Below are 72,089 nucleotides of genomic sequence, written 5' to 3' on the forward strand. Positions count from 1 at the left end.
ATGCTGTGGAGGATCGTGGAGGCGACGATGGGGTTTTTGTGGCAGGGTCCTGGGCAGGGGGCTGACTATCAGCTGACACAGGGGAAGGAGCAGTGGTGTGCATGGCCGGAGGTGAACGGGCTTGTTGCCACTGAGTGGGGTGTTTAGCATTCATATGCCTGCGCATACTGGTGGTAGTTAAGCTAGTAGTGGTGGAACCCCTGCTGAGCCTGGTTTGGCAAATGTTGCACACCACAGTCCGTCGGTCATCCGGTGTTTCCTTAAAGAACCTCCAGACTTCTGAAAATCTAGCCCTCGCCGCAAGAGCCCTCGCCACGGGAGCTTCACTAGTTGACACATTTGGCGCTGATGCACCAGCTCTGGCCCTGCCTCTCCGTCTGGCCCCACCACTGCCTCTTCCAACCTGTTCTGGTCGAGGACTCTCCTCTGTCTCAGAAGCACTGTGTTCACCCGGCCTATCAACCCAGCTTGGGTCTGTCACCTCATCATCCTCCGATCCCTCAGTCTGCTCCCCCCTCGGACTTCCTGCCCTGACAACAACTTCCCCACTGTCTGACAACCGTGTCTCCTCATCGTCGGACACCTCTTTAGACACTTCTTCCACTACGTCAAGAAGGTCATCATCACCTACAGACTGCGACTGGTGGAAAACCTGGGCATCGGAAAATTGCTCAGCAGCAACCGGACAAGTGGTTTGTGAGTGTGGGAAGGGTCCAGAAAACAGTTCCTCAGAGTATGCCGGTTCAAATGGCAAATTTTCCTGGGAGGGGGCAGACTGGGAGGGAGGAGGCTGAGGTGCAGGAGCTGGAGGAGTGCCGATTTCGGTGACATGGGTGGACTGCGTGGAAGACTGACTGGTGGACAAATTGCTCGAAGCATTGTCGGCAATCCACGACATCACCTGTTCGCACTGTTCTGGCCTCAACAGTGCTCTACCACGAGTCCCAGTAACTTCAGACATGAACCTAGGGAGTGTAGCTCTGCGGCGTTCCCCTGCTCCCTCATAAGCAGGTGGTGTCTCACCCCGCCCAGGACCACGGCCTCTGACCCCTGCAGTAGTTGGACGCCCACGTCCCCGCCCTCGTCCTCTACCCCTAGCCCTCGGGTTAAACATTTTGAAAATGAGAGTTATAACTTTAATTTTTTTTTAACTTTTTTTTGTGTTTTTTTGTTTTTTTTTTGTGTTTTTTAGTTTTTAAAACCAAACGATGCTATCCTATTGCTATGGCTATTTTCTAGCCAAGTATGAAAGCACACTACTATGCCAGATGAGATGACGCTGAGTTATTAAACAAAATAAACGTAAAATAAAAAAGGAAATGGCAGACTGTGCCTAATTGAAATCCAACCCCTACTAAATTTTCCCACTTCGGTCTTTGCAATGGATATGTGCGTCACTAAGCGCAAAACACAGCGGTCGCAAGTCTCACTACAAATTGCTCACAATTTGCTAGTAGATGCACTGCAGCAAGTACAGCCACCAGCAGATCAACCAGAAATCAAATATATATAACGCTACTGTAGGCGTAAGTAAGCCGTTTGGATTCTCCTATGGCTATTTTCTAGCCAAGTATGAAAGCACACTACTATGCAAGATGAGATGACACTGAGTTATTAAAAAAATAAACGTAAAATAAAAAGTAAATGGCAGACTGTGCCTAATTGAAATCAAACCCCTAATAAATTTTCCCACTTTGGTGTTTGAGGTGGATATGTGTGTCACTAAGAGCTAAACACAACGGTAGCAAGTCCCCCTGCAAATTCCTCACAATATGGTACTAGCTGCAAATAAAAAAAAAAAAGTATAACGTTATTGTAGCCCTAAAAAGGGCTGTTGGGTTCTTGGAGAATCACTCCTGCCTAACAGTAAGCTAATAGAACACCCTAACGCTTTCCCTGACCAGCAGCAGCTCTCTCCCTAGCGGCATCCAGACACAGAATGATCCGAGCAGCGCGGGCAGCGGCTAGTCTATCCCAGGGTCACCTGATCTGGCCAGCCAACCACTGCTATCGACGTGTAAGGGTACCACGTCATGCTGGGTGGAGTGCAGAGTCTCCTGGCTTGTGATTGGCTCTGTTTCTGGCCGCCAAAAAGCAAAACGGCAGGAGCTGCCATTTTCTCGAGCGGGCGAAGTATTTGTCCGAGCAACGAGCAGTTTCGAGTACGCTAATGCTCGACCGAGCATCAAGCTCGGACGAGCATGTTCGCTCATCTCTAATTAAGACCAAACAACAACACACAATGTCAGTCAGCTGCTTCTAAATCCAGAATTTTTAGTTCAGTTTTAGGCACCAGTTCAAGACAACCCTGGTGGATTCTAACTGTTGCTTCTGCAATGGTCTTTATCACACTGTCACTTTCTTTAGAACACCCTATATTTAAAGGTGTTGGCCAGTCTTTAACATTAGTTGCCTATGTACCTTTACTGTCTTAATAATAATACCTGAATGCTCACCAATTGATTCCTAATCCCAATGCTTCCTTTATTGCTGTTTGCAGACTCTCTGTGTACTCTGCAGGATGTTTGTTTACATGTCTGAACACTGATAAATAGGAAAGACCTACAGCAGGAGATTATGACTCATCCTATTGCCCCCTCCCTGTGTCTGTCACTGAAATGGACTAAGAGAAAAAGACACACTGGAGGCTGCCATTACAGATGGACTAAATGAGTGAGAAACAGCAAAATGTGTAGCGATGCAGAGTGCAGCCTGAAACTTTCACAGGACACAAAGACACAGATACATATACATGCAGAGATCTGTCTAATGGAAGAGATTTATTGAAAAGTGACCACTCCCTTTAAACATTGGATTCTACAGGGCATCAAAAAATCTTCCCAGATCTCCCTACTTAAGAGTTGCTATTTGTCATTTATTTACTTTGGAGAAATTTGAATATCAATGATGTCTGTTTTTCCAGGGAACTAGATGGATGAGTTATGGACACAATTACCTGGCCATCTGTAGTCCCTTTTTACTACAAAATATTAATTGTATATTATCAAAATTATTTTTTTCCAGCTTACCTCAGTTCAAGGTAGAAATCTAGATGCCCTGTTTAGAGCAACTGAGCATATTTCTCCATCCTTTGTTGATGGTATTAGTTCTATAACATCATTGTTGATGGTATTGATGGTTGCTGGTTCTATTACAATGCTATATTACCGGAGGGTCCCATAATATGACTGCTGTCTTGCTGATGTACCAATGCCTCTGACAGTGAGGAGAAGCAGCCTAAAATTGCAGAAAACACATATTTGATAAGTGATCACTACAGATGAAACATTAGTTAGGGGTTAATGTAACCCACTAAAAATGAAATTTACTGCGGTACAGTCTGTGCTCCCTGCCTCTCTTCTCCACTCCTTTAGCAGTGGAGTCAGGGATAAGAGAAGAGGGAGCAGGGCAGAGCAAGAGAGAGGAGAGAGTACCAGCCTCAGACTGCACAGGAAAAGGCAGCATTGATCCAAGTGTAACTCTCTACCTTCTGAGAATAGTGAAGACTGACAGCCTGTTGGTAAGTATATGTGAGAAATATATGTATATGTATCTAATATATTAATTTAAATAATCTGCAGTGGCGTAACTTGAAGCTGAAGGGCCCCAGTGCAAAGTCTGTGCCAGGCCCTCGGCTATAATGTATGCTTTATGGTACTAGTCTTCTCACATGGGAAAGTGACACGTTATGGGCCCCTAAACCTCTTGGGCCCGGTTGCGATTGCACCCTCTGCACCCCCTCAAGTTACGCCCCTGATAATCTGTATAAAATAAACATACGTGTGTTGAAGTATTTGCATGTGTCTGGATGCATGTGTAAGCATATATGTGGGAATGTGTGTCAGTTTGCATGTCTACATGCTTGTGTTTGTGCATGCATGTGTCCGTGTTTTAATGTATCTGCCTGCGTGTCTGCATGTATGTATGTGTATGTAACCTCTGTGCATGAGTTCTGCAGCAGCTGATGTGTGTATTGCAATGTTCTGCAGCAGCAACGGAAGTATTGTTCTGTTCTACAGCATCTGAAGAGCGCATTTTGAAGTTCTGCAGCCGCTGAGCTCTGTATGATGATGTTCTGCAGCAGCTGAGGTTTGTATTATGAGGCTGTGACAGCTTTCAACATAACTTTGGTAGAGGTGGCACAAATTTTGAGGTTTGCCATGCCGGCTAAATATGTTCATGCCTATACTGTCTACTGTCTACCATCCAAACAGAGAATGCGAAGCACTCCACTTCTGAACTCATCACCGGAATGTAATCCTTCATATTCCCAGTCTGATAAAAGCACGAATGTCGAGCTGTACTTTTACTTACCTGTGTACCGTTGCATGTTGGCTAAATTATATAAAAACCACCCTGCCTTCACAGACCATGCAGTATATTAATTTCAGCGTAAATGCAATTGCTGCATTTTAATTCTTAGGTACAAGGAGACCACCAAAGAGAGATGAGTAGAGATGGTCTCCTTAACTCTCTGGAAATTATCTATTGGGGAAAAAGCTATAGAGTTAAGGTCAATATGGTTTCCATATTTATAAGATATCAGTTCATAAGGAAAAATATGTGGGAGGCAGATTATGGGTGGTTAGAATTAAAAAAAAAACCCTATGTGAATTTACACTTTCTGATTTCTTTATCTTTAAAGGGGTATTCCAGGAATAAGCATAATTCATATACAAATGGGTACTCAAAATATAAGCTAATGTGTAATTAGTTGTTATTTAAAATGTTGCTCCCCTTAGCAGAAAATGCTAAGAGACTGTAATGAAGAATTAAAATGCTACTGGCCCTTTAATCAGTCTGTTCATTTCTTCCGCGCGGTCCGTTACAGGACAGAAGATGGCTGCTGGTCACATGTCCACATCACATGTCCTGCACCTGCCTGGGCGGGTCATGTGATCACCACTATGTTTGGCTGTAGTTGGTTGGTTGCAGTGCATCCAGTATGGCCAGTGTTGTGGTGAGACCTCATGGTGGTAACAGAGCAGGACAAACCGTTACATCATCACTGGGAGCAGAGCATAAGTGGTAGGAGGAGTTATTGAGAACTAAAGGATCATGGAACTTGTAGTTTCCAGTGGCGGCCATCTTAGTGATAACTCCAGCTACTTTAGAGAGGCCATAAATTTTGTAAATCATAAAATCAAATTATTTAAGCTCCGTTTTGTGACTAATGACATAGAGTATTGTTGTATTTATTTATATCATCATGGATTTTTGAGTCCCGGAATACCCCTTTAAGTGTCACTGGGGCTCATTTACAAAGGGTCACACATGCAATTTTGTTGGACTCTGCACCGTTTTCAGGGCCAAAACGTCTTGCACAGGTATTTAATAAGTGCACACAAGCCTTTATGTGGCGCAGCTGTGGTGGCTTCCATGTGACACAAATTAGGGGGAGTGCTGTCGGACAGTCCAACTGATTTGGACTGAGTGCAGGATTTAACTTTCAAACCATGTCGCAAGCCCATGCACTTACATGCACCACTAAAAAGATGGCAAACTCTGTCGGACCTGAGCAGGGATTTCTGGGTCACGATCTTAGTCAATAGCCACAGGCTGCATTATAGTTGGACAATGCACTTTATGTGAACTCCGGTGACCTGTGGGGCACATTTACTCAGGGTCCACGGACCGCATTTCCGTCGGGTTTCCTGACTATTTCCGATTTGTGGGTTTTTTGGTGCATGTGATCAGATTTTGGCGCAATCGCGCCAACTTTCATGCGACACAAATCGGGGGGCGTGGCCGTCGGACAACCCGACTGATTCAGACTAAGACTAAGGATTGGAAATTCAAATTGTTTCACAAGACATGCACTTAAATGCACCGGGTAGAAGAAGCTAAACTTTGTCGGACCTCAGTGGGGAAGCAACACGTGCAGGATATCGGGCGCACGATCTTAGTGAATCGCGCCATACTTCATCCTCGTCAGACAGTCCGGAGCCGGGATCGCGACAGGACCGGGTAAGTAAATGTGCATCTGTAAGTAATTGGGCGCCATTATCTCTCTGCAATATCCTTAGGTTTCCTGCACAGGATTGTTTGAAACTCTAGTGCTGTAAACAGACCTACGTTTGTCATCCATGTGTGATCGCTGCTGATGTGCCGATGACAATAATAATACATGGAATCCACGGCCGCATGCATAAACGTGGACGTGAAATTCCCATTTGTCTTATAGAGTGAATATTGCAATCCCTGCTGAATGTAGCTCTCAGTTTCATAAAATAAATGAAGTACCTGACATATGGCACATGACAGGAGATTGCCAATTCACCATTCTGAACAAAATTACAATTTTAAGGCCATAAGACATTCTAAAGTATGTTGTATATATCCTGGGAAATAAGCATTCCATTCATATTGTATTATTAATATAAACACGTGAGTTCATATAAAAAGGTTTCTTTCTTGAACATTGATCAAGATATAATATGCAGTGTAAAACAGGAATACAGTTTTTATGCTTTAATGGGGTTTGCCCATGAAAGAAAATGTATAAATTTCAATCCCCTAGTGATGTTTACAAAAATAAAGATCACTTTTAACCCCTTACTTTACAATTTTACTCAGTTTTATTTCTGTTTTAGCTGTCACTCAGTGTTGGTCAGTGTGGTGGTGTGTGGGGACTCTCTAAGCAGGCACTTCTTGATCCCTCTAGTGCTGTGAGATGCTGTGTGCTGATAATGTGGTTAAATTATTAGGGCACAGGTTTATATACACTTTAATTTGCCTTATGAACATTGTAAAAGTATCTGACACAAAGAAAGAGAGATGAGACAGATTAGAGATGAGGGTCGATGAGATCCATGAGATGTGTATAACCCATGACATTCTCAGCTTTGCTATCACAGCCATAACATCCACTGTCAGCTCTGCTGTGCCTCCCTCCCCCTCCCCTGGATGAAGACCTTATCTGTCTGTAGTTTGTATCTTTACTCACCTCAACATGCATGCCGGCAGGAAGTCTGTGTGTGTGTGTGACCCCGTCTGTTGGAGGCAGAGAGGAGCGGAGTGCAGCGTCAGACAGGAGAACAATGTATCCTGCCCGACCCTAGATTTCTGATTTAGGGTAGGATTCCATGGCAACCACAAATGTGTACACCAGGACTGATAGAGACAGGTTGGACTTATATCTGTGAAATGCTGTATTTTTGTTAATAACAGTGAATTAGAGAATGTTTTGTTATGTATTTTGTATATTTAAGAACCTTGTCTTCATGGGAATACCCCTTTAAGCTGTCAATTTATAGCCCAGTGGACATATGCAGTGAGAGCACAATACAATGCTTGGATCTTTGGAATTTGGAGGTTATGATTCATTAGCTGATTGTAGAAACTTGTTACAAGTATTGGCTCTGTAGTTTAAATCCCTAGCACTGATATAGTATTTTTGGACTTATTTTTAAAAATAATTATTAGTGACTGTAATATAATTTTTATTAAATATATCTTATGCAGTGTTGCATATGCGTGATCTAAGTTAAATTTTATCTTTAAAGTCATCAAGAATTTAATTTAACATTTATGATGGCTTCTTTTCATGTGAACTATGGTAGTTTCCACCGAAGATAAGTGGCATCAGTGGTGCCCCAGGGCAGCAACAAGCCACTACAGGCATTTTCTAAATTTACTGATTAGACTTGGGAGCGATATTTTAATTAACGGCAAATAACAAGTGTTGCTCCAGGTCAAATTTTCTCCACGATCTGAAACCAAATATTAATCGGCACAGAACACATGCCAGTACAATTTCAACCAAGAATCTCATATGTGGGCATGGAACTGTTTTTTTATAAGAAGCTTTCCTGGTAATTTCTATAAAATCTCTGCTAACTGGTAAAAAAACAACAACATTTTTTCCAGTCCAAATGAAAAAAAGAAGAGAAATGTATGATTCTGTGATTGTAGGTGGTGAATGTAATAATGATCTTGTGAACATGCATATTGCCAACATAGTTATATGGACCAGCATCAATCTGGGCCTCCCCCATATAACTCTGATATTGTTGTTTTCTTGTCTCTTCCTCATATTGTTGCCTCCATTCATTTCACACTTATATTGTAATCCTTCTCAAATCCCCTTTTTGTCCCCTTGTCTCACCCCTCATACTGTGGCCCCTCTTATCTCCTTATATTATTGTAGACCTCTTCATCTTCCCCTCACATAGTGGCCACCTCACCTCCCCCTCATAATGTGAACTCCCTCTTATTGTTGCCTCCTTTCATCTCCCCCCTCTTATTGCGGCCCCCTCTCATCTCTCCCCTTTTAATGTGTCCCCATTCAGACCATCAATATGTGGAATGCTCAATTTCTTCTTTATATATAATCTTTACACCCTGATATACCGATAAGAATATAGCAATAAATAGCATTACTGTTTATCATTTGAATGTGGCTAAAATATATGATATACATGTGGTCCACACATATGATTATAATCCACACTGTTACCACATAGATCAGCGAGAAGCTGAACGCACAAATCTTGTGATGTTTCAGAGAAGATCCCTTCTTACTCAGACATGTGCGATGGGAGCTGGGGTACATATTTATACAAATCCAAGTAACAAGGATACATTCAATGAAAACATATTGGGGCTCATTTACTAAGGGTCGCACTGCTCACTTTCGTCGGACTGCAACTTTATCGGGGATTACACTGCTTGCACAGGTATTTAAGAAATGTGTGCACTGGCATTTTGGCACACACAATCCTTTTGTGGTGCAGCTGCGATGGCTTCCATGCGACACAATTTAGGGTGTGTGCCCTGGATTTAACTTTCAAATTGTGTCGCAAGCCCAAGCACTTACATGCACCAGCAAGAAGGAGGTGAACACTGTCGGACTTAAGCGCGGAAGCGACACATGCAGGATATCGGGCGCACAATCTAAGTGAATTGCGGCACAGTGCATTATCGTCTGACAATTCACTTTCGGTGAACTCCAACGGGAATGTAAGTAAATTCGCCCCAGTCCGAATCTGTCCAATGTATGTCTGCAAATCTGATCCTATTAGTATTAGCTATCGAATAACCTTTCCTGTACACAAATTTTGGCCTTTCTACCATCTACCAATTTTTGAATATAGTTTTCCTGGCAAGTTTGTCATATTTAGAAATAAATGTAAACTGCTCACTCTCTTATTTTTCCTCTAACTTATTCTATTGACAACTCAAGGACTTGAAGTCCAATTCTTTCCATCTCACCTCTCTGGTAACCTGTATCTACAAACTTCTGTACTATCTTCTCAATTTGGATCCTATACTCTTCATCATTACTGTAGATTCTTCTGTCTCCGATAAACTGTCCTATTGGGATCCTATAATGTAGTAGTGAACCTACCTGCTCATCTTTCCTTATCTTCACATCCAAACAGCGAATTATGTCCATACATCCATCAAAGGATGACACATATTTAAATAATTTTCAAATTCATCAAGACTGTGTTTGCTGCCATTCCATAGTAAACAGACATCATCCACATAGTGGGTCCATAATATAACATTGTGTACAAACTCTTAACCCCTTTAGGATGTAGGTTGTTTGTTTTTTCGTGAAACATTGTAGTTTTTGTTAGTAGTATAATTTCTCTAATCAGTTACTTTTTTGGGCTAAAAATTCAATTATTTAGGAAAAATGTGAAAAAAATAGCAATTTTCAAAGTTTCAAAAGTTCTACTTTTTGGACAAAAAGTCATACCACAATATTTTTTTGTAAAAACCTTTTGCCAATCATCTTCTTTATATTTACATAACAGGGTCATGATGTATAAGCTGTGCATAGTACCTCAAGGTAAAATCTACATCTAAAGGTTCAGGGATGTATGATAAATTTGTGTCTTCCCGAATGTCTTTTTTGGAGCACACCCTGTGCCTCTTCTGTTTCCCTCCCTTCTTGGCAGTTTGGGGAACTTCTCCTGGAAAGTACTGCCCTGGTACAATGCATGATGTGGCCTCTCCTCGCCCCTTCCTGGTCTCCAAAAAGAAAATACTTAATAACCACCTCCTGATATTCCAGGAAAGTTCCGCTCTGGCCTGCACATAGATATAATATGTAAGAATTATATAGTGCTATCTGCATGATATACACGGCCAGCTTCTTGTAGCACACCCTTGACTTCTGCAGGGTGTTGTATGGCTGAAGCACACCTGGTCCGACAAGTCAACTCCCCCCCCACCATGTACGTGTTATAATCCAGTATGCAGTCAGGTTTGGGGGTTTCTGTGCTGGTACCTAGTACTGGGACAGGGGTTCCGGTGGGCCAATATATTGTTGTTAATACAAGGACCTCTCTTTTGTCCTTGTACTTAACACACAATACAGAGTCGCTGCATAGTGCCCTGCTTTCATGCCTTCTAATTTTTTGCACAAGCAGCAACTTAGGGAGACCTCTCTGATTTCTGCGTAGAGTGCCACATGCCACAGTATTCTGGAAGCGAGGCACTTGAACAGGGTAGTGCTGGTGTCCAGGTAGAGATGGTAGCCCCGGTCCAACAGTGGGTGCACTAAATCCCACACTATCTTCGCAGTAATACCCAGGACGGGAGACATTCTGGTGGCGTGATAGTGGAGTCCTTCCCATCATATACCCTGAACTTGTAGGTATACCCTGATGTAGTTTGGCACAGCACATCTTCACGCCATACCTTGCCCTCTTATTGGGCAGGTACTGGCAGAACTGAAGTCTTCCTTTAAAATGTACCAGGGACTCATCTATGGCCCCATGTTTCATGGAGGTATATGCCTGGGCAAATGTGGCACTAAAAAGGTTTAATATGGGCCTGACCTTACACAAATGATCATAACTGTGGTCATCTCTGGTGTGTGGTACAGAATGTCTGTGCTCCAGTACTCCCTGATTGATGGCATCTTTATTATGCCCCAATACTTCTCCATCACTGCTGCAGTGACATGGGTCCACCTATTGGTTTGTGCCTAAAATTAACTGGGGTTTTTGGGCAATATGCTATGCAGCGTAGAGATTTGTCTGGACTAAAATTAAATTCAATAGTTAGATTTGGAAGGCACGACCATGTAGCCCATATATTCAATAGCTCCTGATCAAAAATATACGTTAAAAAGTCCACAGCTCTGAGCCCTACTCAGATAGGGCACAGATAGGGAACAGATTTTGGTGTAACAGTAACACTCAGCTCCTCTCGCCAGCGATACCAAACCAAAATGGTGCTGCTGGAGGGAGGAGAGAGGAGATAAAACCTTGTTTTTCAGCCCTAAAATGGTGCAATCGGCCGGTCAGACTTGACTGCCCAATCTCAGCGATTGGCAGGCAGGACTGATCCAATTGGCTGTGTGATGTCAGTAGCATGTTCTCCTGCCTCCATTACTCAATGCACCTGGGGTACTGGCCCCATACTAGTATGGTCAGTGCTGGAGGTAATGTCCATTATATTCTGCTCAAGCTATTGCAGTCTATCTGTGTATCTAGTGCTCTTGCCATTGCGGTTCTTTCTATTCTGTGTATTGACTTCTGCTTTGCCTACTGACCACTCTTTTTGGTATACGATTCTGTACCTTTGCCGCCATCTTGGTTTTGACCCGGTTTGTTGGACTCCGCTTGTCTGTCTGTATTCGTTGTTGTCCCTCAGTATCGTTTATCTCCTAGTGTGACCCCCACCTTCCTGTCTCAGTCTTGTGTCGGTTTCTGTGTACTAGTGTGAACACTGGTCTATACCCGTATTCCGGTTACCTGTCCGCTCCACCATCCAGCAGCTGTCAGACGAAGTAAGCCTTCCCTGTCATCTTGTAGGGTTCGCTCAGGGATTGTCAGTTAGCCTTATAATGGGTTCACCCTTGTCAGGGTGGTTTATCTGCTTTAGGCAGGGCCTTAGCCCGCAGGGACATTGCAGGGTGAGTTCGCCACCACTTATCTAGTCTGACACCTAGCGCCAAGCCTGGTTGTGGTTGCGCGGTTACTGGACAGGTACTGACAGGCATTGTTAGTCAGGGTGGTCAAAATCTGGTGACAGGCCCACTTTAAGCTCATCTGTCTCATCCTTAAAATGGCAGAAGATGGAAGGTCTTGTGATCCATGATCAATCTACCTTCCAAGAACTTATCCATGAATAATATCATAATAATAATATCATCAAGGTCCTGGAAGGTAGATTAGACATGGACAATGTCTAATGACCCTCCATTGTTGCTTTACTTTACTGTACATATCAGGAATGCAGTGCAGAAAGTTTAATAGATGTATATTGCTTATAACCTAATATCCTGCCCCCGCATACTGGTTCACACATGTTACAAAAACTTGAAGTAGCCAACCCCTTTAAGTGTGCTGTGGGGAGAGAAGTGCTATAATACACTCTTACTGGTTAGATATACTAGAAAACAGGTAAAAGAGCTAGAAAAATTGGTTTTAGGGAAAAGTGTGTTTCTTTGTGGCCATGACTTTATTGACTGAGCAACACATCAAGGGGCGGAGAGGGAGGAGGAGCTCACTACACACACAGCCAGCTGTGCAAGACTTCATAGCAAATGTAGTCTCAGCATGTAAACCACCAAACACTGCAGGAAATAAAGAGTGTGTACAGGGATGATACGACCAGGTAAATAACATTTTTTATTTGGGCTTAATATGCATGTTAGAGATGTGGATTTCAAACTCTATTTTAAATGATAATTAGGAAAATCCCTTTAACAGCAGAAACAAATGTTTTCCAATATTCCCTAAATATGTAGAAATCTTCCAAAACTAATTCAGATTTTTTAATTGCACATTGAAATGATATCGCCACAATGTTTATAGTTTCGGTTCCGGCATTTTGTTTGCATGACTTAACAGCTTGCTTTTCTCTTAATTACAGATTTCTCCTCTTGGGAAAAATGATGGATTTTTTAATTTATCCAAACAATGCAATTGTTTCATAGACATTTTCTGTAATAAGCCAAACAATTAATTCCGATCAATGCTACACCTTTTCTATTGGCATTATTTATGTGAATGTCAAGGGAAGTTAACAAGGAGATGCACATCGAAAACAATCATTTGAATAGGATTTATATTTTTGGCTACTGTGTATGATTATTTTGAAGCGTAATTCTAAACTGTAGCACTTGGCATTGGCTCTTGTTTAACTAGGTCTTTTGGGCTGATTTGGGTCAATTAGACAGGGTTGGTCATTGAAATGTAAGAAATATTCAATAGGCATAATTTTTATATACCGGTAAATATTTTGGCAATTACTCAATGAATGTATTTATATTTGTAAGACAATTTTTCAGTTTGTCATAGTTTTTCATCGGTGAAAGAAAACTTTTCAGCAAGTAGACCTGATACACTGTTTTATTCAATGAAAACAACGTTGTGTATATTCAGCATGGGACAGAAAAATAGGTAAAAAATACTTTTATTTAGACATGTTTAGAACATTTGTGTACATCATCAAATGGAAATGGACCGGTGACTGGTGAGGCCTGTATGTGCAAACATGAAACAGGTGGTCTGCCATTGCTCTTTGTATGTTCCATGTTTTTCTCTGCCGCTTAATGTAGAACAATATACCGTACTAGTTTACCTTACCATGAGCTTTAATCAAGTTTTGTCATTTTAAATATTTATAACTGGGTCTTACCTCTCCATTGACCTCTATGGGGCTTCCAAGATGGCGGATCCTGAAAGTCCTATTCACTGTAGGGCACTTCAAGGGAACACGAATTCTCAGATCTCCAAATCCAACAGAGAGATTCCCAACAGAGAGATTCCTGCCTATCAAGGGATCCTTTAATGAGCCTTTTATGAGATGTTATATTGTGATGTATAAGGAGAGCATAGAAAACCCCTAAGGCCCTTTACTGTAGCACAAAAATACGACCTGCCAGTTTTCAAAACATTTTTTTTTACCTTTTTTAGAAACAAAATGTTTTTTTTTCCTTGAAAATACACTAAACTGCGACAACGCTTTTCTATTCGGCTGCATTACTCCTACGAAGATTTTAAAGATCTAGAGTTGCGTGTTTGCCTCAGGTAGACAGCGGTGTGCGTCCCCAGGAGTCCTATGCTTATTTTCAATGCAATGAATTGAGTTTCAGAAAGATATTGATTGTCTCAGCAGTTCTGAAATGTTGGCCTAACATCATTTTACAAAAGCGATTGTACTGTATATGCGTTTCGGGCGATTTTTAACACAGTTGTTATTTGGAGAAAAGAAAGGAAGGGATGTCTCACAGAGTTCTCTTTATAGACCATACACAATGATATAAAATATTCATGTACACAGTGTCCACATTGCTGAAATGTTCTGCCATGTGTTGGGACTAATTTGTGCCATCTGCTTTAGACACATCCTCCTTGTCAGCCAAAGTAATGTTACTAGGAGGATATCCTATGTAGAATAATATAAACCAATCATTACCAATTTTATACTATTATATATTAAAAACAAGCGTGACTGTAATATATTTAGGAAAGACTTAGATGAGCGCAGAACATGGACAAGTACTCTGGAGGTGAAATGTTAAAAGTAAAGTAAAGATTTGGGTATTCTGGTTACAAGTACACTATTCTACAGCACAATTGGGGTCATTTATCTTTATTTCTTTCCTGTTTTTTCTGTCTCTTTTGAGACCTGTTTTGGCGCATTGCAATTTTACCGCCTTTTTGGTGACATTTTGAAATTTATCATCAATTCCAGATGTGCTAAATGTTGCAAAAGACATTTATCATTTTAAATTGTCTAAAATTTGCAACATTTTTGGGCGCAAAAAAACTCCAGACGAAACAATACGTAAGGAAAACTTAGAAAATTGAAAGAAGTGACTTGAGACATTTGTAACAAGCGTCTCAAAAATGTTGCACAAATGTCTCAAAAACGAGATCTGAAAAAAAAACATTTAAATCAGATTGATAAATTAAAGAAGCAGATGGAAAAAAGACAGGCAAAAACAAGCCAAAAAATAGAGATAAGACAAATGACCCCTAATGTCAGGCTGCAGCTGCAAAAGCAAATTAGTTATTAGGATGCAGAAAAAGAGCTAGATTTTGGGATGCAGCAATGGCGAACATGTTTTTATGTTTATGCTTTATTGTTTCTTTTATTTGTGTTCTAGAGGAAGGGAGGGGATTATTTTTTTTAAGCTTTTTTATGTTTTTTTTTTCATTTTTTTGTTTACATTTTTTTAGATGACCTAGGGTATTTGAAGCCTAGAGGGTCTGATAGCTGATCCAAAATAATGCAATACTACTGTACTGCAGTATAGTGGAAATTTACTGGATCTATATAAAAAACAAGCCTCTGACAGGGTCTTATACAGATCTTGCTATGCCAGGCCTGGGACCCTTGCTTATATTCACGGTTGCCATATCAAATGATTGGCACCCCATTAAGACATCATGGGGATCGCCAATCACATCCAAGGTAGTGGCATGCACGTGTTGACAGCATTTAAAGATCAAACTTTTATGCCTCTTTTTATTCTAGTATGGACCAACTACTTCATTTACCTGTTTGTTTCATTCCTCAGCTTTACAACATGGTTACATCACTTGCATTGTTTCTGTAGTAATATCACATCAACAGGTCAAATGGTTTTCCCCAATCTGCAGCCTTTGTAGATGTTACTCTCCCTTCTCTCCTCCCATATTCTCAAATGTAATCTCTCTCCTCTGTGCTCCTGATCTCATGCACTTCTTTCCCATGTGTGATCTTTCTCATCTCTGCCTCTTTTCAATATGAAAGTGCAAGCAGCAGTGAAAGCAGGTGGGGAGAGGTCAGGACAGAAATGGTGCTTTGCAATGTGAAGAAAGCAGAGATCAGATCAGGCAGTCGTAATCCTGTCGCGATCCAGCAGCGCGTTCTCCGATGTCCTCCAGGTGTCGCTGCTGCGCTGAGGTCCGCCGGAGTTCACCATCCTATTCCTGGTGCATGTAAGTGTGTGTCAAGCTACACTTTTTAAAAAAAAAATAGCGAGATTTTCCGAATCTGTCGGGTTTTCCGACTGCCATGCCCCCCTTTTTTCATCACGTGAAACCCAGCGCCGATGCGACACAATCCGATCACGTGCGCCAAAAACCCGGGGCAATTCAGCGCAAAATTGTAAAATTCGGAAAACCCAGCAGAAAAACGCGATTCGGACCCTTAGTAAATGTGCCCTATTGGGATTGGAGCAGTGAGATTGTGCAGTGTGAGGACTGGAGAGCAGTGTGATTGGGCAGTGAGATTGTGCAGTGTGATTGGGCAGTGAGATTGTGCAGTGTGAGGACTGGAGAGCAGTGTGATTTGGCAGTGAGATTGTACAGTGTGAGGACTGGAGAGCAGTGTGATTTGGCAGTGAGATTGTGCAGTGTGAGGACTGGAGAGCAGTGTGATTGGGCAGTGAGATTGTGCAGTGTGAGGACTGGAGAGCAGTGTGATTTGGCAGTGAGATTGTGCAGTGTGAGGACTGGAGAGCAGTGTGATTTGGCAGTGAGATTGTGCAGTGTGAGGACTGGAGAGCAGTGTGATTTGGCAGTGAGATTGTGCAGTGTGAGGACTGGAGAGCAGTGTGATTGGGCAGTGAGATTGTGCAGTGTGAGGACTGGAGAGCAGTGTGATTGGGCAGTGAGATTGTGCAGTGTGAGGACTGGAGAGCAGTGTGATTGGGCAGTGAGATTGTGCAGTGTGAGGACTGGAGAGCAGTGTGATTGGGCAGTGAGATTGTGCAGTGTGAGGACTGGAGAGCAGTGTGATTGGGCAGTGAGATTGTGCAGTGTGAGGACTGGAGAGCAGTGTGATTGGGCAGTGAGATTGTGCAGTGTGAGGACTGGAGAGCAGTGTGATTGGGCAGTGAGATTGTGCAGTGTGAGGACTGGAGAGCAGTGTGATTGGGCAGTGAGATTGTGCAGTGTGAGGACTGGAGAGCAGTGTGATTGGGCAGTGAGATTGTGCAGTGTGAGGACTGGAGAGCAGTGTGATTTGGCAGTGAGATTGTGCAGTGTGAGGACTGGAGAGCAGTGTGATTTGGCAGTGAGATTGTGCAGTGTGAGGACTGGAGAGCAGTGTGATTGGGCAGTGAGATTGTGCAGTGTGAGGACTGGAGAGCAGTGTGATTGGGCAGTGAGATTGTGCAGTGTGAGGACTGGAGAGCAGTGTGATTGGGCAGTGAGATTGTGCAGTGTGAGGACTGGAGAGCAGTGTGATTGGGCAGTGAGATTGTGCAGTGTGAGGACTGGAGAGCAGTGTGATTGGGCAGTGAGATTGTGCAGTGTGAGGACTGGAGAGCAGTGTGATTGGGCAGTGAGATTGTGCAGTGTGAGGACTGGAGAGCAGTGTGATTGGGCAGTGAGATTGTGCAGTGTGAGGACTGGAGAGCAGTGTGATTGGGCAGTGAGATTGTGCAGTGTGAGGACTGGAGAGCAGTGTGATTGGGCAGTGAGATTGTGCAGTGTGAGGACTGGAGAGCAGTGTGATTGGGCAGTGAGATTGTGCAGTGTGAGGACTGGAGAGCAGTGTGATTGGGCAGTGAGATTGTGCAGTGTGAGGACTGGAGAGCAGTGTGATTTGGCAGTGAGATTGTGCAGTGTGAGGACTGGAGAGCAGTGTGATTTGGCAGTGAGATTGTGCAGTGTGAGGACTGGAGAGCAGTGTGATTGGGCAGTGAGATTGTGCAGTGTGAGGACTGGAGAGCAGTGTGATTGGGCAGTGAGATTGTGCAGTGTGAGGACTGGAGAGCAGTGTGATTGGGCAGTGAGATTGTGCAGTGTGAGGACTGGAGAGCAGTGTGATTGGGCAGTGAGATTGTGCAGTGTGAGGACTGGAGAGCAGTGTGATTGGGCAGTGAGATTGTGCAGTGTGAGGACTGGAGAGCAGTGTGATTGGGCAGTGAGATTGTGCAGTGTGAGGACTGGAGAGCAGTGTGATTTGGCAGTGAGATTGTGCAGTGTGATGACTGGAGAGCAGTGTGATTTGGCAGTGAGATTGTGCAGTGTGAGGACTGGAGAGCAGTGTGATTAGGCAGTGCTAGGAGAGAGCAGTGACATTCTGCAGTGTAAAGAAAGCATTGAGATTATGCAGTGTAAGGAGAAAGCAGTGACATTGGGGCACATTTACTTACCCGTCCTGACGTGTTCCCTGAAAGTGCATTGACGTCCAGAATGCACTGTGCACAATTCACTGAGATCATGCGCCCGATATCCTGCATGTGTCGCTTCCCTGATCATCCAATGGCACGCCCCAATTTCTGTCGCATGACACCCAGCACAGCTGCGTCACAATCCAATCGCGTGCGACACAATCCCCAGGTGCATAGCTGTCACAGCGGCTTAAATCCCGGAAACGTTGGACGTTACCCTTAGTAAATAAGCCCCATTGTGCAGTGGGAGGAGTGCAGTAATGCAGTGAGATTGTGCAGTGTGAGGAGGAGCAGCAAGAAATGTAACAGCACATGATGCAGTGGAGTACACGAAGGAGAGACCAATCTGTTTGAGGGGAAGGAAGGAGATGCACATGGGGAGATACAGGGTATATGAGAGGAGGAGGAAGCATGGAGGAAGGGGAGGAGAGTTGCAGCAGTCCAGTCACTGTACATTACTGGCAACGTCAACATAGCAACATAAAAACTACACCGGCAGGTAAACAATGATAAAGGCTGAGAGTTTCCAGGACTAGTGTGGGCCAAAAATATTCACAAAGTTCGTATCGGAAAGGGTATATGTAAGTAATAAGACAGTTTGGGGATCTTTTTTTTCTTTAATCGTGGACAACCCCTTTAAGTTCTGTGGTTAAGCCCTCATACAGCTTCATAAACTGAAAATAAAAAAGCTGTGGCATATGTCATGTGGGGAATGAAAAACTGAAACCCAAAAAATAAAAAGGGTCAGGTTGGTTAGGGGTTAATAGCTGGTTTATATGTGTCCATGCAAATCTCTGGGTAACGCACATCTGTGCTTCTACTTCTGGACTAAGGCCATTATGGTTATTTAATGCATTATTTATACATTTCCAAAATACTGTCCCTGCTTTTTCAGCATTGGTAGTAATTACCTTGTGTAATTTATAGAAATGTGGTTATCTGTTGTAAAAATGGGCAATAATAACAGCTGGAGACAAATAATATTTTTTTCAATGTACTGAAAATAAAAAATGTTTGGGGAAAATTGGTTGTTAATATTATGAACAATAATTAAGCTAAACACAGCAAATGGACTCTTAAGTGACATTAAACAAACTTTTAATACAGTTAGATGGAACCAATTTTCCAATTATTTTAAGTTAGAAATTTTCTATATTTTATTAAAAGCCAAGAAATGGTCATAGTAATAAATGTTATTAAAGGGTCATAAAAGCTTCTATGACCAACATCTGTGATGAGTGACTGCTTCCTCTAGTACTTTGGTTTAGTTACGTATTTCAATATGAAATGTAATTAGTTCTAAATTTAGAGCATTTGTTAACCACAAAAAAAAGTAAATCTAACTCTGTGAGTTGATCTTTAATGTGTATAACTGAGGAAGTTAACAAGGAGATATGTACAGACAGTCCCCGGGTTATATACAAAATAGGTTCTGTAGGTTTGTTCTTAAGTTGAATTTGAATTTAAGTCGGAACTGTATACTTTATAATTGTAACCCCAGCGAAAATTTTTTTGGTCTCTGTGACAATTGGATTTAAAAAATGTTGGATTGTCAGAAAAACCAGGAAAATCCAGGAAAAAACAGGATTGACAAGTTTAATTGCAGACACCTTTGATAGCTATTAGAGCTGTTTTTTGTAGCCTGGGACTAAAGTACAGGAAATTACCAACTTCCAGAGGTCCATTTGTAACTAGGGGTTGTCTGTAAGTTGGGTGTTCTTAAGTAGGGGACTGCCTGTATTGAAATACAAGGCTAGGGCAACAATCGGGACCATTTCGATGGGTACTAGAGAATCCCAAATTCAAGTTTGAAGTCAAACATCTTAAAAGAAAAAAGAAAATGATAAAAAGCGCACCACATCTGGCATGATTAATTCTCAATGGAAATTGCAACTTCTTCAATGATGAATAACAAAATGGATCTGCTGATCAGAAGACTTAAAAAAGGACACACATTTTGATTAACTTTAAGGCAGAAAGCAGGATCCCAGCAGTGATCCCAGCAGCACCTACACAGATTTAATCAGGTAGTCTTTCTCTATCTCTTTTTTTTTTTTTAACGGATCGGTTGTCCATTGAACAGATTTTGGAACTTGTCTTTTTAGAGCTTTTTCCTGCTTGTGGTTCATGGAAGGCAATAGAATTTATGGGTGGGATTTATCATAGTTTCTGGCTCCTTTGTCCAACAGTGGTGAAAATGCACAACTGATTTGTTAAACCGATGTATGATGGTTGTCAAATATGTCTTAGCTTTTCCCTGCTATATTTGCAGCTCCGACTTTTCTCAACTAAATTGTCGTTAGATTAGTGACAATTTTTAAAAATATGCATGTTTGCAAAAAGTCAGTATTCAAGACCTTGTGTGGCAATTTTAAATGATTACCTGCAAGCTTTACTCTGTATGTTTTGCTTACAGTTGGTCCCCTACTTAAGAACACCCGACTTACAGACGACCCCTAGTTACAAACGGACCTCTGGATGTTGGTACTTTACTGTACTTTAGCCTTAGGCTACAATGATCAGCTATAACAGTTATCAAAGGTGTCTGCAATTAAGCTTTTTATGTTAATCCTGGTTCTTATGACAATCCAACATTTTTAAAATCCAATCACAGAGACCAAAAATTTTTTTGCCTGGGATTACAATTATAAAATATACAGTTCCGACTTACATACAAATTCAACTTAAGAATAAACCTACAGACCCTATCTTGTACGTAATTACCCCCTGGGTGCCTGTATTGCCATTAAAAGAATTATGCTAAACACTTTAAAACCCTTGTTGTTTGAGAAGTATTATGTGTCATATAGTTAATAGTAATAAAAATAACATTATTATTATTATTATTATTATCTATTTCCCTAAGTTGGTATGTGTGTTTTGTCAATAGCCTGCACTTTTACATTGGTTACATAATTTCATTTATTTTTTTAATTATTTGTGTAATGTTCAATATATACTATTTTTTTCTATAATTTTTTTATCGTACTGAAAAGGCAAGACTTAATCAAAATAAAACTAGTTTATTTTTAGATATCTTATAAAGAGTTAACACACAAAAATTTGTATAAACATTATACATAATTTTAAATTTTTAAATAATTTCCTATAGTTGAATTTAGTTGAAGTATGCCAGGGATGAGCTGGAGAGCTTTTGTGACTTTTTTTTCAAGCATTCAGGCTGTGATATTTGTAAAAGTCACAAAAACGTGCCATAAAATAGTGACAAATGCGGCACAGAGTGGTAAAGGGATAAGGCTTTTTGGGTCAATGAGAAACGTCGCAAAAAAAGTTGCACTAGTTACTTTTTGCCAAAACTAGAAATAAAAAGAAGATGGAAACTTTGAAAAACCCCCCCTATGTGTTTGCAAAATAAAACCTAATGTCTGTCAGTTTTTTCACTGATGATGCTAGGGAACCAGGAGTTATGCCTTCAAACCAAAGTTAATCCTTCTGGGTTTTTTGTGGATATGAAAAAATGGAACAATGGAATCATAATGTGAAAATAATTGGATAACATAAAAAACCATTGTCAACAGAAAAGTAACAGACCTGCTTGTGTGAATATCCCCTTAATGCAGTGATTTTCAACCTTTTTTGAGCCGCGGCACACTTTTTATACTTAGAAAATCCTGGGGCACACCACCAACCAAAATAGCACTAAAACAGTCATATTATACATATAGTTAATAATATAGATTCTAAATTTATTTTACTCACTCGGTGTGAAACCTGGGCCTGTTTCGATAAATACAAAAGGGATATCCTGGCAGGAATGGTGGAAAGACACACACAAAGCTCTTCCTCAACAGCTCTCAGTTTCTCCCTGTTTTTAGTATACGGTGCTGATTATTATGTGGCTCATATACTGCAAAATAAAGGGGTACAATGAGAAGTACTATGGCCATGAGGCCAGAGTACAAGTGCCAGCTCATATACTCAGCATATGAGCTGGTACTTGTAGTACTCCAGCCTCATGACTATAGTATTTCTCATTTTACATTTCTCATTGTTATATGCAGTATACTGCTAGAGTACTACAAGTACCAGCTCATATGCTGAGTATTCTGCCAACAGTTCATATACCCAGGCAAAAGCTCATATAGTCAGCATTATTGGTGGACATTACCTTGGCGGTGGGCAAATGCGAGAGTCTCTCTGCTCTCAGGATGATGCGCCGGCCTCAGTGACGTCATTTTGTGGCGCGAGGTTCAAAGCTTGCCCATGTGTTATTGTACACGTCTCCTACATTGTAAGAAGCCGTAACTGCGCATCGCTGCGCATTACCAGGAAACAAAACACAGGGGCACCATAGTTTGGGGAACTTTCCCCGCGGCACACCCGACCATGTGTCGCGGCACACTAGTGTGCCACGGCACACAGGTTGAAAATCACTGCCTTAATGTGAGCAAAATGTAATTGAACTATAGACTGGAGTGACTTTTACAGTAGAAGAAGCTCAAAGCAGATGTAACTGTAGACTTTGCACATATTCATTGGGGCACCTTTACTAAGGGCTTTGCACTGCATTTCTGATGGACTTTGCACATTCTTTCATGTGAAAACGGCTTGCACAGGTACTTAAAGAGGACCTGTCACCCCCAAAAAACACCCCCACCAATTAAATTGTGTGTGCAAACTTAGTTTTAATCGATCCGACCTCTTATCTCTTACCTTTTATCCAGCCCTCTCATGAATATGGCCGACTGCCAAGGGACCTGTACGACAATCCGGCCTCTTATTTGATAAGAGGTCGGATCGATTAAAACTATGTTTGCACACACAAATTTTAATAGAAATTGAATGAATATAAAGGGGCTGGGGACAGGATTAAGGGGAACATATTTGGTGGGGGTATTTCTCGGGGGTGACAGGTCCACTTTAAGAAGTGTCTTCACTGCTATTGTGTCGCACGCTACCTTTTTGTGGTGCAGCTGCGCTGATCCCCTTGCGACACTTATTAGGGGGGGTTCCGGTGCTCTGTCCAACTGAGTCGGACCAAGCGCCGTATTTAACATGCAAATTGTGTTGCACGCCCTATGTAAAAGGTGCACCACAAAAAAGTTGGTGAATTAATTTTAATTAATGTGCTGCACCCAGCATTATACATGAAAAGAGCACTTATAGTGAAGTTTTCAAAGTTAATTTACTTTCTAAGTAAATGTGCTCCATTGCATTGGGAGACAAGCCTGCACAACATGCAGAGCCATCACCAGCACTGGCCATACCTGGGAAAGTGCCGGGGCCCAGAGCTGCTCGGGGAAAGGGAGGGGGGGATCACACCAGGTCATGTCTAATGAATCTATAGGGTGTGACGGGGGTATATATAAAATAACCATAAGGGGGGTGATATGATAAATTAGGGAACAGGAAACTGTTTTAGTTCCTGAATTTTTAATGCTGCCACTTGAGTTTACTGCAAAGGGGCCAACTGAGGCTTTGTCGCCCAGGAGTCTACTGAAACCTGGAGCTGACCCTGACAACATGCCCCTAATCATTTGTTTCTATCCCTATCCACTGACTAGTGATGTTCCAATGATCGTTCTTAACATCTGATCAGTGCAGGGTCCGGTTGTCATAGCCATATTTTACTCCAGAATTGTATTGGATATATGCAGCTAATGAGAGGTTCTCCAGTGCATTGTGCACCTTATTACTATGTCTTCTTAAGGTCTGAAGATAACAAGTGTACTCCCATTACACACTGCTTTTTGCATAAGTTACTCAAGTGCAGAGTGGAAAAAAAACAGCTCTTCAGATATTTCAATACAGCCTGGGAGCAAAGTGGAGATTGGATTTTAATTAGGCCAGTCCTCTGCTGAATTTCTAATAAAGGATTTTTAATCTAGGCACATACTGATAAAAAGAAAAAAAAAACTTCTTCTGTATCCTGAAGGCAACTTCCCTGCCAATTTTGTTTGCGGAGAGCGAAAATAATTGAAAGAATAGTTCAAAACAGGGAAATCACACGAGAGAGAGAAAGCACTTCAAACTTGTGCTCTGGATCTGTCCTGGGGTTTTCATGTTTTTGATACAGTTCATGAAATTTTAGTAAGTGACACATATCATTACTCGTTTTTTTTTTCGGCACATCATAGGATGATTTATTCCGATGGAAAAAGCATTTTGTACTCTGGGATGTTATTACATTGTGTACAGGCTGGTGGTATGCCCTTAGCAGACCTCTACAAGGGATAATGCATTCACTTAATTGCTAGATGTCGACATGGTCCTTGCAGAGTAGAAGGAGACGACAATACATTTTGTAGACTTAAGGCTATGCTAATGATCTTGCTATGATGTGCACATGCATCAGTGAAAGGGATAGATCACTTGCGCGTTGTTGACGTATTGGTCACAGGTGGAATTCCTAATAAACATGTTTTCTTCTTTCCTTGGCCTATGCTATTATGCTATAAGCTCTAAGAAGATTTATCAGGGCTTTTAAACAAGTGTTGTGCTCTACAGAAACAGAGATACAGATGTTCAAAAAAGGCAGCTCGCATTTCCAACAATGCGGCACATTTACTTACCCGGTCTTGTCGTGATCCCTGCTGTGCGATGTCCGACGATCATGGACTCCGGCAGGATTCACTAAGATCGTGTGCCCGATATCCTGTATGTGTTGCTTCCCCGCTCAGTTCCGCTGGAGTTCACCTTCTTCTTCCTGGTACATGTAAGTGCATTATCTTGCAACACAATTTAAATGTTAAATCCCACGCTCAGTCCGAATCCATAATTTCGTTCGACGGCCCGCCTTTGATTTATGTCGCATGAAAGCCTGCGCCGATGTGCCAAAATCTGATCGCTTGCGACACAATCCCCTTCTAAATGCCTGTCCCTTGGCCCAATCCCCGAAAAGTCGGAAAAAACGACGAAAATGCAGCCGCGGGACCCTTAAATAAGCCCCTATGGCTTTAACTGCCTGTATCTCCAATTCAACTGATCTGGATTAATTAAATTAAATCTTATCTTTAATATGACACCATTTTTTTTTGCTTCTACAGAACTGAAGATAGGGATATCTGAGGACTTCATCTCAGGAAAAATTAAACTCTTCTCTGATTATTTTCACAGGACTTTGGAGCTAATTTATTTTTAACCGGCTAAGGACCAGGCCCTTTCCTGTTTTTTCATTTCATTTCTGATAGTTATGGTTTTAATTTCAACGAATGTGTGGCTTAGTGGAGCCATAATAACTAATAGATAGGGCTATTCTGAACTGCAGTCAGAGGTAGCCGCCTATACGGCATGAAAATAGCAATTGCTGCAATGTGGATAGTACCGACAGAGTGTTTGAACCGTATACGAGGGTTATAACTATATGAGTCTGAGATCATAGAACCAACAGTGACATCTAGATATAAATATCTCATATTGTGTATATTGTGTACAATACTACTCCAATTACCCCGGGATGGTGAGGGTCTTATTCTACCTTTGTAGAAGGTGTTTTGTTGCTTTCTGTACCCTAATTGAAGCAACTTGTGCTTTTGGAGGTACTTTGGTAGATTTTAATTGTTTTTATCTTTGTGTGGTGTTCATTTTTGTCTTTGAATGATCTACAGAACACCCTCATCCTCGGATCTATCTACCCAAAATCAAGATTAATATTCATTTTATATTAATAACTAACTGGACAAAATGAATGGAATTTGATACAAAGCCAGGCCAAGTGCACCATATCTGTGTTATGCATTCCACATTTCGGCCAGGCAGATGAATCAAGCCATCCTATAAGGCAGAAATTATCTGATGAATAAGCAGATATTATGATACAAAATAGGTTTTTTTATAGGACAGGTTATCTATTTTAAATATATATGGAATCATATGGTAACAGAATTTATGGTAAATGAGAGGTAATAGTTCCCTATATAGTCTTGATATAAGACCTTTACACTTAGTTGTTGTTTTGATCAAAGAATAGGAACTAGATCTACTAATCTAATTCTATCTAGCTTCTTAACAAGATAAACTAACTCAATATAACTAAAAAAAAAGAATAAAAGGTAGAAAAGTTTTATTCTGCTCAAGTGAAAAACCAGAGTTACCCCTGGTTAATCCAAAGTTTTTTTAAATCATGGAAATAAAAAAAAACTCTGGCAGTGATTTATCATTCTGTAGTGTAGCTCTAGTAAAAAATAATATCCTGGTCCTTCTTAGACTTAAAGGTAACCTGTCATCAAGAAGAGGCACAATAAACCTTACTCAACCGCCACACTGTGCCTGTGTTACAGGCCAGTGCTCCCAGCCTAAATCTGCCTCCTCCCACCAGTAAAATAGCTCCCCATACTCCGCCCAACATGGGGAGCGTGAAATGGTGAGAATGTCTGCAGTTTCCCACACATTTGCATACATCAAGTAGTGAGAGGGTCAGCATTCTGGTAAGGACAGTAAGTGGACAAGGACAGGACTTCCTGTCTGTCCAGGCTGAAATTTGAAGAGACACTGAACTTTCAATCAAAAGAAGGTGGCGTGGTTCACCAGCAGCCTGGAGAAAGCGGGACTCTTCTCTTTAGAACTGACTGTTTGTCTGCTCATTTGCATATCAGAAAAACAGCTGTAATTAAGGTACAGTGCGGGGTGGCAGATCATTTTAGGTGATATGGGGAGGACTTTTAACTCTTCACCAGCATGTATCACAGGTGACAGGTCTTTTTCAAGTGTTTTCCACAATGTAGTATATATACATTAGAGAGGTCCTATCTGCTAATAGACCAGACTAATTGTGCAATGGTATCCAACAAATAATCCATCAAGAGTGAAGAATTAACATGGGAAACCCCAATCTACCACCTGCTGGCTAGCCAAAGAAGATTGATACCTCCCTCCTTAATCAGCAAGGATATTGTAGCATGTTTAATTCTCACTTTCTTATTCTTCCATATTAGTTTATTTAGAAGTAATAGTTTGGAATACTTTCTTGGGTAGCCATATTGGATAATTACCATATATATATGAAGTAAAAGGATCATATTTGTACCATCTTGACAACTTTTAAGTGAAAATTCTCTTCTGAAAATTGTATATCCACCAAAATGCCATAAATGATAGAATTAGATGTCACTGGACGGAAAATGGCATAGTACTTGCAGCAAATGTAGCAACTAATTCTGCCTGATCTTAAATTGATGATTTCCCTTAGAAATTGAATGGTGACGTCAGTGGCCAATGCTCAATTTTTTTCCTCTTTTTAACAAGTTTTGTACATATTCCCTAGTGTGTCTCGCAGAAAAATACATTCAACATAATAGACAAAATAAGTGATGAATTATGTATTTTGGGGGGTGTTCATCTAGAATATTCACTTTTGCCCGCAGTTAATATCTCATAATAATACCTTCTGCCTACTGTGTATTGTTGGGTAGGAAAATAATTTCTTTTGCATAACCTAAAAAAAATAAAGAAACAAAAAAATGAACACATTAGACATTATTTTAGAGACACAGCATGTACATTGCTGCACCTGAAATTGTACCGTGAATTACAGCAGATAATTTATATGTGTAACAAAGGGAATAAGTCATCCCATTCACATCAAGCATACATTACTCCAGCAGTACGAAATGAAGGCTAAATGCTTAAAGATGTATTCACAATAATTCACAAAAATTACATGTTGTTTGTCAAGGCACCAAATGGCATAGAATTATGTTACTTTTTTCCGGTTTCAAATAGTTATTATTATACACAAATGTGGGCAATGCTGCTGGAAGCCTGCTGCAGTGAAATTATAATAAGGGTCAAGGGTCAAGCCTCTGTAACTGTGTTCTGTGCTGCCGATGAGTGCACTGCACTCCAAGATGCTCAAATCTATTTGACAAGAAAAGGGGTGTTTTTAAAGGGGTTCTCAACTTTCAGAAAATAATTGATATTATTTGAGTAATGAAAAATTATACAGCTTTCCAATATACTTTCTGTATAAATTCCTCCAGGTTTTCTAGATCTCTGCTTGCTGGAGGATGCTTAATTTGTTTACTTTGTTAACTTGTTTAACTACTTCCTGGTCATGTGATGCCTCCTGATAAATCCAGCGCATGCCAGGGGTGGAGGAAGCATTATACGTATGATAAATGTGCCCAATTGTGTTCTTGGATTTTAATAATAATAATAATAATAATAATAATCTTTATTTCTACAGAGCCATAAAATTCTGTAGCACTTTACACATTTTGTGGAACATATACAAGTAACATAAGACATTACATTGTCGTAAGGAACAATAGAATTATGTTCCCTTAAATCCCTTGTCTCCCCTGGTTGAAACTAATGGGCATATGTCTTTTTTACAACCAACTATGCAATGGAATAAACTGGAGAGATTTTGCATAAATTCTCTAAACCATTTCTCACTACCAGTCATTATAATCTACAGTATTTGCAAAACTAACTCCACATGTGTCCAGCACAACATGGAATTATAATCATCCCCTTATCCTTCACACCAGCAGTGTATTAGGGATGGAAATCTACGCTATTCTTCCAACCTGCAAACATATCATACATGGTGCTGGGAAACATTATCTGTCCTTCTATGAAATGCCGGAGGAATGTGCTACACACCATTGGTCTATCTGCCCTATCATGACAAATGTTATTTGATCTCACCATGAGTTTGGAAGACTTCCTTTAATTTAATATCTTCTCCTGTGAAGGTGTTCCATACAATCTTTTGTGGTATTACAAGTCAGAAATGCTTATCTTGTAAAACATACATTAACAGATCTTCAATGACTATCCTACTGCCAACTTTTGTTATTAGATGAATGTTTATGCATGTGGCCAGAGCAGACTGCTGACACCACTAGATTCAGCCCAGGAAAGCAGCTTAAATCACACCAATATGCTAATGTGTGTCCCCGGAAAGAGAATCCATTCTTCTTTTATCTTCTAAAGACAAGGCAAGAAGAGGCTTCTATGATGTAGGCAGGAGCCCCTGAGGCTTATTTGCATAATTTAAAAAAGTAAAATTTTCTCCCAAATTAGGTCATTAGAAGATGAAGGAAATACAGATTCTGTTTCAGTGGACACACACCTGCGTGTAATTGTGCTTGGTGTACAATACTTCATCCATGTGGTAGATTTCCTTTAAAAGAAATCTACCATATAAAATTTCTATTAAAGTAGACACACTTACAGGTAGGTGTATCCCTTAAGTAACTAACCGCTCTTCTTGTAGTTTCTAGTGTTCTCATCTTTGCAAAAAAGTGTGTTTTAAAAGATATAAATGAGCCTTAGGGGCTCTACATTGTGTCATTAGAGCCCATTAGGGCTCTGCCATCTTTTAATCATTCATGCCTCCCTATGGCTCATTCCCTGTCTCCTTGTTCCTCTCTCCAGCCAGAGATCCAGTGACATCAGCTGGCTCTAAGAAATTCCTGTGCATGATCCTCAGCAAAAATTAGTGCTTGACTCCCCTTCATAAAGCTAGACAGCGAAACACGTGTTGGGGTCTGTGGCGTGCATCCTTCCTATTTGGTATGGTATTTACAATATTTTACATGATTTTCTTAAAGGCTTGGTTTTGTGGGCTTTCCCCCTCAATCATCTGACTCATTTACTTACTGATCACTACCATTTTCAGTTTGTTTCATTAGGACACATGCCATTTTAATCTGTCGTTTGTGGTCACACATTATTGTCTTCATTTCTATGTCATTCTTTGTATATTCTAATAAAGATATGTGATTTTTCTAATTTGTTATTTTTTTGTTCAAGAGTTTGGTGGTATCTATTAAGCTTATGGTGTGTAGGCCCTCACTAAGTAGCTTGCTACTTTATGTGTGGACACTCTGAGATGGTCAACATCGGTTAAATAGTGCGCGTAGGGACACGCTACATTGACAATTCCAGAAGGAATAATAAAAGTATGGAACAAACAACTCAAGAACAAATGAGTGGGTGTGGGATTTATTACCGCTTTGTCTGGTTTCTTCTAATAGTCTATGGGACTTTTTTGTCTCGGGGCACAAAGTCTCAGAAAGTAGTTGAAGTAATGTGAGAAGTCCCCCCAGTGTTCTTGTTCTTGCCAGTATGTAACATTTACATTTTTAATACACAAGTATAGAACCTTCTGTAGACATGTTCATGTGTTCTACCTTGCCTATCAAAGCTTAGTATTACTTTTCCTACAAAATCTCTCTTATTTTGGTTTTGCTTAGCTTCCCACTAACAAGTACAATCGACAGATCTGCCAAATAACCGTATAAGGCCCTTGACACTAAACAATGGCTTTGTTTACGCCCTGCTATGCCAGCAAACAATAACCTTCCTAATTCCATTACTACAGCTTAAATGTCTGGCAGCGAAAAGGCTTGAAAGGCAAAAAATATAAAAGCGATTCTCGATTCGCCGCTGCACTGGATTGTGTTGCCCAACATCCACCGACAAATGAGAGCCAGTCTCTGATCTTATCACTTTGAGCCTCTGGGCAATCTGCAGTAGGCAGGTACATGGACGATTACAATACTCCATGTTTTTATAAAGACTAGGTGCTGGGAGGATTCCCTGACTTCATGTGAGCTATACTGAAGCTCCATGTCTTTGTTCTCTTTGAATTACACCACACTGTTTCTCTTGTGTTAATTACTTTGACATTCCACCCGTGAAACAATTAAGTTCTTCAAAGCTAATGAGGGAAAAAGATAGGATTGGTGAATTTTTACAATAAAAAATCCCATGGTTGGAATAATAGAGAATTATTATATGCTAATCTCCTCTCTGTCGATATGAATGCTTTCAGACAATGCCCGGTAATGGCTGTGCGTATCTGCAGAATGCAAATGGCGATCAGTGGTTAGTAAACTAATTACAGGAAATATAAAGTAAATAGTGGCAAGTAATTGAGATAAAATATTTGTTGGTGCTGGTGTATTCATGCAATGCAAATGTGCTTTATTGCTGTGTTTGTCTGCCCCCCTTCCATTAGGCAGATTGTGTTATACATAGTAAATGGCAACTGGTACGGAAAGAATGACTAGATAAACGCTTTGCAATGACAATTCATCTCAGGAAAATATCTTATTGGGGACATTTATTAATTAAAATGGACATTTCTTTTGGGCTTTAAAAAGAGCATAAATACCTTGTACCATATTTATGCACACTGGACATGGGAGCATGGATTAATTGGACAAGGGAGTAAAGGGATGTGGTTCAAAGGGGCTGTAACAACTTTGGTTGTAATCCCCTATCCAGATGTAAGTGTATTATATTATGATCAGTGGGGGTCTAAGCACTTACCACAGTCGACTCTCACAGTTTATGAGAATGATGGTTCTATTCTCATAAACTGAATGAAGTGTCAGATTAAGCATTCATCCTGCAGCATTGGAACAACACTCTCATAGATGGACAGTAGATGGGAGTATTAGAGGTAGTCTAACTGTGAAGTACTCAGACTACTTTATATTTTCCCTTTTTGTTTCATTGCAACCAAGTGGTAAGATCAGATATTATTTTTTGTTCATTAATGTATACTCTGCACCCCATTTTAAATTATTTTTAATTTATTAAACAAGAAAACCCAAATTAGTATTCAGGCCTTTGCTCAGTAGTGAGTAGAAGAATCTTTTGAGCTAGTACAGCCATGAGTCTTCTTGGGAATGGGAATGCTCTTAGGAACCTTGAGCGCTGTAACCTTAGACAGATCTGTACTGTCACATTTCTGACTCTGATCTCTTTGGGCAGTTCCTTAGACCTCATGATTTGCATTTACTCTGACATGCACTGTGAGCTATAGGGTCTTATATAGACAGGTGTGTGCCTTTCTTAATCAAGTCCAAACAGTTTAATTAAACACAGCTGGACTCCAATGAAGAGGAACCATCTCAAAGGGTCTGAGGGTGCGGTCACACGGTGCAGTTAAAACTGCATCCCAATTAGTTTTGGGGTGGTTTTAGGTGGTATTACTTATTTTAACAAGTAAAATACGTCAAATTTACCGGTGAATGACATTTGTGGAACAGCTTTCTCCTTCAAAATCTAATTCACCCATTCAGTTCATGTCTTTCACCTGTAAAATTGACAAAACTGCACCTAAAACCACCTCAAAACTAATTGTGATGCAGTTTTAACTGCAACATGTGACTGCACCCTCAATGTTTTACTTAATAAATTAGCAAATATATCTATATCTGCTTTTTTCTGTCAAGATGGGGTGCAAAGTGTATGTTAATAAGAAAAAAAAATAACTTTTTGATCTAACCAATAGGCTGCTATGAAACTAAGAGTGAAAACTGTAAAGGGGTCTGAATACTTTCTGTACCCACAGTAGTACTGAATATTGGGCAAACAATCATGCTTGACCTGCCAGTTCAATAACTGAGTGAGAACAGACACTACTAGGTCTTGTGAACGGCAGGATCTATTCTTATGATGGTTGGGAGTGCCAACATTCCAATATTTAGGAAAGAGTAATTTAGTAATTTCTAAGTGACATAAAACAAGGCAGAAAGGTCCAAAGATGTAGCAAATTTATTTTCCAACCCTATCGGCTTTCATAATTAGTCACTTACACACTCTCTTTACTATATATAGAAACCACCTAAGAATCAGGATTTCTGTTAAAAACAAATATGGCCATACAGAAATATGGTTGAATATATGTCCAACATAGTGGGAACTGCTTTTACAAAATGGACCTATTTTTGTCATCTATCTTCTGTATGACACCTATAATGGATGTCCCAAACACTGGACAAATTAATATTTTGCCCAATATTTCATACAGAAATGTATAAAAAAAAAACAGGAGTAGAAGTTATTTAACTAGGGTGCAATGTAGTGGCTTATAAGGCCTGAGAAGAGTTCTGTGAGTAAAGTCTAAATGTTCTATTGAATTTAAGTATATGTTTGGCTACAACAGACACAACAACTAGAGATGAGTGGACTTGAAGAGGGGCAATACGTCCCCTCCACACAGACATATTGCCAGATTGCCAGCTGAACAGCCAATCCGGCAAATTGACGCCTTTTGCTACTAACCATGGCCATGGTTGTCCAGGTGGACACCTTCTTGGCCCATCATGGCCATGGAAAGTAGCAAGGGTCGTCAATTTACCTTACTGGTTGTTTTCATTCACCCATCAGGCAATATGTCCAGGTTGTGCAGCCTAACAAAAATTGAAATTAGGGGTCCGATCATCTCTAACAGCAACACAATGTAAAGAAATGGATGGCAGATGCATATTGCACCACCAATCCTTCTTCAATCAGCCACAGTAATACATAAAAACTGGAATACATAATAAAGTATTTCTAAAGTTAAAATATTACTGCAAATGAATACAATAAGTCTTGTCTAAAATGTGGGCTTTTATTTTCTCCCTCATATGTTTTTTAGTATTTATAAATAATTTTTAACTGCTATCGTTATGTATTTATTAATTCTAATTTAAGAGGGGATTTAAAACCTATAAAATATAATCAGAAAAAAGCAGTGCAATACAATCGAGCAATTAAATAGATTCATGGCATCTTTATAATGTGGCTGGAAAACTGCCCAATTATATATGTAAAATATATGACTGGAAGTAAAATTATTGCGGTTATTAAGTGCAATTTAATAAGTCAGAGGCAGTTGAGGACATATTATTTAAAATGTAAAATGATCAATTATCCACTTGCAGCATGAATGGGGCCCTTAGGCTACATACAGTCTACGGTATAATCCTTCAGGTTTGTGCTTGAACATACAATGAAGACTTCACTAAAACTGGGAACATGATTCTCCCCCCCCCCACACTTTTATTCAGGTTTAAACAGAACCACAAAGATAGTGACGATATTTTTCCTTCGGCAGCGAGTTCCTCCGAATGATCGGAGTCTGAACAAATAATAGTAATTGCTCGCAGCTCCTGAATGACACTTAGGACATTTTAATCAGTGCCTTCACCCAGATACAATAAACTTCAAAGAGTCTCCCTGGAAGTTTCCAATAATATACACGTCTCCCACTGAACATAACCTAGTACTCTTTCTAATAGGCTTTTACCATGCTAAGCTCAGGGGCTGCTGCTTGTTCTTTGTAGAAAGAAAGGTGGATAGAGAATGGAGACATTAACACATATTAAAGGTTATTTAAACCTGGATTTAATCTATGAGGTTGTGATTATTAGGGCCATTTTCTAGACATATTACTAGTAATCTTTGAACAATTGAACCGAATGACTAGAGAGGAGTAATTTTCATTTCTAAGTATATAGGCAGCTAGACGGTGCCTATACAATCAAGGTAAAAGTGCAACAAATACCTATAATAAATTCCTTTTAATCTCAATTGGTTGGTGCTATGTAAGTTTTCAAGGATTGCTGTCTCTTCTTGTATTTGATTGTAATAGTATGTCACAGACCCTACAACCTGTTGTATAAAATGGATACTTTGCAAATTATCCCCTTCAAGAGTGCTAATATTATACCAGTTGCATTGACTACATGCAATATATCTATATATATATTGTATGTAACTGTAATGAGTGAAAACTTTCCACTCCAAGGGCACACTTGTTCTCCTTTTTCCTCCGCATTGTTTGGCCTTCACAGTGTGTGGGTGTCTCTTCAATCATAATTAAAGGCCTAGCTTGCAATAAAGGTTTCTAGCTTGTAAGATCCAGCAGGGCTGGACTGTGTTCCTGCGCGCATGTTTGATCTCTGTTTCCCATGACCGTGACTTTCTGCTCATTTCACAGCTTTTCTTGTTATGTGAATTTGAGCTACAGATCTATTGGGGCACATTTACTATGGGCTTTGCACCGCACTTCTGTCCGACATTGCATGTTCTTGTAGGCGAAATGGCTTTCACAGGTATTTAAGAAGAGTTTGCTATGCTACTGTATCGCATTGGTGGTGCAGCTGCACTAGCCTCCATGCGATACAAATTAGGGGTTGTGTTGACGCTCGTTCCAACTGAGATGCACCAAGCAATCTATTTAACATGCTAATTTTGTTGCATGCCCTATGTTAAAGGTGCACCACCAAAATGTTGGTGAACTGTGTCAGGCCAGTGCAGGGAAGCAGCAGATTCATGATTTATGGCGCACGTTCTTAATAAATCGGTTGCACCCAGAATTATACATGGAAAGAACACTTTTAGTGAAGTTTCCTTCTCTCTTAGTAACTGTGCCCCACTGTGTTGACCAAGGCCTAGAAATTGACACTCGACCTTTCAAGAACGCTGCATGCTCTGTCCGCTGGCTATCCTTTGCTTGACCCCAGGGCAACTATCTCTTACACTAGAATAAGTTCAAGAAGAATATGCCTAGTAATTTCCCTACAGAAGAGTCCAGGTCTGTATGTAGATAATAGCGTAAAAATATTGAGATTGCTTAGATAACGCCCTAAGCCAAACCAGTTGTCTATTACATCTTACAATAGGCAGAACAAGTAAGTTGAAGCAATGTGATCTTAAAGCAATTTGATCAGACAGACTAGAACTTGTGAAAAGGCATTGGTCTTGGCAGATCCATTAGACACTGGAAGAACAATTTATGCTTTGTATAAAAGCTGTTGCTAGAATCTAATTTGAAGACAACAATATTGCACCAATGTTCTGAATTCCGTCCATATTTGACATTATTACTAGCTTAGGGAATTTCTGGAGCATTGGGATATCAAATAAAGAGCCTATAACTATCTATGGTTGGCACTTTAATGGTTGGCACTTTTATACCCCAAGGCTATGACCATAAAGCGATAAAATAATGTGAACCACTAAGACAGATATTGTAATGCAACCCTTGTCTTTCATTTCAGAAGTGCCTGTAGCAGAATTGTCTGTAGGCCAGATAAGAAGTGTGCGGCTCTTCAGATATAAAGCAATTGTAATCATAACCTTAACAACCCCCTCTTTTCTTCGCCCTGGTTTGTTATTCTAACTGGTTTTCCTTTTTTTTTCTACTAATAACACTTTCATACACATTCTATGAGATTGCTCAGTGCATCTTGACCTTATATAAAGTAAACTAAATAGTGCAGGTAAATTTGTGTGGGCATTGATATTAAGATTTGGTGTCCATGTAGAAATCTCTACGCAGCAGATATATATGTTATGATTATACATGATGAAAACATGCTCTTTTCATCATCATTTTATTTCACAGACATCTGTAGAGATCCTGTATAGAGATCTGCATTCCCACTGTAGTTGGCAAGAAAAGATGAGTGGAGCTGTAGTTTGCTTTGGCAACCCAACAACCAATCTGGCAAATTGATGCCCCATGCTAGTAGCCAAGGCCATGGTTGGCCAGTGGGTGTTCCCTGGCCAAATTGATGCCCCTTGCTACAAGCAATGGTCACGATTGCCCTGTGGGTGTCCCCTTGGCCAAATAGATGCAAATTGCTACTAGCCATCACCATGATTGGCCAGTGGGGCATCAATTTTCTGGATTGATTGCTTGGATGCCAATCCAGCAATATGTCCGGATTGCATGGCTGAACCCAAACTAAAACCATGGGTCTGCTCATCTCTATTGTCAAGTTCTCTGTTCCATCATCAGGAACCTATGTATAGGTTCATATTTCAAAAGTATTCTTTCACATGTGCGAATAGGTATGGCTGCATATTTTTTTTTAAATGGAAAATGAAAGAGCATGGTGGCCCAAAGAGCAGCATGGTGGCTCAGTGGTAAGCATTACAGCCTTGCAGCGCTGGAGTCCTGGGTTCAAGTCCTGTCCAGGTCAACATCTGCAAAGAGTTTGTATGTTCTCTCCATGTTTGCGTGGGTTTCCTCCAGGTCCACCGGTTTCTTCCCACACTCCAAAACATACTGGTAGGTTGATTGTTAGTCCCATTAAGGACAGGGACTGATTTGGCAAGTTCTATGCAGTGCTGCGTAATCTGTGTGCGCTATATAAATAAAGGAATTCATAATTATAATGTCTAAAAACTATGAAAAAAGGAATGATGTTCCTGTTAACAAATGCTTAAAATCTATGAAAATTGGCTTTCTGGTCTTCAAAACCATTTTTGATACTGATGATCTAATCTTAGGATAAGTCATGAGTATCTTCATAAGTGGGGTCCAAAACCTGCTCCCAATACAATTCAGCTTTTAAGAGTTAGGAGCAAGAGGGTAAAGGAGCAAAGTACTCTGGCATTGTAGATACTCTTCTTCTGCATCTGGCTCCATCCTATTTTCTGGCACTGATCATTATGGGGTCTGGATATTGGACTATACTAATCTGATGCTAACGACTTATCCCATATACTGGTATTTAGTGTTACAAACAGCCATAGCGACTAGCAAATTGATTTAATCCCTACACGATTGCTATCCCTACACGATTGCTATAGATCCTTGATGTGTCAATGTAGATGGCAATTACGGTATATAAAGTCAACCAGCCGGCATCTGAGAGGTAAGTGTTTTTCTAAGAATTGTGTGGTGATAAGTCTGCATGTGGCAGGTGCACTTTCACTGCACATTACTGAGCGGTATTATACTGGCTTTATCATTACCTGGAGCTCTCCCGCAGGTTAGAACAATGATGTTGTTGAATTTTATTCCTATTTCCATGAATGAAATTATTATCAAACAGAATCTTCATTGGATGTGACACGGCATCTTATCTATCTTGCATATTATCTGTCATATCTGGTAATTCTTAAACACAATTAGAGACGACAGCTGCTAAATTTAATACATTAGTTATTGAGTTGGCCTGCCACCTGGTAAATCATATCACTATTAAATCATGGGCCGACTGTTGCGAATGTAGAAAGTAAATGAAAAATCACATTATACGTGTACGACTGTTTGATGAAGTAGGGATTATTATGTGTGCACACAGAATATGTTACAAAGCTTCTACCTATCAAGTAATAATTTTAAGGAAAATCTTTGGAAAAACTGAGTAATGGAATGACATCAGGCGATGGCAGTGATTTTTTACTTTTGTACCACCCTGTCATAAATAGAAGTTATTATACTGTGAATCCTCCTAGTAAAAAATATGGAATATGAAACATGTCTCAACCCATGTCTCTGGAACATTGTCCACTATAGTTTAAGTTTTGCAACACTTAAGGATGCAGCAGTCGTGTACTATTTTACTGGGGTCAAGCTGGGGTGGATTTAGATTGCCATGGGCCCAGGGCTGTATGAATATTATGGCCCCTACAATGGAGATCGCTTCCTACAGATGGTACTAGAATCAACCTTCTTGGGGAATGGAGGATGAGTACCTTCTGAATGCGTTTAATCTGTGGTTTCAGGACCTTCAGAGGTACATGTGTTTGAGAGCAGGAATAGATTAGGAGGATTTTATGGGCGAAGGTCCTTCTCAGTATACAATTTAGATTGGTGGTTTAGGTGGCCATAGGCCCCCTAGAAGGCTTAGGCCATGGGCTATTGCCAAAACCGACTATGTGACTGCTACAGTTACTGAGGGTTCTGTTAGGAGCCTCTGGTAACACTTTTTGCTTTTCACAAATGAAATCGTGATAGAACTCTAAGGACCTCAATATACAATGTAAGTCAATGGGATGTTGACCATGTGAATCCTTTGCTTATTTGACACGATTAGCGATTGTCATCAAAAAGCATTCTTCACAAATACTTTAAACTCCTGCATTAAAGGGGATTTCTAAAAATATTGATAACAAATCATTACCAGTATGTCATCAAGCAGCTGAACACCCCTGATCAGTGGTGGCAAACCTATGGTAAGGGTGCTAAAGGTGGCACTCAGAGCCCTCTTTCTGGGCACCCAAGCCATCAACATAACAATCGACATAGAACTCAAAGAATCATCCTGCAGTCCCAGACGACTCAAGAAATGCTGCTATTTTAACGCAACACTTTCAACACTGCAGGAAGAGGTAGAACATGTAGAAAGGGGAGGATTATCTTTAGAGCAGATATGCCTTTCTTCATTTACCTGTTTTGTTTACCTCAAAAGGCCGATATAACTGAAAATTGTGGTAGAACAGGTAGTAATAAATAACTACAGTATTTTTTGGACTATAAGGCGCACCGGATTATAAGGCGCACCATCAATAAATGCCTGCTAAAACGTCTAGGTTCATATATAAGGCGGGTTGTTCGGCGGCCACGCCCCCCGATTTCTGTCGCGTGAAAGCCGTTGCTGATACGGCCAAATCCGATCACTTGTGCCAAAATCCCAGGGCAATTCGGTGCGAATCGGAAATCGCCGGGAAACCTGACGAAAGTGCGCGAAAAGTAGCGTTTTGGATATTTGGGGGCTATTTTCCGTTACGGAATTAAATGCTGGGAATAACTGTTATTATATTTTCATAGAACGGGCATTTTGGGACACAGCAATACCTAACATGTTTATTATTTTTACTGTTTATTATTTTTATATCAGTTTTTTGGGAAAGCTGGTGATTTTTTAATTTATTTTTTACTATTTTGTACTTTTCAGAAGCTCTAGGTTCTCTTATTATGCCTACCATATACAGTTTGGCAGTATATGGGGATTTTACTGATCATTTATTACAATATGCCACTGGTACATTGTAACAAATGGCCAGAAAACATACAGCCTTGGAGGCTGTCATGGAGACAAATAGTTGTTCCCCAATTATGTCATGGGGAGCGCCAATATGGCGTCGCCCACGCATGATCGAAGGGTTAACACTACTGATCGCGGGTTCTACCAGTGAATGGAGAAGGCTCCGCGCCTTAGCCCTCTCTATACACCCGAAGCCGACATGTGGCGTACTAACACAAGTAAGGGGTTAATAACCTTTACGTGAAAATTCAACGTTTCAGAGGACTAGAGGAGTTATATACCAATTTCTAGGACAATATAAGTAACATCATGAATACCAATTATCCAGGCACATTAGGAAACGCAAGGTCTGCTACAAAACAGATATTTTATACCTATAAACAGACCTCATAAAGACTGTCCAAATAAATAAACAACAATTATTGACAAAATATATATTTTATTAATTAAAGGGGTTGTCCGAGTTTTCAAAAAAAACTATATGTGGCCGGGAGCGGGCTGACTAAAACAATAAAGCTGTACTTACCTCCCAGTTCCGTCCGGACCCGACAACCTTCCGGCCCCCATACACAATGCTGTGTATAGGGACGGATAGGCGTACCCGGCCACGGCCGGCCGGAAGCTGAGTCCAGCGCTGCTCCGGCGGCCATGTTTGTCTAGAGGTTTGTTCTTAAGTTGAATTTGTATGCAAGTCGAAACTGTATATTTTATAATTGTAGATCCAGAAAAAAAAATTTGGCCCCAGTGACAATTGGAGATTAAACATTTTTTGCTGTAATGGGACCAAGGATTATCAATGAAGCTTCATTACAGGCACCTTACAGCTGATTATTGCAATCTAGGATTATAGTAAAGCATTCAGAAAGCTTCACCAGAGGTCAGAGGGGTCTGTCTGTAACTATGGGTTGTCTGTAAGTCGGGTGTCCTTAAGTAGGGGACCGCCTGTACATCTTTATTATTTTAGGCAGCCTGCTCCCGGCCACATATATTTTATTTTTTTTAAAAACTCGGACAACCCCTTTAATAATACACAGAAAATTACAAAAGTATGATCACCATGATTAAAAACCAACCCATAAAAACAAACCCTGGTGGACAAAAAGGTGCATAGCCATTCCGGAAGTAGTATCACAGTACAAGTAAATAAATAGCCTAGAGGGCACTAGATATAATATTACAATTAAACCAGTTCAGATGGACAAGTTAACGACACGTAATATCGGTCACATTAAATAGTACTAATGAACCTCCATAAAATATGGTTTCATGTCAATACTAGTGCCCCTAATATATCACTAGCTATATAAATTATAAGTCCTGGTAGGCGGGCGCCTAACAATAGCAGACATACAAGTATTTATATAAAGTGCACAGTGCAAAGAAATTCATGTATACCGACCAGGCTGCATCATGGTCAGGAGAGATGGCGATGAACCACAGAGGTTTTGCGTCGCTTCCTCAGGGGGTACTGATGGTAGTGAGACATGGTGCTTATTTATACTCAGTGGGGAGGGCCATATGACCAATCACAAAACACAATAATGACATCAGCTGTGGGTGGACACATACATACAACCAATCAGGAAGCAGACATATGGTGATCAAATAAGAAGTAAAGTTTCTACTTAGCGTATGCAGATGAATATTTTCGGCGGCTACTCACGCCATTTGCGGCATCTGGCACTCAGCTCGCCAGGTGAACCGCACCTGAGCGGGCGCCAAAGCAAGGTTTGACCCGCAGAGCATAGAGTTGCGTGAAATATAAGTATCAGCTTGGGCCAAGAAAAAACTTAAACCGAATCTTTTGAAAAAAAATTGCCGAAGCTTCTAGGAAACAAATCTTGGATTTGTCATTCATTTCTAGTTATGTCTCAAAATGTCAATATTTATAGCCACAAATAGGCCTTTAATTCAATGCGAGACAAGTTTCTGCAATTGGTTTTCATTTATTGTAACACAAAATCAAAAACGGACAGAATAAAAAATTGGGCCACGTGGAAAGCTTATTTTTTTAAAATTATAAATAGGAACAATTGGTTTGATTGGCGAAACTTACAGACACCCGTGCCAAGGGTTCCCGAAATTCATATTCATTTTGCACCATTTTATTAAATAGCGTAATCTGTAGTGACTCAGGCCTCGCTGCAACACTCACATAGTAAAATAATTCAAATTATACCCTGCACCTGGGGTGATGTATTCAGCCTGACAAAATTAACTCTACAGGGGATAAACTGAGCATTTTTCATTTCTCTTCTACAAAGCCATTTCCTATATCACCTCCCCATCCCCCCCATCAAGAGATTTATAAAATTGATTTATTTTTCTTATGCATGTGAATCATCAATGCAGAGAAGAATGATTCATTAAATCAATGGCGCGGCAATGGATTATTATATAAAGGCTGAAGGTCTGCGAGGGCTCGCGCTCAGCATTTTACACTTTATGTTTTCATTTCTAGTGGGTAAAGGCATGAGATGTACTCAGCATTTTTTTACGATTTATACATAACAAGCCTGAGCGTGGATCCTTGCTGCCAACGCTCTGTCATTACGTAGGGGATTGAAATACGGAGGGCTAGCGAGATTAACCGCGAAGAACAGACCATCCAGAACCAAAGGGCAGGTACTATGAATAAAGCACCATAAACAAACACAAGGAAAAATCAATTGGGGAGTGTTAAATCACTGTGACTATCATATTTTCACCTCTTTACTCGCGGCTCCACAGAGACTTGGAGGGGGGATTGTTATGGCGACTTAATGCGGAGTTGAAAGGAATCCCAGAGCAATTAGCAGATTCTCTAAAGAGAAAAAATCATGGAAAAATACGGTGTTGTATCCAACAATGTCACTGGTGTAAATTGCTGGCATGACAGTTTTTTTTTTCCTCTCCAGGATGTGAATGACATAAAATGTAAGATAATGGTATTAATATATTGTTCTGAATATGTCATTGTCATAATATTTCCCTGCGGACTGGACTAACATTCTTCTTGTTCACTCTATGACTGGAATTAATTTTTCTAATGGATATTTAAACCTTTTCACAAGTTTGCAAACATAAAAGGGCTACCTATAAAAGCTTTATTATATGCAGAGACAGGGCAGCTACATGGGCAACAGGCTGGTATTATGGAGTGCATTGCGCTACAATAACACACCGCCACCTACTGGATGCCTGCAGAAAAGCAATGCAGTTCTAAGATTTCTATATTACCACCATAATAACTCACTTATTTTACCAGTATTATTAATTATGGCAAAATTTTTAGACGAGTTGTCTTATAAATGATCAGTTACAGTACTTACCTAAAACAGAGGTTGTAGATTCCTTAAAAGACTCACTAAATGCCACTCAAGAAATACAGTGTATAAATAATTTCACTGTCAGGTAATACACTATCGTGTTACATGGGGAATGAGTACTAAAGTTATTCAAGCTATATTAAAAACTATGCCTTTCTAATGAAAGTACAGGCAGTCCCCTACTTAAGAACACCCGACTTACAGATGACCCCTAGTTACAAACGCACCTCTAGATATTGTTAAATTACTGTACTTTATCCTTAGGCTAAAATAAACAGCTATAACAGTTATCACAGGTGTCTGTAATTAAGTTTTTTTGTTTATTCTGGTTCTTATGACAACCCAACATTTTTAAAATCCAATTGTCACAGAGACAAAAAAAATTCTGTCTGGGGTTACAATTATAAAATATACAGTTCCGACTTACATACAAATTCAACTTAAGAACAAAACTACAGAACCTATCTTGTATGCAACCCGGGGACTGCCTGTACTGTACAGTAAAAACAATGCCATGTATTGTCCATTTTAGGGTTCATACACACAGGTCAATTCCGGAAAATAAAAATCAGTCTTTTTAGTCTGCTTCACATTGTATCTGCATCTGTTTTATTCCTATCCATATGGCATCCATTGATCCCTGGTTCTTTGGGTCAGTGAAAAAAAAAAGCGATAGAGTGGCAAACAGTAGGTTCCTCAGCATTATCTGACTGCACAGATGTGTCGTCCATGTCACGTCCATTTTTCTTTGCAGAGCCATTGCATTCTATAGAAGTCTGTGGTGAACATATGTGAAAAAAATTGCTCCTGCTCAATTCTTTTTCCAGCGGACCAAAGGGTCAGTGAAGAAAATGGACATGCGAAAAGCCACATGGACAATAAAGGGTCAGTATTCTGCTATCCATTGCAGTCATGTATAGAATAGAGCCCTAATACAGCAATATAACACTGGAAGAGATAGAGAGGGGTATTTATTAATTTTGGCGCAGGGTGTCGCTGGAGCCGTGCTATATTATTCAGTTGGATGTTAGTTTGAGGCGCAAGGGATTAATGAATTGATGCATGGACTGAAAGGTTTAGAATTCACTAGACTCACTTTTTGCGCCACAAAAAGTGCCAGAAAACTGGAAGATTCACAAGTCGAGTGTCGAAAAGCAGCCGACAATTCATAAGTAAAAGTGCAGAGAGGAAAAAAAACACAGCTTGTTTTCCATTTGAAACGCCATAATGAATGCCCCCCAGAGAGTCCTTAAAGTTACCTACAGTGATTGTTCAAAGAGGTTTAGTGTTATCAACATTTCCAAACCAAGAGCATCAACTCAAGTTATATCAACATAATACATAATGTGATATTGTAATGTTGCTTTATTAGTCAATATTTCTTTCATTCATTTCTTAGCTATAACGCGATAAGTTCATGTAACAGGGCTACAGTGTAACCATGAGCTACATTCTCCCATAAATGCATTCTACATTGGGGCAGATTTACTTACCCGGTCCATTCACGATCCAGCGGCGCGTTCTCTGCGCTGGATTCGGGTCTGGCCGGGATTTATTAAGGTAGTTACTCCGACGTCCAGCAGGTGGCACTGCTGCACTGAAGTTCCCCGGAACGCACTGGAATACACCGAGCCGGGTTGAGTGAAGGTAAGTGCAAGCTCCGCGACACATTTTTTAAAAAAAATGCAGCGGTTTTTCCGAATCCGTCGTGTTTTCGCTCGGCCACGCCCCCCGATTTCCGTCGCGTGCATGCCAGCGCCGATGCGCCACAATCCGGTCACGTGCGCCAAAATCCCGGGGAAATCGGCGCAAATCGGAAATATTCAGGTAACACGTCAAAAACGCAAATCGGGCCCTTAGTAAATGACCCCCAATGTCCATAAATAATAGGGCCCCTATATTCTTCAGCAGTGCTCACACCATGGCGAGCTCTCCTGCAACGCTGGTTAAAGAAGACAGGCAACACGGGAACAACAAATATAGACAATAAATAAATATCATCAATCATTTTTGTTTAAAAAAATCCTTTAATGATGTTATCTTCTAGGAGGCGTGAATTCATGTGAATAATTAGCATAATCATAATCTCGCTCCCATGCTCTGGTAATGCTAATTATTAGTCTTTTTTCTAGGCAATCCCATCGCTTCCAGAATTAAAGAAGACCAGTGCCGGGATCGGGATGAAGAGGACCTTGTTTTTAATCTCTTTGTTTGATTCATTATAAATAAAGTTTATCTATTTAGCCTATAGCATCTGTCTTTTCTTTGCTTAACTAAATTCCAAGTTTCGGAAACTGAAACAATGCATTTTTGTGACCCATTGTTTGTGAAATAACATTTCCTTTAAGGTTCCATACAAAAGTCTTTTTCCAGGCCATTCACAATGTTTCTGAAATGCAATTTTGCATGTTCATTATAATCAACTACATGCAGCATTCAATCATCGGTGATCTGTCTCCTGAAGCTGGAGCCTATTGCAGGCCTCAATAGAGACCTCAGTACTGATGGAATATCTCTGCTCAGGTCAGTGACCTGCTAATTTTGGACAACCTTGATAATCTTGTTTACTTGATGCACTCGGCATTGTACTGTGTTTTGATGTGTATTTAATCCTTTATAGTAGCAAGAATTGTATTGTATTCACATACGGGCACATTTACTTACCCGGTCACCGGAGTTCTCATAAAGTGCATTGTCCGACTATAATGCACCGTGCCGCAACTCACTAAGATCGTGCACCTAATATCATGAATGTGTCGCTTCCCAACACAGGCCCGACAGAGTTCAGCATCTTTTTAGTGGTGGATGTAAGTGCGACACCATTTGGAAGTTAAATCCTGCTCTCAGTTGGAATTAGTTGGACCGTCCAACGGGCTTCATTTGTGTCTCATGAAACCTTTACCAAATAAGGTTCACGTGCGCCACAATTCCAGTGGACACACTTCTTAAATACCTGTGCAAGCTGTTTTAGCCTGAAAATGGCGAAAAGTCTGACAAAAGTGCACAGCGCAACTCTTAGTAAATGAGCCACATAGTCTTCATTAAAAGTTACATCTCCACTATAGCACAGGGGCAGCACGGTGGCTCAGTGGTTAGCACTACAGCCTTGCAGCGCTGGGGTCCGAGTCCCATCCAGGCCAACATCTGCAAAGAGTTTGTATGTTCACTCCATGTTTGCGTGAGCTTCCTTTGGGTCCTCCAGTTTCTGCCTACACCACAAAAAAATCATACTGGTAGGTTGATTAGATTGTGAGCCCCATGGGGACAGGGACCGGGCCAAGTGTGTGCTATTATTATTATAATGTGTGGAATTATTATTATTATTATTATTATTATTAATAAGAGCCGCTTTTATTCATGTCTACCTAATGATAATTGCTAGTTTCTATAAATAATATGATCGAGGCCCAAATGGGAGGAGACACAAAGAAAAACCCAGCCCTTGATGGGTGTTTCCTTCAGTAAAAAATGCCAAAACCCAGCACTGCAGTTCTAGCAAGTAACAGCTAAATCATGAATATACAGATTAAAAACCCATGTACAACCAAATAATTACCCTGTGCCCATCAGCTGTTAACTACACTTCTTTCTTAAATACACATATGGACTACTTTGTTATACATGACCATGCAGGACCACATGCAACTCACTTATATGATCACTCTATTTCAGTGGTGGCGAACCTATGGCACTGGTGCCGGAGATGGCACTCGGAGGCATCTCTGTGGGCACACGGGTTGTCTCCCAGGCACAGAGTTTGCCAGACATGGCATCTTCCTGCAGTCTCAGGCAGTCCAAGTAGTGCCCTGCTACTTTAAAGTGACCCATCTTGTGCTGCTTCGTCCTGTTCGAAGAGTGAAAAGGTGTTGGATTGGAGCTCAAAGATTCTGGTAGCAATAAGTTTGTTACTGCCTAAATTGCCGTGTTGGCACTTTAGGAAAAGCTAGTGGTTTTTGGGTCTCAGTTTGGGCACTCGATCTTTAAAAGGTTCTCCATCACTGCTCTATTTGGTGTTATTTTTATTGTATTTTATCAGTGTTAAGGTATTTGGAGTTATTTGTTTTCGGTTTGGGTTATTTATTATGGCAATGTTGTCATTCTAATTATTTTATTTACAAGGCCCAAGTTTTGTAGCTTAATAAGGAAGACCTCAGTAGCCTAACCCTAAAGAATAAGGCGTTTCACATAGAATAGAAATAAAATTTTATATTTCTGGTACTACTATAGAAATAAATAAATAATACTGCATACAATGTCCTACATACAGTGTTAGTTCTATAATCTCTAAAGGACTAGACAAGGACTTTGAATAAAATGGCCTGGTAGTTGGACACAGCTTCTCAGAGAATTTGGAAAGCCTACATGCAATGCCAGCAGCTGGTATTAATAGGATTTGGCTGTTAGAACGTGCGTATAGGATATTTGTAACCTCTCAATATCAGAAGGGCACAATGGCTATGTCTTTTGCTGAGGGATAAATCTGCTTATGTGCTGGTAAATAGACATCTTCATCCCCGATTCCTCTTGCGCCGTCTTAGAAGTGACTAAACAATAGGAAAAGAACAACAGTCGTCATGTTATGTTTGTGATTTCATTCCTCTTATCGCTGCTGGGCTGTCAAGTATCATTTTTGCCGTATGGAGATGAAATCGAGAGTAAGGAACGAGGCAGTCACTTTACAGACAGACTTTCCCACAGGAAAGGAGCGCCTCACACTGACCTTGTACTGATGATATTATTGTCTGACACTGCAAATTGGAACATAACCAGTTCAGCTAATGGATTAGAGCTTCTGCACAATACAGATACGGCTCTGTGCACTGAAAGATCCCAACACATAAAGCTTAGCCTTTTACTGTGATTGAGGTAAATAAACACAGGTACCCGATAAACACGATGGCACATCAGTGATTATGTACAGCACGGAGTAATAATCTTTATTTATATTGTGCCATCAAATTCCAAAGCTCTCTACAAATCATATAAGTAATATGCATTATAAGAATAAATGAGAAAGGCAAGTGTGAGCAGAGCTGAAGATATCATGCGTTATTGTATAAAGGAGGAGAAGCCCTGTCTGAATAGAAACTGAATATTTCTTATGGGCAATTACAGAGTAAAAGTAAAAAAGGATTATATCTTTCCATTGGTAGATACATATGGCTACATGAGTAAAGCTTGGAGTTATTTAAATGGAACCTGTCATGGTGTTTTAGGACACTAAACCACCCACAGGTCTGGTGGTTTAGTGTACCAAATCACCCCGTATGTTTTTTAAGCTATAGTACAAAAAAAAACCCTTTTAAGCTCACTTCCTTCCTCATTCCCTTCCGTGCCTGCGTGCTGTGCTTAATGAAGCACTCCGGCTTCACTATGCAAACATCGTAGGTACGGTGCATGCGCAATGAAGCCGGGACCTCATCCGATGAGGCGCATCGGACACACATCTAAAGATCCTGTGACGGTGCCTCAGGTGTGAGAGGAGGCAGAAGTGCAGGATCTTGAGGTGTGAGTCCAATGTGCCTCACAATTTTAGAAATTTTATAAACGTACTGCCCTCATACAGGTTGATTTAGAACTCTAAACCACAGGCCCATGAGGACTTATAGATGGTTTAGGGCCCTAAATTGACCTGACAGGTCTTCTTTAATAACTCAGTGAATATGGTACCAAGAAAATGTAATCATGATAGCAATCTGTAGGCAGTGTGCAATTTGCCTGTGTGCAGGGGGCGCCAGATTCATGAATTGTGGCACATGCCCTTCATGAATCTGACGCCCTCTGCATTGCTCGACACAGTACAACAACTTTTTTTGGTGCACCTTTAACATAGGGTGTGCAACACAATTCTGTTGGACGCTGCAAGATGTGCCGCCCTTTCAGTGCAGGATTTTATGTCGTTTAGGGTCTTGTTCAGCCATGACAAAAAGGAGTCGCGCCTGACACGTATGTGTCTTGGACACTTCTTAAATATATGTGCAAGCAGTTTGCACAGAAAAGAACATGCAAAGTCAAACAGAAAACTGGCGCAGGGGTTTTAATAAATCTGGGCCAGTGTCCCAACTATATCTTATATTGTTGGTGGGGCTATATAGATTGCACATAGCCCCACATTTGCTAAGGAAAGCGCGCCAGTTTTCTGGCAAACCTTACACATTCTTTTTGTTGGAAACTGCTTGTTCAATTATTTAAGTGCCTGTGCCTCGTTTGTGTCGCACGCTACCGCTTTGTGCCGCATCTGCTCTATTCTTCATGCAACACAAATTTCTGCACTGAAATGGGTTCTGGTGTTCAGAAGGAACATGCGCTAGATTTATCATGCAAAGTCCGACAGAAGTGTGCGAAGTGTCCTATACCGCCCATGTAAAGTTGCACCAAAAAAAAGTGTTGCACCCTGTCGGGGCAGTGCAGGGGGCGCCAGATTCATGAAGAACATGCGCCAGAAATCATTACTCTGGCTCCCCTGCATACTACACAGGCAAACTGCATATTGTGGGCTATGGCATCTTATCGACAGGCAGCATGTTATAGAGAAGAAGGAGATAAGTGGATTTTATTTAGTGCCCTATCTGCAGGCAGCATTTTATAGAGCAGGTGGGGCTGAATAGGTGGTACATAGTGTCCTGTTTACAGGCATCAAATTATAGAGAAGAAGGAGATGAATAGGTTTTATTTAGTGTCCTATCTGCAGGCAGCGTGTTATAGAGAAGATGAGTAGATTTTACTTAGTGTCCTATCTGCAGGCAGCATGTTATAGAGAAGAAAGAGTTAAGTAGGTTTTATTTAGTGTGTGATCTGGCGCTTCCCTGAACCTTCTTTTTTGTACTGCACCTTTAACATAAGGTGTGCAACACAATATGCAAATTAAATATGGCACATGGTCCGAATCAGTCAGACCAACCGAAGGCACCCCCCCTTATTTGTGTCGCATAAAGACTAACGCAGCTGTTCTACAAAAGGGCCTTGTGCGACACAATAGCTGCGCAAACACTTCTTAAATACCAGTGCAAGCCATTTTATCCTAGAAGAATGTGCACAGTCTGACAAAAGTGCAGGCAAAGTCATTAGAAAATGTGCCCCAGTATCTTATATTCTTCTCCTATAACACATTGGGACAGATTTATCAGGCCTGTATAATAATAATAAATCTTTATTGACATAGCGCCTACAGATTACGAAGCGCTACACAGAGCTTGCCAAATTGGTCAATGTCACCATGGGGCTCACAATCTAAATGACCAACCAGTATGTTTTGGAGTGTAGGAGGAATCCGGAGGACCCAGAGGAAACCCACGCAAACATGGAGAGAACATACAAACTCTTTGCAGATGTTGAACATGGCAACAAATTACAGCTCAACTTTCAGCAGCTCATGAATATTTTAAAGGGGAGCTGTGATTGGTTACCATGGACAAGTAAGAATATTCAAACAGCTTGATAAATCTGCCCCATTGCCTGAGTTGATTTGATTTAGATTTGGTTTAGACACTTTCCATTATTGATAAAATATTAGCATCTATAACATTCTTACATTCTACTACTTTGCTTCCCAACTGCCTAGAAATTTCGCACAGTTCTGTAAATATGTGTCTTTAAAGACCAAGTGTTATGTTATAAAGTGCCGCTTATAGAAGCCCAAACTTTGCCAGAAAGATTATGTAAGGTTATGTTTTAAATACTGCACCTCTCTACTTGTTAGTTTTTCTCTTGTCATACAATTACGTTTCCATCTATTTGGAAAACTTGCATTTTGACAGGAAAGTGTAGGACAGGAAAGCTCATTGTGGAGACAGCTGTCAGCCAGTTCTGTTCCTTATAATGTAGCATTGTGCCCTCTAAGCGTCTTATTGGGTCTATGTGAATGACAGAATGTTGCAATGCCAATTAGCTCTCAGCATGGCACAACTGCCCCCTCTCATCAGATGCCTTCTCTTCTGACCACTCTTCTTCTTTGTTATGACAGTTCACTATTCTTCTCCAAAGGTTTTTTTTTTTTTGAAGCAAAGAAAATTCTAGCAGTTTTTTCTATGTTCTGGTTCAGGTACAGCTATTACACCCCCATTCCATAATAAATTGCTTCATTATATATTAATAAATACAGTTTAAGCTCTTCATATTCCCTTTCGTGGATAATAGTTTTGAAGTGAAAATGCATTTTCAACCGTAAAATTATAATGCGGGCAAAAGTAAGAAGCGATACAAAATAGGGCTCTATATGCAGAGTAAAGTAATGTACATAAAATCTTGTTTAGAAAATATACTGCTTTGCCATAAAAAACTGATAGGTTTTGCTTCAGGGGCGTAACCACCACCATAGTAGCAATAAAAGCTGCTATGGTGCTAGCCCAGGTATTAGAGACCGTGTTAGGCTACATTCACATGACGTATGCCTGCCGTATAGTAGTATGGTGGGCATACATCGGCACTAGGGAGAGGAGGAGGAGATGAGCGTCGCATACGACCCCCCCCCCCCCGCCCCTCTCCATAGCGATATTTGGCTGCGGTGCCGTATTATGGGGAAAGATAAGACATGTCCGGCTACGGAACTGTGCATGGCCCTGTATGGGGGACATATATACGTTGGCCATATATACGTCCCCCACACGTTCGTGTGAATATAGCCTTCGCCATAGAGAGCAGAAGAAGAGTGAAGAAATCAGGCAATATCTTTTTGATTCCAACTGAGCATATTTGATGGTGAGTCTTCAAGTATACTAGTTCTCTTCATCAGACATGATGTGAACTGATGATAATATCATGTCTGACGAAGAGAACTAGTATTCTCGAAAGCACACCATCAGTTAGCCTCAAAAAGGTATCACCTGATTTCTTCACTCTTCTTCTCCTTTACTTTACATAGAAAACAAAGTTTACAGGACATCTACCATCAGTTTACTGATAATAGATGTGTCCTTATAAGAAGTTCCTGAGAAACATAATTCCCCAGTACTTCTTATATTATAACTCTATGCATCACAGAAATATAGAGTTATAAAAGTTATGCAAATTATCCTTGGGCGCTCAGGATATGTCACCCGAGCGCCTCAGGGAGCCTTGTATTTTAATTTGTGCACTCCCCCCGTAGTGCTAGTGGTCCCGTCTGCCCCCCCCCCCAACATAGCAACTGGGAAGTGCAGAAATTAAAATGAGGCTCCTTGAGGCGCTCAGGTTCCATGCCCGAGCACCCCAGGGTAATTTGCATAACATTTATAACTCTGTCGTTGTAATAGTTATAAACGGAAGTCCTTGGGAACGATGTTCTACAGGAACTTCTTATTAGGACAAATCTACCATCAGTAAACTGGTAGATGTCCTTTAACTTTATTCAAATGAAATGTATGAGCTCCGGGGAGTGTTACCAGAGCGCCTCAGAGCTCCTAGAGCTTCTGCTGGCAGACAATGGGAGGGTAGAGAGCTGAGGCAGTAAGGAGGTCAGGGAGAAGTAATCTGGTGGTTTTTTTAATAGGTAGAGGAGTAATATGTATGGAAAGATGTTAGGACTTCACATATCTGTGACGAGAGATCTATATTGCTAGGGATATATAAATTGCCAACTATTGGTATTCTGATTCCTATCCCTGACTGGTGATGCCAGTAATAATTGCTGCTTACTTGTATACAAGTTATACACATAAAGAAGTTTGGAGCAGCACGTGTGTATAGCAGGTGAAAGCTTCCATTTGCTTGACCAAGTCAATATCCAAAAATATAATTAGCGATGAAGCTGAACTCCAAAGAATGGGTCTTTTTATTCCACCAAGGATTCAAACTGCGAGGTTTCGCCTTCTCAATGAGGACAAAACTGAGGACAAAACTCATTGAGAAGGTGAAACGTCGCTGTTTGAATACTTGGTAAAATAAAGAAACCCATTCTTTGGCGTGCAGCTGCATCACTAATTATTTTTTGTATACAAATTATAGTCCATGATGCAGGTGCCTTTGTTATTCCACAGTTATGAAATGTGAAATAAATAGCACATTACATCAGGGATATTGATGACAGCTAGTTAGTTTTGCAAAATATTTCCAAAAATCACACTGGCTGTGATCAAGGCCTTTATCCAGCATGTTGCCCGTTTTGCCTATGGTCCTGTCAATACTGTCTATAATTAGAAAAGTACAGTTTACAGATGAGCATGGTAATCACAATGCAATCATCTTTCCATTTTTAGCATATTGGAAGTTAAATTAACTCTAAATCAAGACGGCTGACATTACATTTTAACCATGCAATTAGTTGAAAGGGGCAGAGGCAGCAGGTATTATGTCCCCTGGTGAATTTACCGTTACAGCGGTGGGCAGTCTCTATTAATCCTCTGGGTAATGTGCAAAATTTGTTTGTAAGTAAATACCTTCACTTGTTCTGAGGACTAGACCTTCTACACCTCTTTTGGGCCTCTCTAAAGATGTTGCTGCTCACTCCGGACCTGCGTCCGCTGACGTCTTAAGTCAGCAGGCGGTCCGAATAGAGTTAAGCTCTATTTTGTGATTAATGTTGTATTCATTTATTTATAGCATTATGGATTTTTTATCAGATGTTCATATTCCCAGAATACCCCTTTAAAGAGGACCTGTCACCACCCCAGACTTCCCAAACTGAACATACCGGCATGTAGGCGCTAGTATCATGATTCTGGGGCACTTGGAATTTTCGTTCTAGCCCCCTCCGTTACCGAGATATGCCCCCCGTGATCTGACGATTCTGAGGTCTGTATCGTCAGAAAGGAGGAGCTGCAGCACGGGTGGGGGGGGTGTGAGTATGCTAAAATATTCTGACACCATCCAATCAGCGTCGGATGGTGTCAGCTAAGAGACTCAGCTAAGGGTGAGGGCGCGCTGAGCAGCGGCTGCACGCTCCCGGCATCATGTGTCTGCAGTGCCGAGTGCGCGCAGCCGCTTGTCCCTGGCAGCATACTCACACCCCCCCACCCGTGCTGCAGCTCCTCCTTTCTGACGATACAGACCTCGGAATCGTCAGATCACGGGGGGCATATCACGGGAACGGAGGGGGCTAGAACGAAAATTCCAAGTGCCCCAGAATCATGATACTAGCGCCTACATGCTGGTATGTTCAGTTTGGGAAGTCTGGGGTGGTGACAGGTCCTCTTTAAGTCTTTTTCCTGATGAAGGAGATTGTCACCGGTACAGTACTAGATGCCACAAGTGTCCTGACTGATATACTGGTGAGTGAGACAACATCAGCATATGTAGTGTCAGTCACAGGGTGTCAGTGATCTGGAGGGGATGTTGTCAGCAGAGCCGGCTCCAGGTTTAAGGAGGCCCTTAAACAGAACCTCAGCGAGCCCCTCTGCTCTTTACCTCACGAATTTTGCGGCAGAAAAATTCCTTCCTACATAGTATAATACCCCCATTAGTGCTTTCCACCTACCCCTCACATTGTGATACCAGCTCTATGTCTAGGCTCACTGTAGCATGCGAATTACACATGCTGTACTGTGCAGGCAGCAGAGCCATGTCCTGCTTTCTGAGGCTGCTTTTAATCCACAAATAGTAGCATAACTGAGGTTGGGGTCTCCTACAATAAAAAGCTTACACCTGCAGCTAAGTTTGTCAGCTTCTGTCATGCCAGCAGTCTGAGTTGTTTTTCCACTATAAAATACCGAATCCTGATAGAAGCTGCCCTGCAAACAGCACACACTCATATAATATGTACTCACATACATACAGCATATCCCTATTACACATGTATATAATATAAACTCACATACATAAAGCATATACCTATTACACATGCATATAATATGTACTCACATACATACAGGATATACCTATTATACAGTCATATAATATATACTCACATAGATACATTACATACAGCATATACCTATTACACATGCATATAATATGTACTCACATACATACAGGATATACCTATTATACACTCATATAATATATACTCACATACATACATTACATACAGCATATACCTATTACACATGTATATAATATAAACTCACATACATACAGGATATACCTATTATACACTCATATAATATATACTCACATACATACATTACATAAAGCATATACCTATTACACATGTATATAATATAAACTCACATACATAAAGCATATACCTATTAGACAGGCATATAATATAAACTCACATACATAAAGCATATACCTATTAGATAGGCATATAATATGTACTCACACAAATACATTACATACAACATATAACTATTACACATACTTATAATATAGACACACATGCATAGTACAGGTAACAAACAGATACAGGTTACAGACATCTATTACACATAATTAACATCACTCACACACTTTTCCCTTTCACACAAACACATTGGGGCACATTCACTTACCTGTCCGAAGTGCATTGCTCCGACGATAATGCACTCTGGTGCGATTTACTAAGATCGTGCAGCTGCCAGCGGCTTCAAAAGGATGGCGGCGCATGGACATTGTTGTTTGGAGGACAAACAATAGGGTGTTCAGTAAAGTCTTATCCAGATTGTACCTCCTAGGAAGGCTCAAGTCGTTTAACATATGCACAAAAATGCCAAAGCTGTTCTACGAAACAGCAATAGTGACTGTCCTTTTTCACGCTATCAACTGTTGTGGTGGGAGCAGAAATGATAAGGCAAAGAACAGACGTGATAAATTAATTTGGAGGGCCCAAGAAACGAAAGCGGAAAAGCTCCATCCCTTTGAGTAAATCTTGCAGAAAAAAAATTAAGTTTATAGTTGCAAACACCGGACACCTGTTGTATAGCACTATTCTACACCAATAGAGCAACAGGTACAATCAGTAATGGCAGATGTGCTGCCGGACTACAAGATATCACAAGTCTTTTATTCCTAAAACTATTGAATTATCCAACAAGATGGCCAAAACAAAAGTTCTGATCTGGTGGCCAATCCCCCCACCACTTCCCGTGTATATATTATTTATTGTTGTACTGATGCTCATTGTTTTGTGTTAACTTTCTGTGTATGAATTTGCCTGGATCCATAATGTACAAATAATTAGTACATATTGGGGCAAATTTACTAAGAGCCTTGCGCCATTTACCTATCAGACTTTTCACATTCTTTTTAGTGCAAACTAAAGTGATACCCTGATATAGAGCTGCACCCGATCACCCAGAGAGGAGCCTCCGCACTGCTCTCCCCTCTCCCGGGTGTCCTACAGGTACAGGACCTGTGGTGATGTCAGAATCATGTGAGTTGTGTGTGTAACTGTATGGATAGTACAGAGCTGTGTGTGTAACTGTAAGGATGCTGCAGGGTTGTGTGTGTAACTGTATGGATGGAGCAGATCTGTGTGTGTAACTGTATGGATGTAGCAGAGCTGTGTGTGTAACTGTATGGATGATGCCGAGCTGTGTGTGTAACTGTATGGATAATGCAGGGTTGTGTGTGTAACTGTATGGATGGAGCAGATCTGTGTCTGTAACTGTATGGATGAAGCAGAGCTGTGTGTGTGTGTAACTATAGGGATGAAGCGGTGCTGTGTGTGTAACTGTATGGATGGAGCCGATCTGTGTATTTAAATGTATGAATGGAGCAGATCTGTGTGTGCTGTGCTTTAGTGCAACCAACAGGGATATTTTTATTGTAATATAGTGTAAAACATATTTTTCCTTTTTCGGAAAATTCTGGGGTGCATCCTATAGTAAGAAGGGTCTTATAGTCTGAAAAAATTCGGTATGTGGGTTTTAATAATCTGCAGGGGATCTGGGTAAAGTGAAATATTCAAAAGAATCTTGTTAAGTTTGAAGTTTTCAGAGATAAACTGATTCAAAGTAAAAGGTTGTAAATACTTTACAGGATGACTTTAAGCCAATTTATTTAGACACGTAGTATTATCGCTTCACATGTTTGACGATGCATCAAATCAAAGGTGCTGGAAATCTGTTTACCTACTTTACTCAAAACTTCACTTACATCCCGTGTAACAACTCTCTTTACATGAATAAAGAGTGTTTCTGCACTTCTACGACCTTCTGAGAGGATGGCGAGAAGCATCTCTAAAGTGATTACTGGAGCAGTCGTCAGAACTATATAACATGAGCATGAAGTTTTGTATGCTTCATCAATTTAGCCACTGAATAATTGATGTAATTAGTACCATGATAAAATTTTTATTTTGTCTTAATTATTAATGTGTCATAGATCTAAAAGATTTCGTTATTAAGATCTGATATTAGGGAAGTCAAGTAAGGTGATTGAAAATTATATGTTATGTATAAAATGCGGTGGATAATAGAAATAAAAACAAAAGCAAAACCAACCCTGTACATGCGCCTGTGATCATTTTGTCCCTATGGACGCTGATTTTTAACCCTTACAGTTACTCATCTACATAGAAATATGGTTCTATTTTTATACAATGTTGGTTGGAGAGGAACCATGTATGCATTTCTGCTTTACAGATTTACTTTTGGAGAAAATTAGTATACTTGGCTCCTCTAACTTAGTGGGGTACACATGATCTCATAAAACTGTGACACTTGCCATTAAGGGAAACCTACTATCAGGAATCTGCTCCCACGGCAGATTCATATCTGCTGTTGTTCTATGTAAGACATGACTTCTCTGGGCTACTCAACACCCCTATAGCCCAGTAGCCCCAGTAGCAGTCCATGCTTGCTGTGCATCTCACTTCTGTTGCAGAAGCGACTATATGCTCATGTACAGCACTGAAGCTGTAGCGACAGAAGCGCCACAAGGACAAGCCGACAGGGGGGACAGCAGAGGCGCTCAGGTGACGTAATTTTTATAATTTTTTTATATTAAAAAACTTTTAAAATACCGTATATACTCGAGTATAAGCCGACCCGAGTATAAGCCGAGGCCCCTAATTTTACCACAAAATACTGGGAAAACCTATTGACTCGAGTATAAGCCGAGGGTGGGAAATGCATTGGTCACAGCTTCCCCAGTATATAGCCTGCCAGACCCTGCCCCAGTGTATATAGCCTGCCAGCCCCTGCCCCAGTGTATATAGCCTGCCAGACCCTGCCCCAGTGTATATAGCCTGCCAGACCCTGCCCCAGTGTATATAGCCTGCCAGACCCTGCCCCAGTGTATATAGCCTGCCAGACCCTGCCCCAGTGTATATAGCCTGCCAGCCCCTGCCCCAGTGTATATAACCTGCCAGCCCCTGCCCCAGTGTATATAGCCTGCCAGCCCCTGCCCCAGTATATATAGCCTGCCAGACCCTGCCCCAGTGTATATAGCCTGCCAGACCCTGCCCCAGTGTATATAGCCTGCCAGCCCCTGCCCCAGTGTATATAGCCTGCCAGACCCTGCCCCAGTGTATATAGCCTGCCAGACCCTGCCCCAGTGTATATAGCCTGCCAGACCCTGCCCCAGTGTATATAGCCTGCCAGCCCCTGCCCCAGTGTATATAGCCTGCCAGCCCCTGCCCCAGTGTATATAGCCTGCCAGCCCCTGCCCCAGTGTATATAGCCTGTTAGACCCTGCCCCAGTGTATATAGCCTGCCGCCGCTGCCCCAGTGTATATAGCCTGCCAGACTCTGCCCCAGTGTATATAGCCTGTCGCCGCTGCCGAACAGATCGCACAGAAGATATACAGGGGTCGCCGGAAAGGTGAGTTTAGATATATTTATTTTTTGACTCGAGTATAAGCCGAGTTTGGGTTTTTCAGCACATTTTTTGTGCTGAAAAACTAGGCTTATACTCGAGTATATAAGGTATATACAATTTATTTTTCTACTTATTCCACAGTCAAGGAAAAAGGAAAAAAAGAGTTCCGACAACCCCTTAACATAATGGGGCACATTCACTAAGGGCTTTGCGACAGTTTTCTGGTGGAGTTTGCATGTTCTCTCTATTGCAAACTGCTTCCACCGTGGAACAGATTTAAAATGCAAGTCCCACAGAAATGTTTTGCATGTCCCATGTTAAAGATAAACCAGAAAAAAATTGATGCAGTGGGGGAGGTTCAATGCATGTTCAATGCGTTTTTCATGTGCAGACAACACACTTGAAAAAGACTCATGACTACGGACTACCTTTTATATGGAAATTGATCAGTAAAAAACGCATTGCACTTGCATGTGTCTCAGAGTACAATGGACCACATTTACTAATAGTAAGGCAAACTGCTCTGTGTACAGTGGGCGACATGTTCATGAAGTCCGGAGCTTGGTCTTCATGAATGTCGCATGTGCTGCATGCTCCCGATGTGCAGCAGCAGTGTGCACTAGATTTTTTCTGGTGCACACAGTTTCAAGGGACATGCACCACATTTCTGTTCGCACATTACTGTAGATAAGACATAATGAAAGATTTGCAGCTGGTGTTTTGGATCTGCTTTGGGTATTGATATTCATTCACGGTTATATGTCTCTGACGAAGACCAAGTGATGTCTCATCTCTCATCATATCTTATCTTTAGGAGGAGGCAGAAGTGGTGTTTAACTCTTTCCTACTTTTTATCTCCTTTACCTAAATGTAAGTGGAATTATGGTTCCCACATAAATGCTCAATAGTTAAAAGATTGATCATGACATCCCTGAGTATATTGGTACGGCTTGGCCTTGCTTCATTTTAGTCACTTTCAATTATGATAAATGACACAATGCTGAATTGTTTTTCTCTGCAATTGGTTTTCAGCTGAAATGGCTGTGCAGAAAAAAGCTGTTTAAATATATATGCAGGAGAATCATGTACCCAAAATCATCATCGAAATATAACCCCCACTGGACAAAATGTGATGAAAAAAACAAACAACAGAAAGGATAGTGCAGTAAAATTCAGGATACAACCCTCATCTAAAGCCATAACCTTGACTAGCAAAGCAGTACATGTCTGGCTGCATCTTCGTCACTTTCAATTATGATAAATGATGCAATGCAAACTTGTTTTACTTTGTAATTGAGGTTGAACTAGAAGGGCTTTGAAAAAAATGAAAAACAAAACACACACATATATATAGTATATTGTATTTACATATACATGTACAGGATTACAATAATTGTAAAATTTGGGAATCTATTCTTTATTTCATAGATTTCTGCAAATCTAACATTTTTCAAGCACCGAACTGTGTCTGAATCTTTTCTGTTCTTCAGATGAATCTTTCAAAGTGTCTAATACTGTCATTCATCTTGGACCTTAGAGAGGGGGAATTGGAGAAGGAAAATTAAAAACAAAATTAAAAATAAACTAAATGAGGTAGAGAAAAATGTATGAAAAATCTTTAAAGCAGGCTAGAGGGAGTTTTATACCAATTTCCAGGGCCACTGAGGCAACATCGATGGAGACAGATTCGATCAGGACCCAAGCTGTATCAAAAAAATTGACAAAGTTTCTACAAATTAATTCTTGCTTTGCTCATTTATAAAGGTAACAAAAATATATAACATTTTTATAACAAAAGTTGAATACTGCAAAGCAGAACCTGGCAGAAATGATTTTAAAAATCCTATGCACCATAATAAAGGTAACCTAGTCCATGATTCTATAGTGTGGAGCCACATGGGTCATGCACAGACTACCTGTATATGGCTCTGCTATATTGGTGGTCCCTGACTTATGGAAGTGTGTCTTACAGACAGCCCTAGTTAGTGATGGACCTTTCTGACCACTGTGAACTCTAGTGAAGCTCTCTGGATGCTCGACTTTAGTCCTAAGCTGCAATGATTAGTTGTAAGACAGGCCAAAATTTTGAAAATCCAATTGTCACAGGGTCAAAATTTTTTTCCCTGAAGTTCCATTTATAGTATATACCAGTTTCCATTAACATACAAATTAAACTTAAGTACTAACCTAAAGAACCTATCTTGTATGTAATACGGGGACTAACTGTACACATCTGTCTGCGGCAAAAGACATACTTACCATTTGTGCAATGGTTTCTGCATTAAAGTAAATGTGCCAGAAAATATCCATGGCTACTAAGTTGCTTGAGTAGACTGCACTGACCTGCAGATAGGGAAATAAAGATTTCCACTTAAAAGTTTTAACGTTTATCTGTAGTTCATCTAGAAGAGATAAAATATTCATGACTGCTTTACGGAATATACGATAGGAGATTGTCTTGGATAGTACAACTCCATCAGTAACGTACAAGGATTTTATTTTAAATCAGTTAGAAGATGTGAGTAGTGCTCCGCTCAGGAGATCTGCAGAGAGCAGTCCACAAAAACGGAAATGGAGTTATTCCAGGACACCGCCTTCCTAAATTATCTGCCTACAGATATGGAGTATACTTGATGCATAGTCTGGGATATGTCTGCAGTTTTTACTGGATTACACTTATAATACTGTACAATATTTTCTTTTTAAAACTAGGGTAGAATCTTTATTTTTTAATGTAAAATCCATATGATATAATATGGACATGCCGGGCGAATATTCATTGGAAAGCCCTTTAAGAAGCACAGTATTGTGTCATGGTGTGGGTAGTGCAGCCATGACAAACACTTCATAACTACATGTGCAACCAGTTGTGTATGTATTGTGTACGTGCAGTCTAAGTCAGAATACTGGCGCAAACTGCTTTATAAATGTGGCCCATTTTTTGGTGAACCAGTTTAATCTCTTTCCTAGGAAGTATGATAATATTCAGAGTGAAGGTTCTCAAATCTGCAGCGCCGTACAACCGAAAAGACCATGATACCTACAAATAGCTTGGAGAAGTCCAAAGTGACGTATTTATTTAACATACAGAATTGTAAGAATTGTATCGGTTGTAAATTTATACAGGTTGTAACAAAAAGGTCGGGACGGTGGAATATCTCATGAAATATTTGATTGAAAAACTAAAAATATACAGGTCAAATATTTTTTAAAAATCTATCCAATTATACCAAACTTGGCCCCACCCCACTGTGGGGTGCAAGTTCATAATCTTAAACCCCCATTTTATGGCAGATTCAAATTCCCGGGGGGAAAAATATCACAAAAAAATACTACAATCTACAATTCAAGTAATTTTCATTTGACATATGGCACTGTAATCGTATAAAATCCAAATGGGTAAAAAAATTGTTCAAAAATTGGAATATCTTAAAAATCTATCCAATGATCCTAAGGTTAACCCTGTATTTTCAACCTCAGGGGTGAGGTGTGGGAATTTTATTATTTATGTAGAAACTACATTCAGCGTACCGCAGGAAGTACGACTTGGACATAGTAGTTTTCTGTTCTTTTTGAGGTGCTAGTTTAATCAGAGTCCCCTTGCCTCTTGTTTTTCTCGTTTTCAAATATCGAATGCTCTACATCGAACTTTTTACCTATTTGAATCTGACAATATTCTATTAGACGGTAAAATTAGAGGATCAATAAGTGCTGCTTCATCCATGATCCTGAGTTGACAATCATTGAGTGTAATTGGTTTCGTTCTGTAGAGACAGCTTTTTAATATGACCCCAGAAGGAAAAGTCTAAGTAGAATAAGCTGGCCACTCAATTTCACCTTTTCTTCAAATCCATTCTCTAAGAAATAATGGGGCACATTTACTTACCAGTTCCTGGCGTGTTCCTCGATCCGGAATGTCCGACTTGAATGCATTGTGCAGCAATTTACTTAGATTGTGCGCCCTATTTCCAGCATGTGTCGCATCCCCGATCAGATCCGCCGGAGTTCACCTTCTTCTTCCCGGTGTATGAGAGTGCATGTCTTGCGACACAATTTTAAAGTTAAGTCCCGCGCTCAGTCCAAATCAGTCGGATCGTCCGACACCCGGCTCCCGATTTCTGTCGCATGAGAGCCGAAATGTTCGGCATGAATGTTCCCCAGAATCTGTAAAGCGCTTCAGAATTTGATGGCGCTAAATAAATAAAGATTATTATGGCCACCTCCTGGTCCTGGCTCTGCAACTCTAGTGTGTCGGGACAGCACGGGACATTCTCCCTACTGACTATGACTGCAGGATAGTGCCCAAAAAACTGGACTGTCCTGCTAAATCTAGGACGGTTGGGAGCTATGATATCTTAAAGAATATTCTTTATAGCAAATGTACAAGGACTCCACTAGGAGTCCAGCTACTGTATAATAACAAATGAGCGCATTCTCATCAAATAGAATGGGGGAAGAGATTTGACAATGGGGTGGGGGTTTGGAGCCCCATCCTCCACAGTTACTTCCCAGGCTACAGCATCCCTGAAGTAAAATGTTCATAACTATAGTTCACTATAATTTTGTATATTAATAGTGTTTCACTGCTTGTCATGGTCAACGGATTAACATGCATGTATGATCACATGAAAGCAGGTTTATGGCCCAGGGACGACTGTGAACATGGTGTCCCCTACTGCTATGCCCAGGTTGCAAGCCATATCCTAGAAATGATATCATCAGACAACTGCAGGCACTTATGAAACTGTTATCAAGAAAAATTATGACTAAAAATAATTACATTTTTCAGTTTCACAATAAAAGTAATGTTGTTAATAATAAAAATAACAGCAGAAATGCAAAAACTAGTACTTGTATAACTACTTCTCACACTGGAGAAAACGCTAGAATAACGTAATATTTATTACATGCATCCCTGACATAACAAAATCCAGTAACAGTGTAATGCCTTTCCAGATGGTTCTTGTGCAGGTCAGCAATTTTAATAAGTGCTTATGTTATCAGAGGAAGCCATCACACCCTTGTCTCTTTCCAGAAGACCAATTGCTGAGGCTTTTCACACGTTACAAGCATTGCAGTGCCGGACGTGCAGATAGGAAGACTTTGATTACTTCAGACCTTTTAGAGGTCAGGCCATTCTTTTCAATACACGGATAAATTACCAGGTATTATGGAGAACACAAATACCCTGTCTACCGCGACATATTCTATAGGGTGAGCAATGTAATTATCTCCGGCAGACTCACTGCTTTGTACCTCCAACTGACACTGACTGGAAGAAAAGGGCAGCTATCATCTATTATATTATACCCTTTGTGTTTTGCAGTCTTCATATCATAACAATGTGCCCCTTTTTTCCTGTAGGTGACTGAACTTATACATATGTACAATAAACTTATATTATATATGTGTAGTAACTGAAGATTGCAGCTTTCAATCACATACATGGAGGTGGTGGGGCTGCACGGCAAATATAACAATCTGAATGGTAAAATTTGTGCTGAAGTCATCCTCTCTTAACGGAGTATGTCTGAGGATGCACTAAACGAATACCTTAAATGATTTGTTCTACACTTATCACTCTCCTGCAGGTCTGCTCTAGTTCATCAACACTCTCGCTGTTACTGACAGGCTCTGTGACCCAACTCTACAGACTACTCTTCTGTGTTTGTTTTGTTTTATATTTGTCTCTGTGTTTCGTACTTTGGTGCAGGGAGGGAACATCTTCTAGCTGTTCCTTACTGCCTAGGGTAAAGTATGACAAATAGGTAGGGACAGCTGGGGACAGAATTAGTCTCATGTCCCCCTGTCTCTGTCTTTGTCTTAAGACCCTGTGTTACAAGGGCACTTTCAGTTTCCAACCAGAGAAAGGGTCCTAGTGCCTCCCCCTGATTTTCATGCTGCAGTAGCCTATGTGCATGTATCTCACACTCTTTGGTGCCATATTTCGTCCACTCCACACCCCCACTCCCCCCTGCCTGCTCAATGCACATGACAAAAAGAGGGAAGGGGCTGAATGAGTGTTGAGGAGAGAAGAAATGGACGAAGACGCAGAAACAAGAAATTTACTTGTGCTACTGGTTCATGAAAAGTTTGTTGAAAAGGTAAAAAGACCATTTAAAGACCATGTTAAACATTTCAAGGAATTGCATCTCTTCTAGAGATAAGCGAACATACTCGTCTGAGCTTGATGCTCGTTCGAGCATTAGCGTTCTCGAAACTGCTCGTTGCTCGGACGAATACTTCGCTCGCTCGAGAAAATGCCATCTCCCGCCGTTTTGCTTTTTGGCGGCCAGAAACAGAGCCAATCACAAGCCAGGAGACTCTGCACTCCACCCAGCATGACGTGGTACCCTTACACGTCGATAGCAGTGGTTGGCTGGCCTGATCAGGTGACCCTGGAATAGACTAGCCCCTGCCCGCGCTGCTCGCATCATTCTCTGTCTGGATGCCGCTAGGGAGAGAGCTGCTGCTGGTCAGGGAAAGCGTTAGGGTGTTCTATTAGAATAGTGTTAGGCAGGAGTGATTCTACAAGAACCCAACATCCCTTCTTAGGGCTACAATAACGTTTTATTTTACTTTTTTTTGGTTTGCCTGTGGCTGGTCTTTCTGCCATTAGTAGTGCAGCTAGTACCATATTGTGAGTAATTTGAAGGGAGACTTGCTACCGTTGTGTTTAGCTCTTAGTGACACACATATCCACCTTAAACACCGAAGTGGGACAATTTATTAGGGGTTTGATTAGAATTAGGCAGAGTCTGCTGATTTATTTTTGTTTACGTTAATTTCTTTTTATAACTCAAAGTCATCTGGCAAAGCAGTGTGCTTTCAGTGTAGGCTAGAAAATAGCCATAGGAGAACCCCAACGGCTTATTTAGGCCTACAATAGCGTTATATTTTCCTTTTTTTTGGTTTGCTTGTGGCTGGGCTTGCTGCCATTAGTAGTGCAGCTAGTACCATATTGTGAGTAATTTGCAGGAAGACTTGCGACCGTTATGTTTAGCTCTTAGTGACACACATATCCACCTCAAACACCGAAGTGGGACAATTTATTAGGGGTTTGATATGAATTAGGCAGAGTCTGCTGATTTATTTTTTTTTACGTTTATTTCTTTTTATAACTCAAAGTCATCTGGCAAAGCAGTGTGCTTTCAGTGTCGGCTAGAAAATAGCCATAGGAGAACCCCAACGGCTTATTTAGGCCTACAATAGCGTTATACAAAAAAGCCAAATCCCTCTGGCACTATGCACTAATGCTATCCGGACCACAGTAACATATAAATACAAGCATTGGACTAGGTCTTTTAACATTTAACTTTTACTCAATCACTCTAAAAACAACAACAAACACTAAATGTAATAAACAAATATTAAAAATCGAGCATTCTTACCAGGGGGAGTATCGGGCTGCAGGATAGGTATCCATGAGAGACCTAAGGGGGGAATAGTTTCTCTCCCTATATACTTAGTTGTCCCTATTGCCCCAGTTGCTCCCGTCCTGACAAGGACAGTACCCAAGTCGTCCCTAGACCGGTGTACTATTATGCCCTAAAGGTATAGCCAAACAAGTGTGCTCCCCTCGCGGTGAATCATCAGGGGGATTACTGAGGACTGACACAAAAGTCCAGGAGGGGGAGAAGATAACAATCAACTCTGGGATTCCAGGAATCCTGGATATAGGTCACGCACAGGCCTTCCTGGAAAATTCCCCAGAAGAGGGGTCGGGTCCACCTTCAATAGCTGGTATACCTTAGGCTAGTGAGCATTGGCCAAATGAACACACTTCCCTTATATCTGTATCAAATCCCACCCACCTGTCAACAAAAGGGGTGGTAGTCTCTTACCTCGTTAGGGTTACTCGTCGCCCTGTTTCCGGGTGTGTTTAAGGAGTATGACAGTTTGGTCCACGGGTATGATCCGAGATGCGCGCCGTTTTCCATGTGTCGCGCGTCATCCACTGAACCGGAAGTTTACCCCGTGCGCCAAATGTCAAAATAAGTGGCACATGCGTTCTAGGGTGCTTTGTATCATCCACTGAGCCAGAGGTTCACCCCGTGCGCCAAAAGTGGCGCATGCGTTCTGAGGTGCCTTGCGTTTCAGTACATGGAGCGCACTATGTTCATCTATTGTGCGCATGCGCACCACTAGTATATTTTGTAGTAGTTAATCAAAATATGTTAAATGTCATTTTCAAGAGAAGACCACCCTGGTGGAGATTGATAGTTACAAAGGAAGAAATCATTCTCATTTGTGTCACAAATATACTGTAGGCCAATCTGTAATTAAAGTGATTAACAAATCGATGTATCCCTTATTCTTCCATGGGTTAAATGGTATATCAACTAATATCGCTAGAAGATGGTATATCTTTTGAGGAATACATCTATACAGAACCTATCTATTTAAGGTATATGTATATGATGTCAACTTGTCAACTTTAGTGAAAGATGGCATTTAGTTGGACTTCGTATGTCCTAATTTTTAGCCCCTAATGACAACGAAGATTATTATCGATCAATCCAAATGTTGTTATAATTTTTTGGGGCAAAAAAGGGGGAGATATGAATTATTTTGGCTGGTCCGTCTGAAGGGAGTCCCAAAAAGGAGGGGGGGGGGGGCCTTCTAGTGTGTTTTACAGAAAGCATTTAAAATTCAGTTGTTCATTAAGCCCAGTCGGGCTCATTGTTTTTAATTCAAATATCCAAAATGTCTCTTTTTGTAGAGTCATTTGTTCCCAATTTCCCCCTCTCAGGGGTTGTTTCACTATGTCGATGCCTATAAACGAGACCATCGAGAGGTCACCCGCATGATCTTGATTTATATGTCTTGCTATGGAAGTGTCATTATTCTTGTCAATGTCCAATAGGTGTTCCCCTATGCGTCTTCTCAGTTCCCTGTTTGTTTTTCCTATATATTCCAAACCGCATCCACATGTCATCTTGTAGATAACCCCTTTGGTTCTACAATTAATGAAATGTTTGATGCGGTAGTTGTGTCCTGTGTTCGTAGAGATGAAATCCTTACATGTTTGCATGTATGGACAAGCAATACACCCACTACACCCACAATACACCCTCCTGTCCTATATACAGGACACTGCAGATCTAATTCGTAGGATTGATGGGATCACTATAGATGAGGACTGTATCCTCTGCTCAATTGATGTGGAAGCACTCTATTCATCAATTCCTCATACTGCTGGACTGATGGGGGTAAAACATTTTTTGGACTCCAGGGGCAATCAGTTCACTCCTCACACTTTCTTCTGACCCACAACTTCTTCCTGTTCGACCGTAAATACTACCACCAGCTCAGGGGCACTGCCATGGGCAATCCCTGTGCACCAACATATGCCAACTTGCTCCTGGGCTGGTGGGAGAAAACGATGGTCTTCAACGAACAACGAACAACCATCAATAACAGGATTGAGTTGTGGGTCAGATATATCGATGATATCCTGGTAATATGGAGGGGTGATGAAGAATCCTTCAGTGACTTTGTTAGAGATCTCAACAAGAACGAGATTAATCTAGGCTTTACATTTGAGGTCGGAAGAGGGACTCTCCCATTCCTCGATCTAGAGATCAGTAGGGAAACGAGTGGAGAAGTAAATACAAAGGTCTATAGGAAACCGACCTCCACAAATGCACTTCTAAGATGGGAGAGCCACCACCCAATACGTTTAAAAAGCGGAATTCCTAAGGGTCAATACTATAGATTGAGGAGGAACTGCTCCACGTATGATGAATTCAAAATTCAGGCTAAGGATCTCAGGACAAGATTTAAAGAAAGGGGATACCCCGACCATGTCTTGAGAAAAGCATTTAAAGCAGCATGCAATAAAGACCGCGGGGATCTACTAAAAAAGAAAGATGAATTGAGACAGGACAACAAGGTCAGATTAATCACGACCTTTGACAATGGGGCAAAAGAAGCCTCTCAAATCATCCAAAAACACTGGAACATCTTATTGATGGATCCAGATATACAAGATGTATTGAGTGAGTCCCCACAAATCACCTTTAGAAAAGGTAGATCCCTAAAGGACCGTCTAGTACAGAGTCACTTCCACCCCCCCCCCAAAGGACAACATGGTTGAACAAAAATACACCCACTGGCAACTTTAGATGTAGTGGGTGTATTGCTTGTCCATACATGCAAACATGTAAGGATTTCATCTCTACGAACACAGGACACAACTACCGCATCAAACATTTCATTAATTGTAGAACCAAAGGGGTTATCTACAAGATGACATGTGGATGCGGTTTGGAATATATAGGAAAAACAAACAGGGAACTGAGAAGACGCATAGGGGAACACCTATTGGACATTGACAAGAATAATGACACTTCCATAGCAAGACATATAAATCAAGATCATGCGGGTGACCTCTCGATGGTCTCGTTTATAGGCATCGACATAGTGAAACAACCCCTGAGAGGGGGAAATTGGGAACAAATGACTCTACAAAAAGAGACATTTTGGATATTTGAATTAAAAACAATGAGCCCGACTGGGCTTAATGAACAACTAAATTTTAAATGCTTTCTGTAAAACACACTAGAAGGCCCCCCCCCCCTCCTTTTTGGGACTCCCTTCAGACGGACCAGCCAAAATAATTCATATCTCCCCCTTTTTTGCCCCAAAAAATTATAACAACATTTGGATTGATCGATAATAATCTTCGTTGTCATTAGGGGCTAAAAATTAGGACATACGAAGTCCAACTAAATGCCATCTTTCACTAAAGTTGACAAGTTGACATCATATACATATACCTTAAATAGATAGGTTCTGTATAGATGTATTCCTCAAAAGATATACCATCTTCTAGCGATATTAGTTGATATACCATTTAACCCATGGAAGAATAAGGGATACATCGATTTGTTAATCACTTTAATTACAGATTGGCCTACAGTATATTTGTGACACAAATGAGAATGATTTCTTCCTTTGTAACTATCAATCTCCACCAGGGTGGTCTTCTCTTGAAAATGACATTTAACATATTTTGATTAACTACTACAAAATATACTAGTGGTGCGCATGCGCACAATAGATGAACATAGTGCGCTCCATGTACTGAAACGCAAGGCACCTCAGAACGCATGCGCCACTTTTGGCGCACGGGGTGAACCTCCGGTTCAGTGGATGATACAAAGCACCCTAGAACGCATGCGCCACTTATTTTGACATTTGGCGCACGGGGTAAACTTCCGGTTCAGTGGATGACGCGCGACACATGGAAAACGGCGCGCATCTCGGATCATACCCGTGGACCAAACTATCATACTCCTTAAACACACCCGGAAACAGGGCGGCGAGTAACCCTAACGAGGTAAGAGACTACCACCCCTTTTGTTGACAGGTGGGTGGGATTTGATACAGATATAAGGGAAGTGTGTTCATTTGGCCAATGCTCACTAGCCTAAGGTATACCACCTATTGAAGGTGGACCCGACCCCTCTTCTCGGGAATTTTCCAGGAAGGTCTGTGCGTGACCTATATCCAGGATTCCTGGAATCCCAGAGTTGATTGTTATCTTCTCCCCCTCCTGGACTTTTGTGTCAGTCCTCAGTAATCCCCCTGATGATTCACCGCGAGGGGAGCACACTTGTTTGGGTATACCTTTAGGGCATAATAGTACACCGGTCTAGGGACGACTTGGGTACTGTCCTTGTCAGGACGGGAGCAACTGGGGCAATAGGGACAACTAAGTATATAGGGAGAGAAACTATTCCCCCCTTAGGTCTCTCATGGATACCTATCCTGCAGCCCGATACTCCACCTGGTAAGAATGCTTGATTTTTAATATTTGTTTATTACATTTAGTGTTTGTTGTTGTTTTTAGAGTGATTGAGTAAAAGTAAAATTTTAAAGGACCTAGTCCAATGCTTGTATCTACAATAGCGTTATATTTTACTTTTTTTTGGTTTGCTTGTGGCTGGGCTTGCTGCCATTAGTAGTGCAGCTAGTACCATATTGTGAGTAATTTGCAGGGAGACTTGCGACCGCTGTGTTTAGCTCTTAGTGACACATATCCACCTCAAACACCGAAGTGGGACAATTTATTAGGGGTTTGATTAGAATTAGGCAGAGTCTGCTGATTTATTTTTTTTTACGTTTATTTCTTTTTATAACTCAAAGTCATCAGGCACAGCACAAAATCCAGTTGTGTGCTGTCAGTGTAGGTTAGAAACTAGCCATAGCAATAGGATAGCATCGTTTTGTTTAAAAAAAAAAAAAAATTGAAAGTTTACACTTTAATTTGTAAAATGTTTAACCCGAGGGCTAGGAGTAGAGGATGAGGGCGTGGATGTGGGCGTCCAACTACTTCAGGGGTCAGAGGCCGTGGTCCTGGGCGGGGTGAGACACCACCTGCTGATGAGGGAGCAGGGGAACGCCGCAGAGCTACACTCCCTAGGTTCATCATGTCTCAAGTTTCTGGGACTCGTGGTAGAGCACTGTTGAGGCCAGAACAGTGCGAACAGGTGATGTCGTGGATTGCGGACAATGCTTCTAGCCATTTGTCCACCAGTCAGTCTTCCACGCAGTCCACCCATGTCACCGAAATCAGCACTCCTCCAGCTCCTCCACCTCAGCCTCCTTCCCCCCAGTCTGCCCCCTCCCAGCAAAATTTGGCATTTGAACCGGCATGCTCTGAGGAACTGTTTTCTGGACCCTTCCCAAAGTCACAAACCACTTGTCCGGTTGCTGCTGAGCTATTTTCCGATGCCCAGGTTTTCCACCGGTCACAGTCTGTGGGTGATGATGACATTAATGACGTAGTGGAAGAAGTGTGTAAAGAGGTGTCGGACGATGAGGAGACACGGTTGTCAGACAGTGGTGAAGTTGTTGTCAGGGCAGGAAGTCCGAGGGGGGAGCAGACTGAGGGATCGGAGGATGATGAGGTGACAGACCCGAGCTGGGTTGATAGGCCGGGTGAACACGGTGCTTCTGAGACGGAGGCGAGTCCTATAGCAGAACAGGTTGGAAGAGGCAGTGGTGGGGCCAGACGGAGAGGCAGGGCCAGAGCTGGTGCATCAGCGCCAAATGTTTCACGTAGTCAAGCTCCCGTGGTGAGGGCTAGATTTTCAGAAGTCTTGAGGTTCTTAAAAGAAACACCAGATGACCGATGGACTGTGGCGTGCAACCTGTGCCAAACCAGGATCAGCAGGGGTTCCACCACTACTAGCTTAACTACCACCATTATGCGCAGGCATATGAATGCTAAACACCCCACTCAATGGCACCAAGCCTGTTCACCTCCGGCCGGGCACACCACGGCTCCTTCCCCTGTGTCATCTGCTAGTCAGCCCCCTGCCCAGGACCCCGACCCAAACACCTCCCGTGCGAAAACCCCATCTTCGCCTCCACGATCCTCCACAGCATCCACCAGCGTTCAGCTCTCCATACCCCAGACGCTGGAGCGCAAAAGAAAGTATAGTGCAACCCACCCACACGCCCAAGCCCTCAACGTCCACATCTCCAAACTGCTTAGCCTGGAGATGCTGTCCTAGAGGCTGGTAGAGACCGAGGCCTTTCGAAACCTCATGGCGGCGGCCGCCCCTCGGTATTCGGTCCCCAGCCGCCACTACTTTTCCCGATGTGCCGTCCCAGCCCTGC

General features: G+C 41.0%; 1 long non-coding RNA gene across 2 annotated transcripts; it reads left to right on the forward strand.

Annotated features, from left to right (window-relative positions):
* Window positions 1-12,494: 12,494 nt before the first annotated feature.
* Window positions 12,495-45,054, forward strand: LOC140068766 (uncharacterized). Of its 2 annotated transcripts, XR_011848551.1 has the most exons (4): window positions 12,495-12,579; window positions 29,423-29,560; window positions 43,618-43,748; window positions 44,996-45,054. It is a non-coding gene; the product is annotated as an uncharacterized lncRNA (long non-coding RNA). The 2 variants fall into 2 exon arrangements; XR_011848550.1 differs by lacking the exon at window positions 29,423-29,560 and having other exon boundaries at window positions 12,498-12,579.
* Window positions 45,055-72,089: the final 27,035 nt, after the last annotated feature.

The sequence above is a fragment of the Engystomops pustulosus genome, chromosome 7 (assembly GCF_040894005.1).
Source record: "Engystomops pustulosus chromosome 7, aEngPut4.maternal, whole genome shotgun sequence".
NCBI classification, from domain to species: domain Eukaryota; kingdom Metazoa; phylum Chordata; class Amphibia; order Anura; family Leptodactylidae; genus Engystomops; species Engystomops pustulosus.